The following is a 72,089-nucleotide window of genomic DNA, read 5'->3' as shown; positions in this document are numbered from 1 at the left end:
GATCCCGGCACTATCACCACCATCATCCATACACGCTGCCCTGAAGCTCCACTCTTCCTGTGGGGAGTCACATCACCTTGCTGCACACACCATCAGCTTCAGTGGACTGCTCCACAGCGGAGGTTCCCAATAACCGCATCCCACAGGTGCCGTAGTCAGACTATATATAACAGAGACACATAGCCTACCCTGGTTTGACCGCCCTGAGTCACGGACCGGGTCACCGCCATGGTGACTACAACACCCAGCATCCACAAGGCCCAGCTCCGGGTACCCCACGGCCCAGGGGGCGCGTCAGTTCCACGGGATCATGAAGGCATCTAACGCTAAAGGGTTCCCTTTGGGATCTATTGAGCAGAATGTGTCTTACTTTTTTGTTCTGATTGTTGGCAAACAGATCTATAGCAGGACATCCCCACATTTCTGCATTCTGGTCGAATATGGTCTGTTTCAGTTCCCATTCACTGTCTTAGCTGGGTCCGGCTCAGGAAGTCTGCTCTGCGATTTTCTGTCTCTTTTATGTGTAGTGCTGACAGAGACCCAAGATTGTTCTTGGCTATCTGGAAGATGAGGTCTGTCACCTCCATAAAAGGATGGGACCGGGTTCCTCCCTGGTGATTCAAATATGCCACTACAACTCGGTTGTCTGAGAATGCTCTCACATGATGACCCTCATGAGTGTCTAAGAATTCTATCGCTAACAGCTCCTTGATGTTTGAGGATACTAACTTTAGGTCCTCTGTTCAGACCCCTTGAGCTATTCTGTCCTTCAAATGTGCCCCCCAAAACTTGCATCCGTAATCAGTATCTGAGTGATTGTTGTTGGGCATTTCAAATTAGTGTCCGTGTTCGGGGTTCCGCCTTGTTCGCGCCAAATAATCAGCTCCGCCCATTAACATCCCTGATTTGCCACGCTGTCACGCGGATAACATCTGCATGACAGCGTGACAAATCAGGGATGTTCGTGGGCGGAGCCGATTTTTTGGCGTGAACAAGCCAGAACCCCGAACACGGACATGAATTTGAAATGCCGAACAAATGCGCTCAACACTACTCAGCTGGTTCTTGCAATGGTGGGAGGAACTGCCTATTATTAAGAAATCATCTAGGTATGGGACAATCAGGATATCTTGCTCCCTCAGGTGTGCCATTGCCTCTTTAATTATCTTGGTGAATACCCGTGGAGCAACGGCTAGACCGAACGGGAGAGCGGTGTATTATTATTATTAATTGGTAGTGTTTGATTATTCCTCCTATTGAGACCGCTATTCTGAGGAATTTCTGGTAGTCCTTGTGTATGGGCACATGATAATATGCGTCCTTTAAGTCCAGAACAGTTATAAAACAGTCCGGAAACAAAATTTTTACTGATGTTTTTATTGTTTCCATCTTGAAGGTCTAAATCTTCAGTGTTTGTTCAGTTTCTTTAGATTTATAATTGTCCTGAAGGATCCATCTGGTTTCTCCTCAGAAACAGTGGGGAGTAGAACCCTTTGCCTTTTTCCTGGGGAGGGACGTCCTGTAGGACTGCCTTTGCTACTAAGCCTAGAATCTCCGGTTCTAAGACTAACTGCTCTTCGTTTGAGGATCGCCGGCGAGTCACTATGGAATTTGAGTTGGGGATTGAATGAAACTGTAGTTTCAGACCCAATTTTATTAGGTCTAGTATCCAAGCGCTATTAGAGATTTTTTCCCAGGTCGGGAGAAAGAGGGATAACCTTCCCCCCACCTGGGGAAAACCCTCATTGGGAAGGCTTTCTGTTACCGTTGGAGGGCCCACTGAACATAAACTCTGTTCTTCTTTCTCCTGTCCTCCCACTTATCGTGATCCCTGGGGGGGTTCCTACAAATAAATCTTCTACTCCAAAAGGACTTCTTATAACAGGTAGTGGGGAGGACGGGGAGGACGGGGAAACGTTTTTTGTTATCACCGACTTTGTCAAGTATCTCATCTAGCGTTGGGCCAAATAAGAATTCGCCCTCGCAGGGGATGGAGCACCATCTGGATTTTGTCTGGAGGTCTCCTGGCCAACACTTAAGCCAGAGAGCTCACCAGGCTGCGTTGGAAAAAAACTGCCGATCTGGCTGCCAACCTAACTGAGTCAGCAGATGCATCAGCCAAAAAGGCAGCAGCCCCTTTCATTAAGGGAATGATATCCAACATCTTTTTTCTGGACATTTTTTCTTTTAGCTGAGATTCCAGTTGGTCTAACCAAACCATTAGTGACCTGGCCGTACAGGTGGCCGCTACAGCAGGATTTAGTCCTCCTCCAACAGCTTTCCAGGACCCTTTCAATAAGGTGTTTTACGCATGGGGTCCTTCAACACCCCCATGTCCTCAAATGGAATAGAAATTTTTTTGGAAGCCTTGGCGATAGCTAGGTCTAGTTTTGGGGCTTTCTCCCAAAAAGAACATACCAGGTCATCAAAGGGATACTGTCTCTTTGGAGATAGTAGACCCTTTCTCTCTGGTCTTTTCCATTCCCTCTTAATCAGAGATTTAATGTTTTCATTAAGAGGGAATGATCTCCGTTTTTTTTGTTCCAGCCTACCAAATATTATATCCTGAACTGATCTTTTTGAACGAGTGTCTATCAGCCCCATAGTGGACCTAACGGCCTTAATGAGGCTGTTTCTTCCAACAGAAAACAGCTTCGTCCGACTCTATCCCCAGATGATGAAGATGAGGATGGATCAGACGATTGTGAATTTCCCTCTTCTTTCTAAGGGGTACCAGGTTAGGAAGAGGTACCAGATCTGCAGATGGATTTCCTCTGAAGGTCGTCGCCGCATTGGAGCCCCTGCTGTGCTGGGAAGACTTGGCAGAACATCCACTTCTACTGCTGCCATGACTATGATGATGGGAAGGGTCCTCCTGCTGCCTCGGACGCTCCTTCTGCTGTGGCTGTGGTTGTAGAGTCTGCGCCTCCAAATGCTCCTGGTCACTCACTGCTAAAGAGGCCTGCAAGAACGCTGCCTGAAGCACTTTCTCAGTGTTTTTTAGTGCTTTTAAACCCCCGGCGGCCCCCCCCCCCCTTCCTCCTCCATATCTATTTCTGGTCACATGCCAGATCTGGTCATGTGCCCCTTCCTTGTCATTGGGGAGCGCCAGAGCGTCGCCGCGCATGCGCAGTGGGACGCCTGACCATCAGCGGTGTGGCATTACGTCATAGGGACATGCCCCCCCAGCGCATCTCCGCGCCTGCGCAGTGGATCCCGGAAGTCAGGCAATCCACGGGGCGGGGGCTTGTCGGCACATTGGGAGAGAGGTGGTGCCCCGCGTGACATCGCTCCACACCGCTCCAGCTAAGGCAGGGACCCCTGCTGTCTGGAATGACTCCATGGTGCTGCTGCACCTCTCTGCTCACCCTAAGAGCCCACTGACCCCAGCGGTGGATCCCCTCTCTCTCTGGTACTGTCATGGGGGAAGGAGAAAAAAAAATGTAATCTCTAAAAACCCTTAAAAGGTGACAAACTTTTAATAAACAACAATAAATTCTGCGCAAAGATACATAACTTTCTAAATAGTCTTAATTAAAAAAGGTTTACCCATTTTGCTGTCACAGAGTCAGCGACTCCTTTACCCGAGTGATCTGCAACAATGTTACAAATCCATAAGAGCTCATGATTATGACAGCCCTCCCCCTGGGTTGTGCACAGAGAGGGGAGAGAGCATGTACAGTCTCAGGGAGGGCAGAAAATACAAACTGTAGATGAGGAAGAAATAACTGCAGGATAGAAGAGGTTCTGATGTAAAAGCAGCACCCTGAATACATACTGAGCTCATATCCAGCCTACATTATTGGGAGATACACTCTCTCGAAAAAAATCTGAAACTTGGATCAGACTTCAAAGAGCATATTAGTGGTTCTGAAAATGAAGATTTAGGGTCAGATTTAACAGATTTTTTTGCCAAAATTCAGGGATAAAACTGAAATGTTGCAACATTTTTGAGCAACTCAGAATTTTGCAAAAATTATGTTTTTTTAAGACAGTCCCAGGCAGCCCTGCCTACTTTTTGAAATGTGAGTGGATGCTCACATAGTGGCAGCGTGTCTGATTTGGCCATCAAATTCCTCATAATTTTAGCCACAAGAGTGACTTAAAGTACGACAGAAATGTAAATTATTATTAGTCCCTGACTGGAGTATCTCATATATATAATCGTCTTATCCCGACTGTCCAGGAAATCCCGCGTCGCTGATTGGTCCGGCCACGGCCAATCAGCGGCGCGGGATTTCAGAAAAAGATGGCGGCCGTTAGCGGCTCATCTGCAGGACGGAGGTCAGCGGCGATGCAGCCGGGAGATGACAGTCGCTAGGCGGTCATCTCCTGGCTGCTTGCAGCAAAAGGACCCCGACCGGCGGCGCCGCTGACCTCCATGCGGCTACCGTCGGGAGATCAGCGGCTAGGGCCGCTGATCTCCCGACGCCAAGTGTGAAGGGAGGACCGGGGAGCGGCGCTGCCGGTCGGGATACTTCTGCTGCGAGCAGCCGCTCATCTCCTGGCCTCTCACAGCGGAAGTAGCCGCACAGGCAGCGCCGCTCCCTGGTCCTCACTAATACGATTCGCTGATTGGCCGCGACCAATCAGCGATAGTGGAGCCAAATTTAAACCTCGCTCTGCTGATTGGTCGCAGCAGAATTCCCCGACAGCGATTTTGGCGCCAAATTTAAACAGCGGCCGCGACCAATCAGCGATCTTGGCGCCAAATTTAAACACCGCTATGCTGATTGGTCGCGGCCGCTGGCCGCAACCAATCAGCGATATTGCCGCAAGTTTTAAACACTGCTCTGCTGATTGGTCGTAGCCGCGACCAATCAGCGATAGTGGCGCCAAATTTAAACCTCGCTCTGCTGATTGGTCGCAGCAGAATTCCCCGACCGGCGGCATCGCTCCCCGGTCCTCCCTTCACACTTGCCGTCGGAAGATCAGCGGCCCTACCCGCATGGAGGTCAGCGGCGATGCAGCCGGGAGATGACCGGCGCTAGCCGTTGATCTCCCCGCTGCTCACTAACACTGTTCACTGATTGGTCGCAGCAGCCGTCGGCGACCAATCAGCGATATTGGCGCTAAATTTAAACAGCGGCCGCGACCAATCAGCGATCTTGGCGCCAAATTTAAACACTGCTGTGCTGATTGGTCGCGGCCGCTGCCCGCGACCAATCAGCGATTTTGGCGACAAATTTAAACACGCTGTCCGGTCCTTACTAACACGGCTCGCTGATTGGTCGCAGCAGCCGTTCGCGACCAATCAGCGATATTGGCGCCAAATTTAAACAGCGGCCGCGACCAATCAGCGATTTTGGCGACAAATTTAAACACGCTGTCCGGTCCTTACTAACACAGCTCGCTGATTGGTCGCAGCAGCCGTTCGCGACCAATCAGCGATATTGGCGTCAAATTTAAACAGCGGCCGCGACCAATCAGTGATCTTGGCGCCAAATTTAAACACTGCTGTGCTGATTGGTCGCGGCCGCTGCCTGCGACCAATCAGCGATTTTGGCGACAAATTTAAACACGCTGTCTGGTCCTTCCTAACACGGCTCGCTGATTGGTCGCGGCCCCCGGCCACAACCAATCAGCGATATTTGCGCGAAATTTTTAAAACCCGCTTCTATGATTGATCGCGGCCGGCTGGGCGCGACCAATCAGCGACTGCCGCAGCACGTCCGCCAATTGGCGCCGGATTTTAAACACGCAGGCCACCGTCGGGAGATCAGCGGCGACGCAGCCGGGAGATGAGCGATGCTAGCCGCTCATCTCCCGGCTGCTCGCAGCAGAAGTACCCCAACTAGCGGCCTCGCTCCCCGGTCCTCTCTTCACACTTGCCGTCGGGAGATCAGCGGCACTAGCCGCTGATCTCCCGACGGTAGCCGCATGGACGTCAGCGCCGATGCAGCCGGGAGATGACCAGCGCTAGCCGTTCATCTCCTGGCTGCTAACACCGGAAGTACCCGCACAAGCAACGCCACTCCCCGTCCTCACTAACGCGACAAATCAGCGATTTTGTCGCCAAATTTAAACACGCTCTCCGGCCAATTGGCGCAGGATTTCAAATAACTACGCCACCTTCGGGAGATAGCAGTGCTGACTCCGCCCATGTGGTCATGTGACTCACCAAATGCCCATAACGTACTGAGCATGTTTGGTCAGTCACACTGTGTGAAGAACTTCTGTCAGGTTTACTGAACACGTTCTGCCAGTGACAGCACGCTGAAGAGATACTTCTTTACGCTTCCTGTTTTATAATGGGTCGTAAGCGAAAATACGCCACGGAGGATGACAGAAAAGCAGCAGAAGCAGCAAGAAAACGACAACGTCGAGAGCAACAGACACCACAACACCCTGCCGCCAGACAAGCCGAGGATGTGGAATCTCACAGACAACGTCGGAAATGGGAGACACCACAACAGACTGCTGCCAGACAAGTCCAGAATGCAGAATCTCACCAAAAACGCCGGAAACAGGAGACACCACAACACACTGCCGGCAGACAAGCCCAGGATGCGGAAGCTCACAGAAAACTTCGGGAACAGGAGACACCACAACACACTGCCGGCAGACAAGCCCAGGATGCGGAAGCTCACAGAAAACTTCGGGAACAGGAGACACCACGACACACTGCCGCCAGACAAGCCCAGGATGCGGAAGCTCACAGAAAACTTCGGGAACAGGAGACACCATGACACACTGCCGGCAGACAAGCCCAGGATGCGGAAGCTCACAGAAAACTTCGGGAACAGGAAACACCACGACACACTGCCGGCAGACAAGCCCAGGATGCGGAAGCTCACAGAAAACTTCGGGAACAGGAGACACCATGACACACTGCCGGCAGACAAGCCCAGGATGCGGAAGCTCACAGAAAACTTCGGGAACAGGAAACACCACTACACACTGCCGGCAGACAAGCCCAGGATGCGGAAGCTCACAGAAAACTTCGGGAACAGGAGACACCACGACACACTGCCGCCAGACAAGCCCAGGATGCGGAATCTCACAGACAAAGTCGGGAATGGAAAACACCGCAACACACTGCGGCTAGACAGGAACACGATGCGGAATGCCATAGACAATGTCGGCTGAATGAATCTCCAGAATCCAGGACAAACAGAGAACAACACGATCACCAAATTTATCAAAAACGAATGCTCTACCAACTAAAGCAAACGCAGCAGAACATTCAACAACTTGCACGTTACGTAACAGACAATGAAACTATAATTATTCAACACTACTGTGGGAATATGAATGTAGTTTGTTCTAAATGCGACTCTCTGAATTTCATCGAGGAAAATCCATCTGACAATCAGTTTACTCAATGCTGCCAAAAAGGAAAAGTGATGCTACCAAGACGTCACTACTCAGATCTGTTTGAGCAGTTGATGAAAGGAACGCATGAACACAGTAGAAATTTTATGGAAAATATCAGACGTATCAACAGTTCTCATGCGTTTGCTTCATTTGGTGCCAACATTGCACCGCCCCCTGGATTCGGACCGTATTGTTTTAAAATTCATGGCCAGATCTACGACCGCACTGGAACACTTCACCCAGAGCTAGGACAACCACCAAAATTTGCACAATTATACATCTTTGATCCAAATGAGGCTACAGAACAAAGGATGAACGTGAAAGAAAATGAAAAGTGTAATGCAGAACTGATGAACCTAATTGCCGTACATTTACAAACAATCAGCCCATTTGCTGCCGCATATCGCATGCTAAAAGACGTCGAAGCTGAGGAGGAACAGAGAGCTATACAAAATGGGACGGAAATGCCTTCTATTATCATGGCCATTAAACAAGAACGTCAACAAGATCCCCGATGTTACAACAAACCACGTGTAAGTGAGGTTGCAGTTGTTTTTCAAAATGATGATGGAGAGCCTCCTTTTCAAAGGGATATATTAGTCCATCTTAAGCCAGACCAAACCAACCCTTTCGTTCCTAAAACACAACGAATTAGCATTTTGCACAGCAACCTTGATGCTCTTCTGTATCCGCTATTCTTTCCAAGCGGTGATCAAGGGTGGCATGAAAACCTACACCAGCAAGGAACTTCAAGAAGAATTACACAACTACAGTACTACAGTTTTCTTCTCTCTGTCCGAAATTACTTCAATCCTATTTTGAACGGTGGGAAACTGACACAACAGTACTTAGTCGATGCATACGTTAAAATTGAAGCTAAATCGGCTCAATTTCATACGAATGAACCAAAAACAACTTAAAGTTGAAGACTACTGCGTTCTTCAAGAACATTTGCAAAAACAATCCATTCAAAAAGGAATTCCAATTGGAAAAACAGTAATTCTCCCGTCGTCGTTTGAAGGTAGCCCCCGCAACATGCAACAGCGTTATCAAGATGCAATGGCAATAGTAACAAAGTATGGAAGACCTGACATTTTTTTAACAATGACCTGTAATCCTAAATGGCCGGAAATTACCGAAAATCTACAACCCTGGCAGCAAGTTGAACACAGGCCGGACTTCGTTGCATGCGTATTTCGACTAACTCAGCAGCCTTTTTAAAGACATCAAAAATGGACTTTTTGGAACAGTCGTAGCAATGGTACACGTCATAGAGTTTCAGAAACGAGGTCTCCCACATGCGCATATACTAATTATCTTAGACGCGGATTCCAAGTTTCGTACGGAGGACGAAATTGACAACATAGTGTGGGCTGAAATTCCTAACCAAGAAAAGTATCCTGAATTGTATAATATTGTAATCTGTAATATGGTTAATGGTCCATGAGGTGTAGCAAATCCAAAAAGTCCATGCATGCAAAACGGAAAGTGTACAAAAGGGTTTCCAAAGCAGTTGAAACAGCACACTGTTAAAGATCTGGATGGCTACCCATCCTACCGGCGACAACTGATTGATAACATTGTACACAACAAAAAGATTATAAATAACTCATGGATAGTTCCATACAACCCGTACTTATTAAAATGCTACAACTGTCACATCAACGTTGAAATCTGCGCTTCAATCAAAAGTGTCAAATATCTTTTCAAGTACATCTACAAGGGGCATGACAAAGCTAACGTCGAAATACAACAGAAGACAGTCAATCACGATGAATCATCACGTTTTGTTGACTCAAGATATGTCAGTGCTCCAGAAGCAGCTTGGAGAATATTTGCGTTTCCAATGCATTCACAGTCCCATGCCATTATACGTTTAGCTATTCATTTACCAAATCAACAGCAATTTTATTTCTTTGAAAATGCTCAAGTCGAAGATGTCTCAAAAACTTTAAGCACAACGTCAACATTAAAGGAATGGTTTTTGCTGAACCAACATGACGAAAACGCAAGGCAGTATTTGTATCGAGAGATTCCAGAGCATTACGTTTGGAATAAAACTTGGAATCCAAGACAACGAGGACTTAGCAGAATAATTGGACGCATGTATACTGTTCGTGTCAAGGATCAAGAAAGATATTGCCTTCGGCTGTTACTACTGCATGTCAAAGGAGCTAGAAGTTACGACGATTTGAAAACAGTTAACGGAGTATTGCACGATACATTTGGAAAGAGTTTAATAAACTCCAACTAATTAACAACATGCGATCTTCTGACCCAGAGTACAGCAACTGGCTTCTTAAACTTGGTAATGGTGAACTTAGCAATGAATATAACCTTGGAGAAGACATTATTGAAATACCAGAAGACATGTTGTGCACTGACTGCATCGTAAGTGATGTTTTTGGACAACGCGTTGAAATTGATGTAAACGACCAAAGCAGTGTTGAGAGGGCCTCTTCCTATGCAATTCTCTGTCCCAAGAACGATGACGTAGCTCTGCTAAATTCGCGTGTGATGGATAGAATGCCTGGAGTATAAATTGTACAAAAGTGATGATTCAGTGGATGTAGACAATGAAGATGAACGAGAGCATTATCCAGTTGAATTTTTAAATAGTGTTACGCCATCAGGAATGCCATCCCACAGACTACAACTTAAAGTTGGAACAATCGTAATGTTGCTGCGAAATCTAAATACAAGAAATGGTCTATGTAATGGAACTTGCCTTATTGTTACTGGACTCCATTCCCACATAATTCAATCAAGAGTGATCACTGGATCTGCAAAAGGAGACGAAGTGTTCATTCCACGCATTGATTTATGTCCTTCAGACACCGGTCTTCCATTTAGGCTTCGACGTCGACAGTTTCCAGTAAAATCAGCATTTGCCATGACAATAAACTAGTCACAAGGTCAGACTCTATATTTACCGGAGCCCGTTTTTGGTCATGGACAACTCTATGTTGCATTTTCAAAAGTTAAAATGAGATCCAATGTCAAGGTGCAAGTTTTGGATACCCATTTACAAGGAAAGTTGCTTAGAGATAGTCCAAAAGTATTCACCAAAAATGTAGTGTACAAAAATATTTTGAGTTGATATCGTTAAAAAATATATTCTAGGGTCGTACTTCTTCTGTCTGATGTTTTATTTAAAAATATAGTTAGATATTCATGGAATAGTTTATATATTTGGATCATCTGTTTAATAATTTTGTTCAGTTGTATTAAGTTCTATAAGCAATAATATTTAATAATAAAGTATTATTTTACCCAGAAAATTCTGTGTATTCATTGTATCATTCTTAAATATTCATAGCGACATCTGCAGCATGTGCTACTAAAGTGAATGCAGATTTGTGCCTCTCCACGCACTTAGTCCCGGCGTGGACAGGAGCGAATCTACAGACAGCAGCAACTCAGGGCAGTATCTGAGAGCGCGTGCTGCGCCTCACATCCTGCGAGGAGCTGCTGAAAACAGGACAGACGACGCTAGACCAGAGAAAAGGAAACAAGGGGAGGATTAGGGTTTAGTTTTTTAACTGTGCTGGGGGGATGGGGGAATGAGAAGGTCATACAAAACCAGGATAAGTGGGCCATACAAACCAGGATGAGGAAGCCATCCAATCCAAGATAAGGCAGCCATACAAACCAGGATTAGGGGAATGACGGAGCCATACAAACCACAATTACAGAATGAGGGAGCCATACATACCAGCATATGGAAATTTAACAGTAGGTGCTGCATTTCCCACCCTAGGCTTATACTCAAGTCAATAAATTGTCCCTTTTTTTTTGTTCAAAAATTATGGGTCTCGGCTTATACTCGGGTCACCGTGCACAGGCAGCATGTACCCCCGCCTGCAGCTGGCTCTTGCTTCCGCTTATGTCACGACTATTTGCAGCTATCCCCCATCCCGTCACACCCGGCATTCACCGCACGAGCATTCATTGACAGAGCGCGCGGTGGATGCTGGATGTCACACGATGATCGATAACCCCGCCCACAGCCCGTCATTCACCGTGGTACACGGAACAGAAGACCCCTGGCTGCAGCCGCAAATAGTCGTGATATAAGCGGAAACAACAGCCAGTTGCAGCCGGGAGAATTACGTGCTGGCTGTGCGTCGTCAGCGATGTTGTCACAAGCAGTATTGACAACATGACGTAATGACAAAATTCATTAGGGGCCCCGGGAGGATACATTGTGAGGTTAATTTAAAGTAGTGCACAACCCATTTAAACACTGCTTCGCTGATTAGTCGCGTCCGGTCGGCAGCATACATATTCTAGAATACCCGATGCATTAGAATCGGGCCACCATCTAGTATTTGTATAAACTGGAATCCCCTTTAATTACCTGACAGTCCTGAATCCACTTCTCCATTAAGTCCTGCAGGACAATCTGCTGGGTTCTGCCACCAAGCTTCACCACCTCTTCTTACTGCCACTACGTTGCTGAAACGAAGGGCCTCCTCACACCAGTGGCCTGGGACTTCTCTGCCCGGCGACATCATGACACATGTAAAGGACACTTTAGGCAGAGAATTCCGCCACAAATAGGCCTGTGGTGTCTCTGTACACGCATAGGGACACCCTAGGCCTAGTAGAGGCCAAAAGTCCAGGTCTAACATGAAGATGACGGGGGCTTCAGTGTGTGCCGACGGTAAGAGGCGGCAGTGAACAGCGGACACAAGCCATTATCGTACTCGTGTAAACGCCGGCTTCTGGCTGGTGTTCATAGAAGACCGTGATTTTTCCTACATACAGCAATACTGTGGTATTGCTGTGTATAGTGCAAGCGACAGATGATCGCAGGTTCAAGTCCCCTAAGGGGAATAACAAATATAGTAGAGAAAACACAGGTTTTTAAAAATGTATAATAAAAAAAAAAAAAGTATAGAAGTTGAAATGACCCCAACATTCACCCCATGATAATAATGAAAAATAATAAATGCACATATTTAGTATCATTGCATTCGGAAAAGTTTGATCTATCAAAATATAAAATTAATTAATCCAATCTGTTTAGTAAATGGGTGTAATGAGGGAAAAAAAACTATACGCCAGAACTAAGTGGAGGCGGCCGCAACACTGCGAAAAATGAAATAAGAGGCGATCAAAACATCAAATCTACCCTCAAATGGTGTGAATAAAAACATCGGCTCAGGGGGCAAAAAACAAGCCCTCACACAGCCCCATCAGGCAAAAATGTAAAACGTTATGGGGCTCGGAATTTGGCCACACAAGAGGTGGTTATTTTTCTTACAAATTTGCAATTTTTTTTGGGCCACAAAATGAGCATTTTAATATGTCATTAAACTACAACTTCCAACATACCCTACGGCTATATCTATATTCCCGTGGAACTATAAATCCCAGCATATCTATTCTAAGAACATATCACGTTAACAAAAGGAATGTTAAACGTGTAATTTCATGTAAATAAAAGTTATTTATTAAAATGGCACACAATAGATTTATAGAGTTTAGCGAAGACTTGTGGAAGTACCCAAAGTATACCTTTGCTCATTGCGGTCAAACATGTATGTGCAAGAAATAAAAAAAAAATAAAATATATATATATTCTATATATATACACACTATATATATATATATATATATATATATATATATATATATATATATATATATATATATATATATATATATATATATATATATATATATATATATATATATATATATATATATATCAAATTTATCACTAGGCATAAAAAACTGCCATGTTGCTCATAGCAACCAATCAGAGCTCAGCTTTCATTTTTTAAACTGCTATGGAAAAATGAAAGCTGCTCTGTGATTGGTTGTTAGGGGCGACAAGGCCGGATTTTAGGATTCTCGTGGCATCTATTTTTTTATTTATTTTTTTTTTAATTATGAGCAAAAAAGTAAAGAGCCTAAGTTTCTCCCCCACCCATTAAACAGTAGAAAAAAATGATGCCACAAAATAGTAAAAACGCACTCACTGACCAAAATGGATGAAAATGAAATACAGCCCATTTTTAAAAATGAGGCCCAGGGCTGAATGCTCACCTGTCTTCACACCGCTGTCCTCCTGACCTCAGGTAACAGTGTGATATTAGTTCAGGTCAGGAGACCGGCACACTGGACTCAGACGGTAAAACTGTGCACGCTCTGAAAATGTCGGCCCAACTGTAAGGCCACGTTCACATGTTCAGTATTTTACCTCAGTATTTGTAAGTCAAAACCAGGAGTGGGTGAGAAATACAGAAGTGGTGACGTGTTTCTATTATACTTTTCCTCTGTTTATTCCAGTCCAGGTTTTGGCTTTAAATACTGAACGTGTGAACGTGGCCCAAGACCGTGTTCTTAAAGGGGTTTTCCCACGAACGAAAGTTCATTTTAAAATTGGCTGTGTCTGACCATGTACGGAACATACCACCGCTCCTGGGCAGAGGAGGAAGCAAAAGACAATACAGACATTACAACAGGGGAATCGTTTTGTGAGGTAAAACTTTGTGAGGTAAAACCGGTATGAGAGCCCGCTTTGAGGGCTCAGTCCCACGTCCTGTCACGGCTCAGCTGTTCTCCCAGCTGTGGAGGGTGGTGGGGTGGGTTACGGCGGTGGAGCAGCAGGCACAGGTAGTAGCCAGCAGCTGCAGATACCACGTGTGTCCACTGCTAAATAGAATGAATATTCACTCCTCTCCACGCCCATGGGAGTGGAGAGGAGTGAATATTCATTCTGATTAATAGCGCACAATGTCAATCACAACTGCCGACTTCCTGCTTTGGCTCTGCGATCCTGTGTGCCCGCTATTAGAGAGAATGAATATTCATTCTTCTCCACTCCCATGGGCATGGAGAGGAGTGAAAATTCATTCCCTATAGAAGGTGGCACAGAGGATTGCTGAGCCTCAGCAGGAGATGCGGCCTTGCTGACAGTGCGTGCTATTAAGGAAAATGACTAGTCATTCCTCTCCACACCCATAGTCCCGGCGTGGAGAGAAGTGAATATCCCCACAGCTCATCTCGGCATCTGAGGGCACATGGCAGGGATGTCATGCTCTGCTCAGATGCTGAGATCAGCTACTGACAGACAGGAGGCAGTGCTGGAGCAGAGGGGAGGAAGGAAGGTGATTAGAAGTTTTTATTTTTTTAATGTGTGCACTGATGGGGGACATTTATATCAGGATAGGGGGGCCATGCATATCAAGATTGGGGATGAGGGGCCCATGCATACTAGGATTGGGGATGAGGGGGCCCATGCATACTAGGATTGGGGATGAGGGGGCCCATTCATACCAGGATTGGGGATGAGAGGGCCATGCATACCAGGATTGGGTCTGAGGGGGCCATGCATACCAGGATTGGGGATGAGAGGGCCATGCATACCAGGATTGGGTCTGAGGGGGCCATGCATACCAGGATTGGGGAGGAGAGTGCCATGCATAACAGGATTGGGGATGAGAAGGCCATGCATACCAGGATTGGGGATGAGAAGGCCATGCATACCAGGATTGGGCATGAGGGGGCAATCCATAGCAGGATTTGGTCTGAGGGGGCTATGCATAGCAGGATTGGGTCTGAGGGTGCCATGCATACTAGGATTGGGTCTCAGGGGGCCATGCATAGCAGGATTGGGTCTGAGCGGGCCATGCATAGCAGGATTGGGTCTGAGCGGGCCATGCATACCAGGAATGGGCATGAGGGGGCCATGCATACCAGGATTGGGTCTCAGGCGGCCATGCATACCAGGATTGGGTCTGAGGGGGCCATGCAGGGCCGGCGTCAGCACACGGCGCACCCAGGCAAGGGCCGGGGCCCTGAGCAGGCGGGGGCCCACTTGTGGTCGGGCACCCTGCCGGGCTATGGGCGGAGGAGAGCGGTGCCAGCGTCCGCCCTTCTCCCCCGCTTGCTCAGGGCCCGAGCAGCCAGATACTTACCTCTCCCCGTGCCTCCGCAGATCCGCTGTCTTCCTGCTGTGCGCTCCCTGTGATGTCCCACGAAGCGCAGAGCGGGAAGACGCCGTCGACGCTGGAGCCCGGACCTGAGCAGCGGCAGCAGGTGAGGAGGAGTGAGGTGAGTATTTAATTTTTATTTTTTTTATGTAGGGAGGCATGGGGCATAATATGGGGGGGTGACATCCTGCATGGGGCATTATAAAGAGGGGGGTGACATACTGCATGGGGCATTATAAAGAGAGGGGGTGACATCCTGCATGGGGCATTATATAGAGAGGGGTGACATCCTGCATGGGGCATTATAAAGAGAGGGGGTGACATCCTGCATGGGGCATTATAAAGGGGGGGTGACATCCTGCATGGGGCATTATAAAGAGGGTGGGTGACATCCTACATGGGGCATTATAAAGAGGGGGGTGACATCCTGCATAGGGCATTTTAAAGAGAGGGGGTGACATCCTGCATAGGGCATTATATGGGGGGAAAGGGACATCCTGCATGGGGCATTATAAAGAGGGTGGGTGACATCCTACATGGGGCATTATAAAGAGGGGGGTGACATCCTGCATAGGGCATTTTAAAGAGAGGGGGTGACATCCTGCATGGGGCATTATATGGGGGGAAAGGGACATCCTGCATGGGGCATTATAAAGAGGGGGGGGTGACATCCTGCATGGGGCATTATAAAGAGGGGGGTGACATCCTGCATGGGGCATTATAAAGAGGGGGGGTGACATCCTGCATGGGGCATTATAAAGAGGGGGGGTGACATCCTGCATGGGGCATTATAAAGAGGGGGGTGACATCCTGCATGGGGCATTATGTGGGGGGAACAGCCTGCATGGAGCATTATATGGGGACCAGTATCCTGTATGGAGCATTATATGGGGGCCAGTATCCTGTACAGAGCGTTTTATGGGGGCCAGTATTCCGTATAGAGCGTTATATGGGGGCCAGTATTCGGTATGGAGCATTTTATGGGGGCCAGTCTCCTGTATGGAGCATTTTATGGGGGCCAGTATACTGTGTGGAGCGATTCGCCGGTTTCTGAACTATTGTAGAATTTACAATAGATATCACTCATGTAATGTAAGAAGTGAAATCTTTGCATTGTACTATATATCTATATTTCTCTGTGGTATCTGTGCATCATGAATCGTGCTATGTGTTAAAGGGGCCCACTGAGACTCTTTCGTCCAGGGCCCAGAAAAACCTGGAGCCGGCCCTGGGGTCATGCATACCAGGATTGGGTCTGAGGGGGCCATGCATACCAGGATTGGGTCTGAGGGGGCCATGCATACCATGAATGGGGATGAGGGCTGTCTGCTGAATGCCCCGCATTACCAGCGCCCTTCTGACAATTCCTCCTGCCGGGGGAGAAAGAAATGTTAAATGGGTGTGGCCAGGGCGTGGCCAATATTTCCCACGGCTCGCATAGCTCGCTGCATGATCTGTCCCTCTTTCTCTTCTTCAAAAGTTGGGAGGTATGGCTGTAGAGACCCAGAGAAGCCGCAAGGTTTCTAGCATGGAGGAAAAGCCTGACAGCATGCGTGATGGTTGCTGGTTTGGTGTGGTTGCTGGTTTGGTGGGGGGGGGGGGGTGAGGTGGAGGTGGGTAATAGTGATGCTGGAGGGGCTGATGTAGTCAGTGGTCCGGTTGCCCTCCCGGTGGTGGCAATGCCTGTCCAGAGTTATGCCAGTGTCACCTCCGGGGCAAATAGGGCATCCTTCTGGTCTCCAGGCTCTGGGGACAGCATGTTGCAGCAGTGTCTCCTGGAGGCTCTAAAGAAGGGGGAGAGATCACTAATGGTAGAGGGTCAAGAGGTTGATCTATCCTTCTGGATAGAGAGGCATGGCCTTGGGGCCTTCCGAGAGCAAAAAGGGGGGGTACAGTGTGGTCCCTCCCAACAGCCAGGCCAGGCAGTGTGCATAAGAATGTGGTCCGTCTTCGGTGGAGGGGCAGTGATGCATGTCCTCCAAGGTCCAAAGCTGTGGAGCTCCTGCTGAGGATGGGCTTCAAGGCGATTGACATCTACGTCTTGATACATCCCTATTCCACGCCTGAGTTTGATGTCAGCTTTGTTCGGCCGGAGGGGCTTGAGCTCTTCTGGTCAAATTATGAGTTGGCAAAAAATGAGCCGGGCTGGCGAGACTTTGCCGTTCAGGCAGTGTCTCGCCAAAACCAAATCAAGAAAGTGACTCGTAATGAGTCGCTTTCTTGTTATGACATCATGACGTGACTTGGTCGGTATGAAGAGGTGGTGGAGATGCCAAAGAAAAACAGTGACGAGTTTGGAATCTGGTCAAGAGGCCTGGACGTTTATGATAAAAATTAGGCGTTAGCAGGGGTGGGAGAGCTGAGGGGCCAGGGAAGAAAAGCAAAAAAAAGACGCCTGCCCAGCTGAGGCATCTAAACAAGCGCAGACAGGAGAGGGAGGTTGTCAAGCTCTGGGCAACAAGGGTGGCCCCTGTCCTGGATGCCAGTCTTCCTGCGGAGGCCCAGAGGGATGAGGAGTTTGATGAGGAGGTCAGGAGGATCTGTAGCGCCCCGAGGGCTCGGTTGCTACAGGGGTATTGCACCTCACCCAGAGGTGTGGTATTCCACTCCCAGGTAAGGATGGAGTGTGGACCAGGGCTTAGTTAGCTGCATATACACACACACTCCATTTCTGGGGGACAGCTCGATGGTGCCCCCAGAACCGGGCACAACTGACCATGTCCCTGGCTGGAGAGGGGAGGGGGGAAGAGAGCCCAGTGGTGTGGGAGCAGAAAGGGGGCAGTTTCTGGGAGCACAGGAAGGAGCTCATTGGGTGCAGGTCACCTGAGCTCAGACACAGAGAAGCAGATAAAAGGTGGGGGCCATCTTAGGAGGGAGTTCAGTTCAGTCAGTCAGAGCAGAAGGGAGAGAGAGCTGACAGGGAGCTGCGGCTCAGGCTGAGCTCAGCTCCAGGAGGCAGGCCTAGAGAGAAGGCCGGGGCCGGAGAAGGAGAAAGAGAAGGAAGGAAAGCGGAGAGAAGGAGGAAGAGAAGGAGGAAGAGAAGGAAGGAAAGAGGAGAGACAGAGGAGTAATAAGGCTCCAGAAGCAAGAAGGCAGAAGGGACCCTAAGAGAGCAGAACGGACAGCAACCGTTGGAAACCCGCGTTATATCGGGTGAAGGGTCAGGCTGTGGAAGGGTACAGGATTCCCAAGTTGGTGGAGGTAAATTATCCCTCAGCCAAGAACCGGAGGTCGTGATCATTTATTGGAGCGACCCCCCGCCAAACCTGCTAGGAAGGCGCCATATAGGATAGCGGGAAGCGGAGGCCAACACTTACCCGACACGGTCCGCGGTAGCCGGACAGAAGTTTGGTCACTGGTGGGGCACGAGAGGCCAGAGAAAGGACAGAAGGGGGTCCTGTAACATACTCCGGAATTGCCTGGGGGTTGACCGAGCCCCTCACCTGGTGCACGCAGCACGGCTTGGGCAGTCATTGCTAACAGAAGTGACTTGGATAACAACTGTGAGTAAAAACCCTGGACTGCACCATTGGACTCAGTGTGATCTTTGCTGCGCCTGCACCATCACCCCCAGCATCGACCTACACTGCCCTGAGGCTACACTCTTCCCGTGGGGAGTTATCCTACCCCTGTGCTGCACACCAACACCAGCTTCAGCGGTCTGCCTCGCAGCGGCGGTTATCCCTGACCGCAATCCACGGGTGGCGTAGTCGGATATTCACAAATCTATAAATAGACTGCCACAATTTGGTCTGACCACCCTGAGCCACGGGATCGGGTTGCCACTACTACCCCCAGCATCGTGCAGAAGCCCGGTTCCAAGTACCCCACGGCCCAGGGGGCGAGTCAGCTTTGGCATAGTCGGCAGGATCGTGACCAACCCGCCACCAGCGGGTATTGCGTGCCTAGAGACTGTTTTTACTGTACTAAATATGGCGCCCGCCCCAGCAGAACAGACGCCAGTATGAGCGCGAAAAAAGACAACAAGAGGACACCTCCCATCGTGGGCCGGGTCCCAGAATGGCGCCAAGAGCGGCGCCCGCCCCAAGCAGCAATCACGTATGTGGATGTGTCCATCAACGTGGGGGGGTTGCCCCTGAGAGTGATCGGCAGCGGGCTGCCACGTGACCACCCCCAACAACGGAGGGGAGGAAAGAAAACTGGAGGGGAGGGTGTGGCCTGTGTGAGTTCTGGCAGACCGCACCCAGAGGGCAAGATGGAGGACGTCAGCCCTAGAGCCCCAGCCAGCGGCCTGCTGCAGCCGTCATCATCTTACACCATGGAGTGGCAAAGCTGCCCCAGGAGGATTTGGAATTCCTCCGCTCCTTGATGGAAGACCTGGGCCGGAGGATGGAGAAGGCCCAGCGTGACGCCATCGCCGGGTGGAAACGGGAAATGCAGAAGAGGCTGGCGGACCGGCAGAAGACTAAGCTGGCCAGCATCGGCAGTGCCCCAGCCGTCGCAGATCCCGACCAGCGCCAGGAGAAGACGCGTGACGCAGAAGCGGTCGCGGGAGCAGGTAAGAGGAGTATCCCTGTCCCGGACGCTGCCGGCGTCAACCTGCTCCTGGGCCCCCTGGTGGAGCCGCCGATCCCGGGCGCTGCAGACACCGACCCGCTCCAGACCCCGCAACAAGCCCCGCAGCCGAGCCCTCCAGTCCTGGGCGCTGCCACCACCAGCCCGCACCCAGGCCCAAAGCCGCGCCCTCTGACCCCGGGCGTCATCAACAGCGGCCCTCTCCAGGCCCCGCCGCAAGGCCTACTGCACCGCGACGTAAGGGGCTGGTATGCCCTAAGCACCCACCGGGTGGGAGCAGAGAGTCGCACTCTACCCTGCTGCGCTGAAGACCTGTACGGGTCTGAAGAGGACTACTACCCTAAGCAGGAGCCGCCTGGAGGGCACCGCCATTAAGCCCAACCAGCGAATGAAAGAACTGTGCATAGTTACCCATAAGGGTATGAAAGGTTACAAAGTTTTTGCCCCGTTGGGCCTGAGAAAGTTCCTAAGTTTACCCCGGTTGAGACTGTTACCCATTTGGACTTGCCCTAATGTTACCTGTCGAATTTCTTGGGAACTGTCCTGTTAACCTGGCTGAGGACTGAGAGCAGCCATTCCCCCTGCTATCTGGCTGAGAGCAGCCAATCCCCCAAGTATTGAATTTGAAAGTTTGCACCGTGCAGGATGATCTGGACAATTGATCCCCACAGAGACTGTGACCAGTTCAAGAAAAGACTGCGCCGTTGAATTACTGCTGATAATGTTTATTGCCTTTGATAGCTTTAAAAAAAATAAATAAATAAAAAAAAAAAAAATTTACTCTTTTGATATATTTGATATGAAGAAGTTTTATAGTGCCTGCCAAGTATAGCTAACAGAAAAGAAACCGTTTATATGTGAAGAAAAGTTAATGAAAGTAACGTTTAAAAAAAAACAACAAAAAAAACCTTGAATTTGCATGTCTTGAAATCAAATGTTTTTACTCTTTTCCAGCCCGAGGACATGCTGTGGTTTACCAGGGGGGAATGTAGCGCCCCGAGGGCTCGGTTGCTACAAGGGTATTGCACCTCACCCAGAGGTGTGGTATTCCACTACCAGGTAAGGATGGAGTGTGGACCAGGGCTCAGTTAACTGCATACACACACACACACCCCATTTCCGGGGGACAGCTTGACGGTGCCCCCAGAACCGGGCACAAATGACCATGTCCCTGGCTGGAGTGGGGAGGGGGGAAGAGAGCCCAGTGGTGTGGGAGCAGAAAGGGGGCGGTTTCTGGGAGCACAGGAAGGAGCTCATTGGGTGCAGGTCACCTGAGTTCAGACACAGAGAAGCAGATAAAAGGTGGGAGCCATCTTAGGAGGGAGTTCAGTTCAGTCATTCAGTCAGAGCAGAAGGGAGAGAGAGCTGACAGGGAGCTGCGGCTCAGGCTGAGCTCAGCTCCAGGAGGCAGGCCTAGAGAGAAGGCCGGGGCCGGAGAAGGAGAAAGAAGGAAGGAAAGCGGAGAGAAGGAGGAAGAGAAGGAGGGAAAGAGGAGAGACAGAGGAGTAGAAAGGCTCCAGAAACAAGAAGGCAGAAGGGACCATAAGAGAGCAGAATGGACAGCAACGGTTGCAAACCCGCGTTATATCGGGTGAAGGGTCAGGCTGTGGAAGGGTACCGGATTCCCAAGTTGGTGGAAGTAAATCATCCCTCAGCCAAGAACCGGAGGTCGTGATCATTTATTGGTGCGACCCCCCGCCAAACCTGCTAGGAAGGCGCCATATAGGATAGCGGGAAGCGGAGGCCAACGCTTACCCGACACGGTCCGCGGTAGCCGGACAGAAGTTTGGTCACTGGTGGGGCACGAGAGGCCAGAGAAAGGACAGAAGGGGGTCCTGTAACATACTCCGGAATTGCCTGGGGGTTGACCGAGCCCCTTACCTGGTGGACGCAGCACGGCTTGGGCAGTCATTGCTGACAGAAGTGACTTGGATAACAACTGTGAGTAAAAACTTTGGACTGCACCATTGGACTCCGTGTGATCTTTGCTGCGCCTGCACCATCACCCCCAGCATCCACCTACACTGACCTGAGGCTACAGGGGGCGAGTCAGATCCACAGTGAGGAAACCACCTCTGCCTCAGAATCCTTCCATTATGAAAATATGGATGAGGATAATAAGCGGTGGCTAGAGGACAAGCGTAAGCTCGGCACCAAAAAGAAGAGAAGGAAGGGAGATAAAAAAATCATCTCCTGCTCTGACCAAGGTACCTAAGGAAGGTAAAACTGACTCCCTCTGGTTGGTTTTTCTAACCGCTAACCGGTTCCAAGCCCTTGAGAACATCTCTTCCTCTGAGGAGAAGGCCGAGGGTGAGGTTCCAACTTCGGTGGAGCTTACAGGGGGCGCCGAGTCTACTTCTCCTGGGGATGCAAGGTCCTTGGGGGGAGGGACGAGCCCAGAGTCTGGAGACGAGGACGAAAAAAGAAGAAAAAATGCGGGAATGGATACCTCTGTATCGTTAAAGAGGAGGAAGGATTCCTCATCTGAGGCAGAGGATAAGAGGAGTGAGAAGAAGAAAGCCATCTAACTCAATCACCAATGATGGCGGTACCCACTCCGTTGACGCTGGCATCCATTAATGTCGCCAGCATTAAGTCAAATATGGCTAAATTTGCGGCCTTTGATTTTCTCAGCCGGGTTGAAGCTGACATTTTCTTTTTGCAAGAGACCAGGCTGCCAAACATTGCAGAGGAGTTTAAAGCTAAGAGGGAGTGGAGACTCGGACCCTCCTATTGGTCTCTTGCGGCCAAGTTGTATACCGGAATGGCGATTCTTTTTACCACACCGGTAGAATGCCGACGGGTTATTGAGTTAGAAATGGGAAGGTGCCTGATATTAGATGTCCTCATGAAGGGACAGGAGCTTCGGCTCGTTAACATCTATGGTCCCCAATCTAAGTGGGACCGGAAGTGTGTCTTTATGAGGATCAAGCCCTACCTTTTTAAGAGTTGGCAGGTCGTCTTTGGAGGGGACTTCAACAGTGTTATGGCCCTGGGATACAGGAGGTTCCAGAGACAAGCCGACTTATGATAGCATCGCCCTTAATAGTATAGCTAGTGAGGCACACCTGGTGGATGTCCACATCCGGCACACCCCAGGCAACGAGGGGTTCACCTATCATAAAGGTAACTGTAGGTCCAGGATAGACAGGTTTTATTTAAAGGAGGAAGCAGTCTCTTCAGCAGTGTCTGTTGTTGAAGTGGAGTTCTCTGATCACGGTTTGATTTTGTTTTCGCTGAATGTTACAGAGAGACCCCCCCGGATGGGAAGAGGCTTTTGGAGGCTCAATTTGTCTCTCTTGGGAGAAGCGGAGATAAGACAGTCCTTTGAGCATTTTCTTCAGAGCCAGGTACCCTTACTGGATCTTTGTAGTAGTAAGTCAGAGTGGTGGGAGTTGTTGAAGAAACACCAAGGTTACTTACAGATAGCCGGTTTTTCCTGAGCCCATGACAGCACACCTTGAGAGAGGGATCCGCCCCACCAAAGACAGGAAACCGTCTGAAATAAAAGGGCGGTAGGTCTCCCTCGCTTCAGTTGTTTACAGAGCATTGAGAGAACCTCCAAAACAGGTTAGGCATATAACCAACACCTACAATATATATATATAACACCCAAAACAGTGCACACCAGGGTGTGAGAAACAGAAAAAATAGGGGGGGGGGGGGGGGGGGACTACGGGTGCTGTCATGGGCTCAGGAAAAACCGGCTACCGGTAAGTAACCTTGGTGTTTTCCCCTCACCCATGACAGCACACCTTGAGAGAATTTTGGAGAATTATGAGCACCCTAGGGAGGGACCATCGCCTGAAGTACCCTTCTCCCAAAGGTGAGGTCAGAGGAGGACAGATCCAACCGATAGTGTTTAAAGAAGGTGGATGGTGTAGACCAAGTAGCAGCTCTACATATCTGATCGATTGAGACGTCTGCCCTTTCCGCCCAGGAGGTTGCGACGGCTCTGGTGGAATGAGCCCTGACATTGTCCGGGGCCGGAACTCCTGTGGACGTATATGCTAAGCAAATGGCCTCCCTAAGCCACCTAGAAATGGTACCCTTGGACACCCCGTGACCTTTCCTACTCCCCTGAAAGGCCAGGAACAAGGAATAGTCCTTCCTCCATACACTAGTCATGTTAATGTACTGTAGTAGGGATCTTCTAACATCTAGGTTATGGAACCTAACTTCCCCTGGGTTCTTAGGATTGCTGCAAGACGAGGGTAGTACAATCTCCTGGTTACAGTGAAATCTAGATACCACTTTGGGAAGGTATGCTGGATCTGGACGCAAGGTGACCCTATCATCAAAAATTTGTGTGTAGGGAGGATTAACCGAAAGGGCCTGAAGGTCACCCACCCTAGGAGCCGACGTTAAGGCCTCTAAGAGGATGGTCTTAAGGGTGAGTATCTTTGGAGAGACATCCTATAGGGGTTCGAACGTTCAAGACCAAATTCAGGTCCTAGGAAGGAACTCTTAGGGACCGAACCGGTCTGGCTCTGGCACAGGACTTGATAAACCTCGAGACCCACCTGTTCCCAGCCAAGTTGCAATCATAGAGCGCCCCCCCAATGCCGACACCTGAACTTTAAGAGTCCCTGTGGCTAGACCCAGGTCATGCCCCTTTTGCAAAAATTCCAAGATTCCCCTGATTGGAGGCTTGTCCGATAATGGGGCATCTATAAATTCTAGGAATTTACTCCAGACTCTGTTATAAATCTTAGTCGTTATTGGTTTCCTACTACCCAGCAAGGTAGAGACTAACCCTGGTGAAAACCCCTTGCTACTTAGTAGTGACCTCTCAAATTCCACACCGCAAGTTGGAAACCTCTGGCTTGGGCGTGGAATACTGGTCCCTGAATGAGAAGGTCCGGCCTCTCTGGTAGAACCCAGGGATCTGAAACCGACATTAGTCGAAGCAGGGAGAACCAAGGCCTCTTGGGCCAAAAAGGGGCTATAAGAATTACCCTTGCGCCTTCCTCCCGAATCTTCCTCACCACTACTGGAACCATTACTAACGGGGGAAAGGCATAGGCATTCCTGAACTTCCAAGGGATCTGGAGGGCATCCACGGCATGGGGATTTTCTGCTGGATTTAAGGAACAGAATCTGTCTACCTTCCTGTTTGCTCTTGTGGCGAACAGGTCTATGTCTGACTGCCCCCATAACTGGACAATCTGTTGTTAGACCCCCGGGTTTAAGCTCCATTCCCCCTGTCTTAGGGTAGGGCGGCTGAGAAAATCTGCCTTTACGTTTTCTACCCCCTTTATGTGAAGGGCACTGAGGGATGGGAGGTGTCGCTCTGCCAGATGAAGGATTCTGTCTGCCACAGCCATCAGAGAGCGTGATCTTGTTCCCCCCTGATGATTCACATAGGCTACTGATGTCCGGTTGTCGGACCTGACCTGGAAGTGGTGACCCTGAATGTGAGGAAGGAAGCCTATGAGGGATCTCTCTACTGCCCAAAGCTCTTTTATGTTTGAGGGACCCCTGAACCTCTGCGTGGACTATAGACTTTAAATTAGATGCGAAATCCAGGGAATTTTCCGCCATAGTTTTAGCAACGCAGTTCGGGCAAAGTGGCTTTTGCCAATCTATGGGGAGGGAAGTTTGGCATAGGGAACACAATCTGTGCTTTTGCTTGGCGCTACTCTTCTTAGGCTCCTATAAAAAGGAAGCACATAAGAGACTTCCCATTACTAAAAGGTGACATTCACGAAGATCACTCACCCCTGGAAGTCACAAACGGGTACCGGATTCGGAGGCTGTAGTGGAACCGATGATTCCTTTCTGGATGGTCCAGAGGCGCTTGACACCTTGCTCCTGCGGCTGCCACTACGATTGCTTGAGCGGCTGTCCGTGTGCAAGGCATCCCTCTGCTTCTTCCGTTGCTGAGGGAGGGGGGTTAGCTGCTGCTCTTGGCTATCCTGGTCAGCCATGCTTCAGAAGCGTACCACACTTCCAGGATAACACCCCCCTAAAATAGGGCCATCCAGAACCTCCTCCGGTTCATGGGCCCTCCCCCTTTCCCAGGCCGGAGCTCCAATCCGAAAAAAACCGGCCTGGAACGCTTCACAGGGCGCCACCATCTTGGATCGGGCGCCGCCCCCTGACGTCACCTGGCACGCCTCTCCCAGCGTGCCCTGCGCTGCGACGTCAGGCGCGTCATACCCGGAAGCGCGGCCGACAGGAGCGGCAGGGGGAGGACGGCGCCGCGGTCTACGGGGTGACGGAGCCTGCCTCACCGCGTGCGCCCGCTCGGACGCAGGACCCCAGGGGAGCTGCGGACAGCGCTTCTGGAGACTGGAACCCGGTGCACAGGCCAGTGCCCGCTCTTCCACACCGGAACAGCCCCAGGTAAGTCTTCTTTCTTCCAGACAGGTTCCCATCAAGGACAGGAAACCAACTGAAGCGAGGGAGAGGAACCGCCCTTTTATTTCAGACGGTTTCCTGTCCTTGGTGAGGCGGATCCCTCTCTCAAGGTGTGCTGTCATGCGTGAGGGGAAAAAGGGTGGCGAGATTCTTCTGCCATCTCTCGAGCCTCAGGAGCCTGGACAGGTATCGCCTGTATCAGGGCCTGAGGAGGAAACTCGAGCATCTTGTCTCAACTGCAGGTAGCTGCGAGGAGATCTCCAGAGTGAAATCTTTGCTAATGAGGTATCAGTATGATAGACATGCATCTTTGGTTTTTGAGAGGGATTATGGGAAGTACCACTCGCCTGACCCTTACAGAAATTGCAAGATGTCAGTGAATAGTAAAGTTGTTACAGGACTGGTTGACACTGCGGGGTCCCTGAAAAGATCCAGATCAGGGATCCTGGAGGTCGCCAGATCCTTCTACTCGCACCTCTTGGGGAAGAGGGACCTGGATAGGGATGAAATGTCTGCTTTTCTGGCTGAAGCCGTCCCCAAACCAAGGGTAGACCCCTCTCTTGGTGTTTTGACAGAGATAATCAGGGAAGAGGAAGTTAAGTTGGCGATTGAAGGGCTTGCCCTAAAGAAATCTCCCAGTCCAGATGGCTTAACATCTGAATTCTATAAGACCTTTAAGGACGCCTTGGTTCCCCTCTTGACTAAGGTATTCAGTGAGTGTCTTTTCTCGGGCACTCTGCCCTGATCATCTTGTCAAAGGGTATTGAGAATTGGCGTCCCATAGCCCTTCTCAATGCAGACCGGAAGGTTTTGGCAAAAGTGCGGTTTAATCGGCTGGTGAAATTTGCACCCCAGCTCCTTTCGGGGGCCCAGCATTGCTCTGTTCCGGGCCACAGTACAATTAGTGCTGTACTCTGTGTCCGAGAGGCAGTAGAGCAGGGCAGGGCTTGCCACTGGAAGGGGTACAAGTTGTCATTGGACCAGGCAAAAGCATTTGATCGGGTTAATCATGAGTACCTCTGGTCTGTCCTTCTGAGGTATGGCCTGCCGGGGGGGTTTGTTGATTGGCTTAAGACCTTGTACTCTGTTGTACGTTTGCAATTGACCCACTTTTTAGGAGGGTGGAGTATGGACCGGGCAGCACCGGAAGCCACTCTGAGGGTGGTGGAATATGCCGATGACGTCACAGTTTTTGTTTACACTGATGGGGAGGCAGGGTGGCTGATGTCAGAGGTAAATCGCTACTCGGAGGCATCCAGGTCTAAGATCAACCGGCATAAGTGTGAGTCTCTCTGGCTGGGAGCAGGAGATCCTGGTTTTGATCTCCCAGACACACTTCCAGGATCCAAAGTCTCTGAAAAAGTTCTTGGCATCGAATTTGGCCAAGGGGATTACCCCAAACAAAATTGGGACAGCAGGCTAGAGATCGTCACTCAGAAGGTGAACCAATGGAAGGGTTGGTCTTTGACTCCAAGGAAAAGGGTAAACCTGATCCAAACTTACCTGCTCACTTTACTGATCTATCTGAGCAGTGTGTGCATCTTGCCGTAGCCTCTCTGAACTCGAGGTCTAAAGTTTGTTCTTCCAACTGTTATGGGGGAATAGACTGAACCTGGTCAAGAGGGAGGTTACTTACCGTACGAGGAGACTAGGAGGGTTGAGTATGGTAAACCCTGTGGTATTCCTTGTGATTAAGATCAATATTGCAAACCTCTGGAAAGAGAGGGCTCCTCCGTGGGTTTTCTCCTGTAGGGGATGGTTTCAGCCTTTCTTCCAGGATTGGGAGACAGGAGGGCAAGAGAAGGATCTACGCACACCGCATGGACATCTTCCAGCTTATGCTACTCTGGTTCTGAAGGTAATTCGCTGGTGGGGTCTGGGAATGTGGGAGGTCAGGACTGTGCTGAGGAAGCTCCTTGACAAAAGGGTTCTGGTGACCCATTTTCAGAGGCCTCTGGCGCTCAATGATTGCACAAGCCAGGATCTTGGGGTGGGTCAGCATCTTTTGAATTCTATCAGGATCCCCTCGAAGTTTTGGGACTTGGCTTGGTGCTGCTTCCATGGGAGACTGTGTGTGAGGGACAATATGAAGTGTGGGAACTCTGAAGACAGGAACTGTCCTCGGGAGCATTGTGGTACCATGGTGGAAAGCATGGACCACTTCCTGCTTCGTTGTCCCATTAACACAGAGGTGTACAACAGGCTGGGTGCCTCCAATGGCTGGACCGGGCTGGCCGGTCTCTCTTATGCGGAATAGGCCTATGGAGCATTCGGAGACCTGGGTGGTCGGGACCGCTGCACCTTATTTCTAGTTAGCGTAGTGGTTAGGTATCACACGTGGAACGCACGGTGCTTAGTATAGAAGCAACGTAATATCCTCCCAGTGGACGATGTGTTTAGGACCATACTTGGTGACCTGGTGAAGGTGCGTTCTCTGGAGTATGAGAGACTGGGTACACGAAGGGCCGCTCTCCTCTGGAGCGGCTTTTCTTTTAGTGTGCCCTAGTCTGGTCATCTCCTCTCCTGGTGGTGGGCTGCTGCTGACACCATAGATTTTTGTTTTGTTTTGATCAGTAGACAGTGATGTAGGGCTGCAGGCACCGAACTTGGGCTTTGTTAGTTGTGGTTATTGTATTGTTTGTTATTGTATTGTTTGTTTCTGTATATATTGTATATAAGGATATGGATTTGGGTGTAGGTGTTAGGTTGGGTGGTGGGAAAAGGGGGGAGGTGGGTTCATCTTGTGGGACACTGGTTATTTGGATGAAAAACTGGCACTGCCTGATCTGGCCTATGGACGTTGGATATAGGCATGAGACGCAGGACCAGCTCTCAGGTCAGTGCCGGGGTTGGGAATGGTGGGCTTGAGTGTGGGGTGGTTAGTTTAATCTTCTACATATTTGTATAGTTATTGTTTATTTTATATTAAAAAAAATGTATGTATGTGTGTATACAGTGGTGGCCAAAAGTATTAGCACCCCTGCAATTCTGTCAGATAATACTCAGTTTCTTCCTGAAAATGATTGCAATCACAAATTCTTTGGTATTATTATCTTCATTTAATTTGTCTTCAATGAAAAAACACAAAAAGAATTGTCCTAAAGCCAAATTGAATACAATTCCACACCAAATCTAAAAAAGGGGGTGGACAAAAGTATTGGCACTGTTTGAAAAATCATGTGACGCTTCTCTAATTCATGTAATTAACAGCACCTGTAACTTACCTGTGGCACCTAACAGGTGTTGGCAATAACTAAATCACACTTGCAGCCAGTTAACATGGATTAAAGTTGACTCAACCTCTGTCCTGTGTCCTTGTGTGTACCACATTGAGCATGGAGAAAAGAAAGAAGACCAAAGAACTGTCTGAGGACTTGAGAAACCAAATTGTGAGGAAGCATGAGCAATCTCAAGGCTACAAGTCCATCTCCAAAGACCTGAATGTTCCTGTGTCTTCCGTGCGCAGTGTCATCAAGAAGTTTAAAGCCCATGGCACTGTGGCTAACCTCCCTAGATGTGGACGGAAAAGAAAAATTGACGAGAGATTTCAACGCAAGATTGTGCGGATGGTGGATAAAGAACCTCGACTAACATCCAAACAAGTTCAAGCTGCCCTGCAGTCCGAGGGTACAACAGTGTCAACCCGTACTATTCGTCGGCGTCTGAATGAAAAGGGACTGTATGGTAGGATACTCAGGAAGACCCCACTTCTTACCCCGAGACATAAAAAAGCCAGGCTGGAGTTTGCCAAAACTTACCTGAGAAAGCATAAAACGTTTTGGAAGAATGTTCTCTGGTCAGATGAGACAAAAGTAGAGTTTTTTGAGAAAAAGCATCAACATAGAGTGTACAGGAAAAAAAAAAGACATTCAAAGAAAAGAACACGGTCCCTACAGTCAAACATGGCGGAGGTTCCCTAATGTTTTGGGGTTGCTTTGCTGCCTCTGGCACTGGACTGCTTGACCGTGTGCATGGCATTATGAAGTCTGAAGACTACCAACAAATTTTGCAGCATAATGTAGGGCCCAGTGTGAGAAAGCTGGGTCTCCCTCAGAGGTCATGGGTCTTCCAGCAGGACAATGACCCAAAACACACTTCCAAGAGCACTATAAAATGGTTTGAGAGAAAGCACTGGAGACTTCTAAGGTGGCCAGCAATGAGTCCAGACCTGAATCCCACCTGTGGAGAGTTCTCAAAATGGCAGTTTGGAGAAGGCACCCTTCAAATATCAGGGACCTGGAGCAGTTTTCCAAAGAAGAATGGTCTACAATTCCAGCAGAGCATTGTAAGAAACTCATTGATGGTTACCGGAAGCGGTTGTTCGCAGTTATTTTGGCTAAAGGTTGTGCAACCAAGTATTAGGCTGAGGGTGCCAATACTTTTGTCCGGCCCTTTTTTGGAGTTTTGTGTGAAATGATCAATGATTTGATTTTTGCTTCATTCTCTTTTGTGTTTTTTCCTTGCAAGCAAATTAAATGAAGATAATACCAAAGAATTTGTGATTGCAATCATTTTCAGGAAGAAACTGACTATTATCTGACAGAATTGCAGGGGTGCCAATACTTTTGGCCACCACTGTGTATATATATATTTGCCAGCTATTGTTTATTTTATTTATTGCTTGTGGTTAGTATTTTCTTTGGTAACTGGACCAGATGTCATGGTGTAAGTAGTTATTATTGTGTATATATGTATAATATGTGTGTGAGGGAAGAGGGAGCGACTGGACCAGTTTCATTATAGTGATTATTTTCTGGTTGATATTTTTGTTATGTTTTTAATTTTTATAATAAAAGATCTAGAGGATGTAACTCAGGATCAGTAATGTATTGTATGTACACAGTGACTGCACCAGCAGAATAGTGAGTGCAGCTCTGGAGTATAATACAGGATGTAACTCGGGATCAGTAATGTAATGTATGTACACAGTGACTGCACCAGCCGAATAGTGAGTGCAGCTCTGGAGTATAATACAGGATGTAACTCGGGATCAGTAATGTAATGTATGTACACAGTGACTGCACCAGCCGAATAGTGAGTGCAGCTCTGGAGTATAATACAGGATGTAACTCCGGATCAGTAATGTATGTACACAGTGACTGCACCAGCAGAATAGTGAGTGCAGCTCTGGAGTATAATACAGGATGTAACTCCGGATCAGTAATGTATGTACACAGTGACTGCACCAGCAGAATAGTGAGTGCAGCTCTGGAGTATAATACAGGATGTAACTCAGGATCAGTACAGGATCAGTAATGTAATGTATGTACACAGTGACTGCACCAGCAGAATAGTGAGTGCAGCTCTGGAGTATAATACAGGATGTAACTCAGGATCAGTAATGTAATGTATGTACACAGTGACTGCACCAGCAGAATAGTGAGTGCAGCTCTGGAGTATAATACAGGATGTAACTCAGGATCAGTACAGGATCAGTAATGTAATGTATGTACACAGTGACTGCACCAGAAGAATAGTGAGTGCAGCTCTGGAGTATAATACAGGATGTAACTCAGGATCAGTGCAGGACAAGTCAGATGTTGCTTTGTCCCTGCGGTGTATTACGCTCACGCCCTCTCAGAACAGTTGATGTTACGCCATACATTATCCTTTCATTATGTGATTATTGTTTTCACCTGAATGAATCTTGTTTTCATGTTAATATTTCACGTAAGTTATATAAATTCTATGGTGATGTGTTTGGCTTTTTTTTTGCAATGGCCGCTCATCTCTCGTAGTGTCTTGTGCCATGTCCATATACAAGTCATCCCCTGCAGGGACCTCATGTTTTGGCGCTCGGCTGCAGACCTCCTTGGCATTTATTCTTGTATTTTGGCCCCTGCACTTAAAACATGTCCAGTTTGGATCCAATGGGATCGGATCAAAGTCAGCAATGCAAGTCTATGGGTCCGGGAAAAGAACCGGAAAGGATTCTGACACCCGGGTGAGGTCAGGTCTTCAGACAGTCTGAAGGGAGAAGGTGGACAAACTTTTTTTTTTTTTCTCCATGGATTCGAAAAACGGGACAAAACTCTCAGGACCTGGAACGAGCACTTCAGAGGTTTATTCTGTGGAGCCGGTCTGGAAGAAGCGGGGATTGAATAATAAATAGCTAAAAATGCCTACGGCTATCAGGTAGTCATCAGCGCTGTCTGAATAAAGAAGGCCAATGTCACTCACCTGCGTCATACCGGACACCTAATCCGAAGATGAAAGAAAAGCCATTGGGTCATTGGGTGAGCTGCCGCAGGCTGAGCCAATGAGCAGCGCGGGATTCAAATCCCCCACCAAAGCTGCGCGACACCGCTCATTGACTGAGCCGCCCACCAGCTGAGGCTTGGCGGGGGATTCAAATCCCGCGCGGCACCGCTCATTGGCTCAGCCGGCGGGGGCGGGGGATTTGAATCCCGCACAGCTCATTGGCTGACATCCCTACGGCGGGAGATGAGCCGCTGATCTCCCGACGGAATAGCGGTGCCGTTTTTCTCACTTGTGGAGGCGCAGTTCGTCTGCCGCGGTGGATTGTGGGATAGCGACACAATCGCCGGAAGCTGTGACAGAGCTGATTGGCAATTATATATTAGATAAACTGTGCAGTCAAGGTACAGGGCAGCTACATTAACGTAATTATATCTATTTATTTAGATTATATTATACACACACACAAACGTAACTACATTGCTCCATTTAAAGAGGATTGAAAAAATTAAAAAAAAATATTTTATATATATTTCAGCAACACTATTATTTTCATAGTGAGTGAAATCAATGCCCTGGATACACACACTATTAAATGTGTAGATTCAGGACAGAGGCTAGAATCTATATACTCCACCAGTACCGGCTGCTATGATACGGGCAATAACCATTATATTGCAGCTCTCAATAGACATAAATTGAATGTTGCCCCCTATAGGCAATAAAAATAAGAGCCTGCTATAATATTGCTTTCATGTGCAAAAAAAAAGGCTATAGAATTTCTATTTTTTTCTGCCACAAATCTGTAGCCAAATCCACATGTATGACATACCATGATTTTGCAGAGGATTCTCTAGCGATTCCACCCGTTCTACATTGTGCTCCTATTTCCACACATAATTAAGTCCACAGCAGAGATTTGTACAGTCTGATCCACGGTGGATTTTACTTGCACAGATCTGCCAGATTTCAGACTGGATCAGGCTCTTTGCATTAAAATCCAACACTCATTTCTGCGGCACAAATTGGAATCAGCTTGACGTGCCCCTGACTCAAATAAGGATTACCCCATTTACTACGGCCGATCCATTGTCTCTTCTGTTCAAAATATGTGAAAAGAAATCATGATATTATTGCAATTTTTTTTTTTTGCACAGACAAAAATCCACTTGGAAAATTTTCCCTACTGCTTGTTCTTGATTAGGCTTGTTCTTTTGACTGTACGCGCTCCTGACACGTAGGACAATACCAAGTCAGTCTCTGCAGTCCACGAGGAGGTCCTATCTTCTCTTTCACCAACTTGTGCCCCTTCTGGCAGAGCTCCTTCATGTAGATCTGGTAGTGCAGCGGATCTCTTTGGATCTTGCTCTGCAGCCAGCGGGCGGTGAAGCTCACAGCGTGATCGATGATGGCACGCAGGGTGTCCGCCGGTAGCAGGGAGCCCAGCGACAGGGGGTGGACTTGTGCCAGATACAGGATCTCGTTCTTAATGATATTCCCTGGAGACAATTGCATCGTGATATAGATTAGATCAGGGCTCTCCATATCCATCAGCCAACAGTCGGAGATAAACTTTATGGGGCCTTGTCACGAAAGGTGCGGGAAAGACTTAGTGTCTGGGCTCCCTTTCCCTCTGTGTTGCACTAAGGAAAGGGGGGAGTGGAGACCTCCTAGTCTGGTCTAACGTCACCCTCTCTCAACTACCATCCCTATATTGGCTCTTCACCAATCACCGCACGCGTGCCTCGCCCTGTCTTTCCCTGGTGTATGGCTAAGGCTAAGGAAGGGAGGAGATGAGCACTAGTCGATCTCCACTAAACTCTATAGACAACAAGGGTAGACAAACAAGGGGGGGGGGGTGGCTTAGCTTTAGATGTCTCCAAACAAATGCACACACAGCCTCAAGCTTCAGAGAGGACGAAGCTAAAGTCTCACAAGTAGAAATGAATATCGCCGGCACCTCCCTCTCAGACACACCAGGTATATATACACCCAGGCCAGGGAGCTAATTAGCCAGAGGGAGGTAGCCGCTACGTCCTAGAGACAGCCAGCTCCTAGGAAGAGGTTTGTAATGCCAAACGTAGAGATCTCCTGCAACCAACTGCAGGGCGATTGTCTGTCACCTCTGACACACCCGTGACAGGAGTCTTACCTACTCCGGAGAAGTATCGCTGATCCATCAGAGTGACACAGACCGGTCGGGGGGCCGACAGCGCACGCAGAGCCTTTTCCTTATCGAAATCCAGCGATAGGATATCACAGGTGGGCTCCACGCGTGGGGACGAGCACGACAGTATCCGGCAGTTGTAGAACACAAGGAAACCCCCCGAATTGAAGTGCAGAATTAACCTAAGCAAAGAGGCAGGAGATGAATCGGAACCATGTCTGACAATGATAAAATCCTATTGCTTTATTTGAATCCATAGAAGCAGATCCGGGAAGAGACTACCAAGCCAACTGGTCACCATGGAAAAGACCCCCAGTGCCAAATCTGCTGTAAAAAGGTGGCAGCTTCCACCCCCTAGCCGGGTTTCCCAGCCTCGGCTTGTAGAGGCCGTGTACCTGGGCGTGGGGTCTTTCCAATCCCCTCTCTTGTTCCCTTGCTTGGCACGAGCGAGCTCATTCACCCGAACGCTCCCGTACAACCCAAAATGGAAACGCAGCCATTTGCATCTGGGACTTGCTTCATTCCAAGGGCCGAAGTCATCAGGACTCGTGGTGGGTGCGCTCTTCTCTTTAGAGAGGTCTTCATCCACTGCTTGGGTATTAGCAGAAGGAGCTTTGTTGGTTTTGTCGCATCCAAACGCCACGTAGAGATTTTTCCCATGGACCTGCAGATACAGGAGGCGACACTTAAAGATGGACCACATGTGGTCACCGGTGAGGACCCAACGACTTCACTGCAGCTTACATATGACCAAAAGTCGCCATATAACCCCATCCTAAAAGGAGCAGTGGCACCCTTATGATTATGCTTCGTTGGCTGCACATGGTACCCAGTTGTAAATGCGTATGCACGTCTACATGCGTATGCACGTATGCGTATGCACGTATGCGTATGCAATTTGTTTTCCAATTTATGGAAAGCAAACCTTAAAGGGTTATTTCCTCATCTTCAAATAAGGGCGTTGTTGGGTAGATCTTGTGTAATTAAACATTTTTTTCAATTTCCAGCTTGTTAAAATTTGCAACAGTTTTTGAGATATTCATTTTTTTTTTTGTTCACAGGTTGTTGCCGCCTCGGAAACAGACCACTGCTGCTGTCTAGCTTGTAAGCACTGTGCTAAAGCTGGCCAGGATTAGGAGGTCACCAAAGATTTTGGCCGGCTTCAAAACAGTGCTTACATGCTCAATAGAAAAGAGCCTGTAAGCACTTTGTATATTCTGCGGTCTAGCTGTGGTGGTCGGTCTCCAAGGCAACGAGAAGTAAACAGAAGAAAAAAAGAGTATCTCAAGAACAGATGAAAATTTTAACAAGCAGTAAATTGCAAAAGTGCTTGTTTTTACAAGCTCTATACGACCATACCCATTCAAGTATATGGGAATAATCGCCTTAAAAGGCACATTTCACACAAACTTCATTGTGGTATACACTTTTTATTCCGCTTGCATGCTTTTTGCCACGTGTCATCTGAAGGGGCGGCCCTATGGATAAAAAGCGCAGTGTGAATGTGCACCAACATCACCCAGCTAGACTGTCCAGTCGCTGAAATCACTGTGTCCCGCAGCTTTTGGCCATGTGATGTCATTAACATTGCATCACTGAAGCCCATTGTACACAGGGGTTGACGCGTACTGGCAGCAAGTGGAGCAGGACGAGAACGTCTGAAATGTTACAGTTTAAAATTTCAAAATTGGGGAAAAAAAAAAAAGTTTCAATCTCTAAAAACCCTTAAAAAAAGGTGACAAAAATGTTAAACAATAAATTTTGAGCAAAAATACATAACATTCTGAAAAGTCTTCATTAAAAAAAGGTTTAGACATTTTGTTGGCACAGAGTCAGCAACTCTTTATCTGAGTGATCTGCAAAAATGTTACAAATCCATATGAGCTGCTGATTACGAACCTCTCCACAGTATGGAGAGGGGAGAGAGCATGTACAGTCTCGGGGATGGGCAGAAAATACAAGCTGTAAATGAGGAGGAAATCACTGCAGGATAGAATAGCACCTGGATACATACTGAGCTCACATCCAGCCTATATTACTGGGAGAGACCCTCAAGAAAAATCTGAATCTTGGATTAGACTTCAAGCAGCATATCCTTGGTTCTGAAAATTAAGATTTAGGGCCTGCTTTAACAGATTTTTTTGCCAAAATTCAGGGATAAAACTGGAATGTTGCAACATTTTTGAGCAACTCGTAATTGTGCAAAAATTATGTTTTTTTTACGGCAGTCCAATCCAGCCCTGCCTACTTTTTGAAATGTGAGCGGATGCTCACATGGTGGGAGGATGTCTGATCTGGCCATCAAATTAATCATCATTTTGGCCACAAGAGTAAATTAAGAAATGTACATGAGTCACTGATGGGTTTATATTTTTATAAACTTGGAAACCGCTTTTAATTACCTGACAGTCCTGAATCCACTTCTCCATTAAATCCTGCAGGGCAATCTGCTGGGTTCTGCCCCCAACTTTCACCACCTGCTGTCCCACAAAGGGAGAGACGAGGGAGCAGAAGCGCCGCACTGTGGGTCCTTCCGGCATCTTCTATATCTGGGGGCAAAAACATTCCCGGGTCAACGAAAAAAAGTCAGCAAGAAAAGATGGAAGAAGTCGTCATTTGACTCACGGAGAATCTTCACTGGAGCCCTACAAGAACCTTTCACACAACGTTACAACTGGGGCTGGTGATTTTGTCTAAAAATATCTCTATTTTTTTCAGCAAAAGGTTGAAAAAAAAACAAAAAAACGAAAAACCTAAATAATCACCTCCCGGCCACCTCCGATGCATGCTCTACTCCTGTACGGTCATCGCCACCTCGTTACTGAAATCAAGGGCCTCCTCACGCCAGTGGCCTGGGACCTCCCTGCCCAGCGACATCATGACACATGTAAAGGACACTTTAGGCCGAGAATTCTGCCACAACAAGGCCTGTGGTGTCTCTGCACATGCATAGGGACATCCCAGGCCTAATAGAGGCCAAAAGTCCAGGTCTAACATGAAGATGTCCAGAGGTTCAGTGTGTGCCGACGGTAAAAAGAGGCAGTGAACAGCGGACACAAGCCATTATGGTTCTCCTGTAAACGCCGGCTTCTGGCTGATTTTCATAGAAGACCGTGATTTTTCCTACATACAGCAATACTGTGGTATTGCTGTGTATAGTGCAAGCGACAGATGATCGCAGGTTCAAGTCCCCTAAGGGGGATGACAAATACAGTAGAGAAAACACAGGTTTTTAAAAATGTATAATAAAAAAAAAAAAAAAAGTATAGAAGTTAGAATCACCCTTACATTCACCAAATAAATACACATTTGATATTGCAGAGTTTGTAAAAGTTTGATCTATCAAAATATAAAATTAATCAATCCGATCAGTTTAGTAAATGGTATAATGAGGGAAAAAAAAAAAAAAATCTATACGCCAGAACTAAGTGGAGGCGGCCGCAACACTGCGAAAAATGAAAAGAGGCGATCAAAACATCAAATCTACCCTCAAATGGTGTGAATAAAAACATCGGCTCAGGGGGCAAAAAACAAGCCCTCACACAGCCCCATCAGCCAAAAATGTAAAACGTTATGGGGCTCGGAATTATATCAGCAGAGGAGGAAGAAAACAAAACGGAAAATAGCCATGTCGGGAAAGGGTTAAAGAAGCAAACAGAAGCTATAACGCAGTCCATTTGGTATACACAATGCAGAATTAATTTTTTTTTTTTTCTATTTGCTGCTGACATTTTCTCCAATAAATCCAGATTGTGTGGAATTCTACCTACTCAGTTACACATTTCTATTAATATGGTCAGATATAAATTGCTCAGACTATGGTGGGCGAGATGATAAAAGGCAGACAGAAGGTCAGGAATAATCACTATTGCATATCATGGAGGGGAGTGGAGGCAACAGCCATGGGGGACTGGACACAGAAGGCAGCACTGTGATGAGGACTTAACTCCCCCTTTTGTACAGTACAGACAACTTCATTCTCAACCCCAAATGTTTTTTAGTTAGATACCTTGTATAAAAAAAAAAAAAAGAAAGAACCAGAGCTTCCCTAATTCTGTCGCTCTTTTCGGTTTTGCTCTGAGTCGCTCTATTGCAGAGATATTCACAATTGTTGCTTTTGGAGCGCAGCATGTGGAATCTCTGCTTTTAGTGCAACTGGACGTTTCTTCAGAGTCTTCTCTGGGGGTGTGCACCTTTACCCCTCCCTACCAGACACATCCAATTGCTAGATCAGGTGCCGAGCTGTGATTGGCAGCATCTGGGAGGGAAGTCTTCTCTGGGGTGTGCACTCTGAAGAAACGGAGCGCTCCGCAGTGTACCGAGCTGCCAGCACCTGCAGTGATGTCACTCATCAGCTGATGCTCACCCTGGGAACATTCGCAAGATCACTGGGGCTGATCTGCTGATGAACCCCAGTGACCTCCTGCAGCAATGTACATTGACAGGGGGTGATTTCACACCCCAGTCAGTGATCATTGCTGCCTTCTACAACAGTGACATCAGCCATCACTGATGTCACTGCTGTAGAAGTGATCCGGATCGTCGCGGGACACTCTGCGTAATCGTGGACTTTGTCATTGACGGCGGGGACAGGTGGGAAATATGGTTGTTTTGTTTTTTACGTTTTTTTTTTCCAGGAGATAGAGGGCTTCGCGGACAGAATGTAATAAAAAAAAAAAAAAATTGTAGAACCGTGTGTTTTTTATTTCATTAAAAATACTTTATTCTGGCAGTGTCTTTATTGAAAAAGCCGAGACCACTTTACTACGCGGTTAGTAATGGGGGAGTCTTATAGACGCCCTCCATTACTAACCTGGGCTTCACATCAGCCACCAATACAAGGCTAACGTGAACCCCCAACCCCATTACCCCACTCGCCACCGCTACAGGGCAGTGGGAAGAGCGGAGGCTAAGCACCAGATTTGGTGCATCTTATGGATGCGCCATTTCTGGGCCTGCTGAGGGGTGATATTAATAGACGCGGAGGGGGCTAGTATTCATAGCCCCTTCCGTTGCTATTAATATCAGCCCGCAGCTGTCTAGTTTAGCCTTTGCTGGTTAGATTTTAAAGGGGGACCCCACGTCAATTATTTTCTTGGGTCCCCCTGTAATCTAACCAGTAAAGGCTAAACAAACAGCTGTGGGCTGATATTAATAGCCAGGGAACATTGTTGTCTAATGGCCCCTTCGCTGGCTACCAATATCATCCCCCAGCGGTTGGCTTTCCCCCTGTTGGTAATGAAAATGACACGGGAGCACACGCCTTTTTTTTATTTATTTATTTATTTTTTTATTATTTTAGGCTTTGTGCCCATAATTCAGACGTAGCAGCGCTTTGGACGCAAATTTTTTCTACGTCCAAAACTTTGCATTCCATTGAATGCAGCTAAATCCACAAGTGTTCACTGAACCATGCGGATTTACAGCATTCAATACATTCTAGTGGTCAAATTTCTGTTGCGGACACTAGCGACTCAGCAAGAGAAATTGACATGCTGACACGCTGCATGTCAGTGTCCATGGGTGATTCGCAGCCTCAGATGCACGCATAATGGACATGGGATTTCTAGAAACCCCATCCACTATGCTGTAACATCTGGACGCTGTGGGTTTGATGCTGTATAAACACGCAGCGTCAAACCTACAGCAACTCCTGATCGTGGCCAGGTACCCAAACTCACTCGCAGCATGTCAATTACTGTAGCGGACACGCTAGTCTCCACTGCAGATTTTGACCGATTGAAGAGTCATATGCGGTGGATTCACATGTATCGACAACAAAAGTGCGGTATTAGAACACAGCGTTTTGGACGCAACAAAAATATGCTGTGTTCAAAACGCTGCCGAGTGCTGATCGGGGGGGGGGGGGCATAGTGACTAACGAACCAGCTGTGAGATGTTATTAATAGTCAGGGACCATGTTTGCCTAATGGCACCTTACCAGGCTAACAACGTCTCACAGGAGCCGCATAAATTACATGAATAGAAATGCTGATGAAGATTCAGTGAATGGCACTAGCTGACACCTAGCTATTTTGTTTAGTGATGACAAGGTGTCAGACCTTTTCATTACCAAACTTAGTTAAGTAAAGAGTTAAATAAACACACAGACACAGAGTAAACACTTTATTTGAATTACAGCAGACACATTCTTTAATCATTTAAATGAACCAATATACTCACCCCAGTTCTATGGTAATCCAAGGGTTTAAGCAATGTGCCACCAAATAACTTTATTTAGCTCCAAAAAGCATTCATTGGGCAGAAAGATAAACGCTCAGTAAATTTCTGCCTCAAATCCGGATTGTGCGCACGTACCCTAATAGCAATTTTTTTACTATTACTTTCCACTGCAGAAACAGTGTTAGTTTATCACATAAGCACTAGCTTTAAGGCATTAAGGCTGTGATATAATTTATTATTCTTGTCTGTTATTCTTTACTCCTTATTACATCTTATTCACTACAGCTTAGTATTCCGTGCGACTTACTATAGCCGTTGTCTAAACACATGCTGTATATAGCGATATAGCACCTGATGTCATCATTCATTGCCTCCCTGTGTCATTTGTAATATTCTGTATCTCCTGTGGCTTCTGAGATTATATCACCAATAATCACATTTTCTATATTTTGTTTTTATCTTGTATTTAAAGAAAAAAAAAAAAAAAAAAAAAAATGGAACCAAAGTTAATATACTAATACACATGCTGCCATACCTGAAGTTTTTATAATCACAATTGAGGAGCATCTTAAGACAGAATTAATCAAAATTAACCTCTTTATGACGAACAGTTATGCCGTCTTCCTGCTTTTGTTGCGGGCTCGCACACTGAGCCCGCATCTTTCCCAGCAGATTATGAATGATTTAATCAGTCATCATGTGCCTTTAAAAGCCGCGAGCGGAGTGGAGCAGGCAGCTGACAGCCTGTTAAATGCCGCTGACAATATTTGACAGCAGCATTTAACATGCGTCAGCAGGTGGGCACGTCATTCCACGGTCACGTGGTTGCAGGGAGCCGATGGGTCATTCATGACCTCACCTCAGCAGGAGGTCTGCTGAAGACCCTCATGCCTGTCATTATGATCCCCCTGTTAAAGCCACCCCGTGGCCGGTGCTCATAGGATTTTCACTATAATTAGCAGGGCTGGTGCTCTGCTAGGTGTAGCACAGCCAATCGGACATCGCAGCTTCAAGTCTCCCAAGGGGATTATTAAAGTAAAAAAGAAAAAAAAGTTTTTAGAAATATAAAAGTTTAAAATCACTCCCCTTTCACAATAAAAAATTAAATATTATATATATATATATATATATATTTTACACATATACACATATCTGGTATCACTGAACTCAGAATCGCTCGATCAATATATGATTAATTAGATCGGTAAACGTCGTAACGAGAAAAAATAAATAAATAAAAACTTCAGAATTATGTTATTTTGGTCGCCACTACATTCCAATAAAAGGTGATAAAAACATTGTATCTACCCCAAAATGATATGAATACAAACGTCAGCCTTGGAAAATCAGAAGGGCAGGTCAGTTTTAGCATTTAATGAACATGGTAAAAAAATAAATAAATTTATATGCACTATATGGTAAAATCAATGGTGTCGTTCAAAAGTTCAACTCGTCCCGCAAAAAAAAAAACAAGCCCTCACACGGCCATATTGAAGGAAAACCACAGTCAACCCCTTAGATGTAGCTGTCAATTGTAACAGCGGCATTTAACGGGTTGGATATAAGGCGCTGAAGGCCCAGTGACGGCACCCGGCGGCCATGTTTGTACACCCATGAAGCCCTGCAACCTATATACTGCAATACACACACTACTCAGCATCTCCATGGTGGCCATAGCTACAAAGTGTTTTATTTTAACATACAGGTATTGTTACTATTATAGAAAAAACCTACAGACTCCATTGCTTGCATATAGCAACTACAAAACCATCTTACTTTAGAGTTACGCAGGCTGCGCAATGCAATTACTTGTTCACACTGCAGTCAAAGGAGGCAAACTTAAAACATAACACCCCTATTCCCGCACATTCCCCGAGTACTCCGTTGATGTTAAGCACTAATTGGACGATTCCATTTTCACTACAAAGGGGAGGCATTGTCGAGCTATGCAATGCTTACACGCTATAACAGTCACTCGGCAGGATCCTGTGTCTCACTGTAGTCTGGAATGACTACAGTTATCAAAGCAGTTTTGAAAAGGTGGACAAAACCATTATAGTCAGAAATGATTACACCCCTATTACAGCTTATTTACTGCGTTCCATGCCGTAGTTTCAGCACTAATTGGACCGTTCCATTTCCAGTGAATGGGGGGAGCTAAATTTGGAATTGCACCACAATGTTTGGTCGGGCTGAACCATTTACACTCAAGATGGAAGGATCCAATTGTCCGCTGCATTACACCCCTGCTTCCTGTTCCTACTTCCTTTCCGCACAACATTATGCATTGCTTGGACCATTCCGTTTTCAATATATGGGGGTGCATAAATTTAGCCTTCATTACAGTTCACCATTTGTACATTCTCCTGTTAATTATGTGTTTTATTTATATATTTGCATATATCACATGTGAGGCATTAGATTTTGTGCAGGATAGAAAAATATGACTGCTTTATAACAGAAACAGCGCCACCCCTGACCTCAGGTTGTGTCTGTTACTACTACTCTGACTTGTTCACATAATCAGAACTAAACTGAGCTATAATACCAGACTCAACCTGGGACATTTTTTATTTATTTATTGTTTATTTAAATGCATGTGTTTGGGTCCAAAAATAATTTTTGCACTTGGGTTTTCATTAAAATGTTGCATGATTTGGCTTTTACATGCCTTTTGTTTTCCTGCACATTCAACTTTGATTTGGTCGGTGGTCCTAAATCAGCTGACAGGAGCTTAGAATAAAAAAAAAAAAACACATAAAAAAGTTACAAACGCTCCCATAACACTGTCAGAATGAGCTCGCTGATGGATCCTCAGTTAACTCATTCTGCATCCAGAGAGACAAAGGCTTTAGAAGGCAAATGGCAATAACATTTTCAATGAAACACAATTGCAAAGTTTTAATAATACATGCATTTAATTAAGAAAAAAAATATTGTCCCAAAAGGTGGACAAACCCTTTAAATACATTTTTTTATTATTGCTAATTTTATGGGTAGTTGAGGTTTTGAGGTTATTTTCGCCTCCTGCCTGCGGTGTGGAGCCGATCTCGATCTCTTAGGACCCAGCAGCACCGGCTCTCTCCCTGCACCGATCACAGGGGACAGAGGAGGAAGAAATGTTAGTGCGTCCTATACTGTATACAGAGCGCTTGTTCAGCTCTGTGTATACAGCGATCAGTAAGGCATAGAAAATAATAAACCGTCTCTGCCTTCTCTATGGGGGGTCCGGCTGTGTCTGACAGACGCCCCTGCTCCCTCCCTGCAATGATTGCAGGGGCCAGAGGAGGAAGAACAGTAGTGCGTCCTATTCTGTATACGGAGCGCTTGTTCAGCTCTGTGTATAAAGTGATCAGTAAGGCAGAGATGATAATAAACCACCTCTGCCTTCTCTATGAGGAGTTTGTGTCTAACAGATGCTCCTGCTCCCTCCCTACACCGATCACGGGGGCCAGAGGAGGAAGCACTTTAATGCTTACTGTACTGTATACGCAGCACTTGTTCTACTCTGTGTAAACAATTATAATAAGCCATCTCTGCCTTCTCTATGGGGAGTCTGGCTGTGTCTGATGGTCGCTCCTGCTCCCTGCCTGCACCGATCACAGGGGCAGAAGAGGAAGCGCTGTCAGTGCGTCCTATACTGTAAATTCAGCGCTTGTTCCATTTTGCATATACAGCGATCAGTAAGGCAGAGATGATAATAAATGTTACACTCACGCCACTAGGTTCAGATAGGGCACGACGGGTTTCATGAATTCGTTGGACTCTTGGGGGAACCATTATTCAGGGCGACCATAGGCTGCAGCTTCTCTCAGGCACCCGATAGATTCATTTGCTGACCAGACACATCTGACAAGAGTCTTTTTCAACAGTTTAACAGTAGAATTTAATCTGAATCACGGCCAGTGCAATTCAGGGATATTACAGCAACAATCTTCATTACAGTACAATCTATTAAAGCAGGCACAGTAACGTCAATCTCTTCAGTAGCATAATCCAGCACATATTAGATCTCTATCACACCTCTATGCATAAACAGCAGGCTTTTCCTTTATAAGGACTCAATGGTAAACAGCATTCTTTATCCTGCATGGAGATGGAGGGGGGAAGGGTTTGATGAGGGAGATAATAAATGTGACACTATTCCTTCCAGTCCTTATCTTTCTGCCCGATAATACTCCACACTGTTAGCTCAGGGAGTCTATCTAACCTGTGTTTAGCTTCCCTCCTGAACTGAATTCTGTTCCCTTGCCTTCTGTGAGATACTGATCACACACCACTAGTGATGAGCGAGCGTGCTCGCTACTGCTCGGCGCTCGCCGACTATTTCCGGGTTGCTCGGGCGGGAGCTCGGGTCTCCTCCCTGCATGTTTGGCACTCTTTACAGAGCCAATGAACATGCAGGGATTGTCTGCCATGTACTGTAATGCTGCAGCCATGTTGGTTGTGGGCATTACAGTGATTGGCTGGCCCCACGCATCATCAGGTCTATATCAGACCTGGCACCGCCATGCTCGTCACAGTCACTCCGGATCAGACAGTTTAGGGAGAGGTGCTGCTGTGTCAGGGAGAGATTTGATTGTGTATTAGGTAGTGTAGGGAGAAAAACCGTACATTACACATATCCATCTTAACAAACAGTCCTTCTGAGGACTAATCCATCTGCAGAGATATCAGGCAGGCAGTGTATATAGGCAGGCAGACAGTGTATATAGGCAGGCAGGCAGGGTATATAGCAGACTGCAGTGCACATAGCACAAGAGGCTCCATTCCAGTTCTGCCTTCTGCTGCTGTTAGATATTTCTATACAAAGGCCCAGGTCTCAGGGGCCGGGAATACTTTTCTTTGGATCTTAATCCTCACTATTTGCTTAAAAAGCAATCCAGAGAACGCCGTTTTTCTGCGCCATTTGCTTGTTGGCACTGCAGAATACAGCCAGGTCCTTTCCATATTACAGCGCTAGAAATCCAGCTATTTAAAACTGTGTTTTCTCCTTCACACGGATCACATATACGTTGTCAGAAGATACTGCCATTTCTGGCCTCCATTAAAACTTTCCTTTAGTGTGTCAGTGAAGCAATTCACACCAGTTTCCTGTTCAAACTACTTACCTACAGGCCAGGTATTTAAAACTCTGTTTTCTCTATCACACGGATCACATATAAGTTCGCTCCAAACTCAGTCATTTGTAGTGAGCGTGGAAGATACTGTCCTCCATTTAAAATGGGCAAGGCACGTGGCAAGGGCCGGGGAACTGGACGTGATGATGCATGCAGAGGCCGAGGACAAGGCCGTGGGCAAGCTGAAATTGTACCACAACAAACACCCACATCTTCTCGCCTGACCTTCCTGTCCCAATTTCTAGGGGACCGCAGCACACCACTATTGAACCCAGAGCAGTGTCAAAAGGTTGTTGGTTGGATAGCGGATAATGCTTCCAGTCACTTAGCCACCACCACCACCCTGTCTTCCACACGGTCAAGTCTCAGTAGCCGTGAGTCTGGACCGCATATTCCTCACCCTGATCCTCCTTCCTCCCACCATGCCGAGTAGCCAGAGACAACTGATCCCACACTTGGACACTATGAAGAGCTGTTCACTTTTCCATTTATAGATTCGGGCCTCTCGCCCGGTCCACTTGAAGCGGGGCAAGAGGAGATCACATGTAGCGATGCCCAAATATTTGAGCAGCCACGGTCACACGAAGGCGACGGTGGGAAAGTGTCACAAGAGGTGGACGATGATGAGACACAATTGCCAGAAAGTCAGGAGGAGGACCAGGGTGCGGAAGCGGAAGACGAGGTGGTGGATGATATAGTAACTGACCCAATCTGGCAGGAGGACATGCAGAGCGAGGACAGCAGCACACAGGCGGAGGGAGGAAGAGCACCCCAACAGGCAGGAAGAAGCAGTGTGGTGGCCGCAGGCAGAAGGCAGGCAACCGTTCCCCGTAACACCAACACGAAGGAAGTTGCCAGTACAACTGTTAGGTGTTCCCGAGTCTGGTTGTTTTTTAAAGACTCTGCCGATAACCCCAAAAAGGCCATTTGCACCACCTGCCAGGCCAGCATCAGCAGGGGTGGCAAAACGATCAGCCTGACCACCACCAGCATGATCAGGCATATGGCAGCAAAGCACCCGACTTTGTGGGCCGAACCCCAGGTTCCAGGAACAGTGTCTGCGGGTGGCACAATTGCTTCTTCCGCTGTTGCGCATGCAAGCCAATCCCCTGTCCATGGTGCATGCGAAGACGCCTCCTGCCCTGAACCTGTCATTGCACACTCTCAAGTAGCAGCATCAGGAAGCACGTCCATGTCCTTGTCCCAGCGCAGCCTTCAGTTGTCCATACTCCAGTCCTTGGAACACAAGCGCAAATATGCAGCCAACGCCCCACAGGCCACACTACTAAATTCCCACATTTCACGACTGCTTGCGCTCAAAATGTTGCCTTTTAGGCTCGTGGAGACGGAAGCATTCTGCAACCTGATGGCGGCGGCCGTCCCTCGGTACTCGGTCCCCAGCCACCACTATTTCTCCTGGTGTGCCGTCCCCGTATTACACAAGCACGTGTCCCAAAACATTAGCCGTGCTCTCAACAACGCAGTTACCGGTAAAGTCCACCTAACCACGGACACGTGGACAAGTGCTTGTGGGCAGGGACGGTACATCTTGCTGACGGCACACTGGGTTAACATAGTGGAAGCTGGGACCCAGTCGACCTTGGGATGGAACACGTCCTCCCGACGCCAAGGATTGCGGGCCCTAGGTCAATCAGGGTTGCCCCCACGGTCTACAGCTCCTGCACCTCATCCTCCTCAGTCGCCTCCTCCTCTTCAGCCTCCATCTCCGAAATGACCACATCAGTCACAAGCTGGAAGCACTGCAGCACTGCCTCAACCAAGCGGCAACAGGCTGTGCTGAAGCTAATATGCTTAGGTGAAAAACCGCACAATGCTGAAGAGTTATGGACAGCTCTGAAAGAGCAGGCCGATCTGTGGCTCACACTGCTGAGCCTACAGCCAGGCATGGTCGTGTGTGACAATGGCTGGAACCTGGTGGCGGCTCTGAGGCGATGCGAGCTCACACACGTACCATGCCTGGCCCATGTGCTTAACCTCGTGGTTCAGCGGTTTCTAAAATCCTACCCGGAGCTGCCGGATCTGCTTGTTAAAGTACGCCGCCTGTGTGCCCATTTTAGAAAGTCAGCTACAGCTTCCGCCACCCTTGCAGTATTTCAGCAGCGTTTGCAGCTTCCGGCTCACAGACTGGTGTGTGATGTCCCCACGCGTTGGAACTCTACACTTCAGATGTTGGGAAGGATTTGTGAGCAGAAGAGGGCAGTTGTTGAGTACCAGGGCCGTCGGTATTCAGTTCAGACTCCACACATAAGACCTCAGGAGTAGACATGGATGTCAGACATATGTACCATCCTCCAAAACTTTGAAGACTCCACCAAGATGGTGAGCGGCGATGACGCCATAAGTAGCGTCACCATCCCGCTTCTATGTCTTCTGAAACGCTCTCTGTTCACAATCAAAGAGGATGCATTGCAGGCGGAGCATGATGAGATGGAGCAAGGAACCATACAGGGTAATTACACACAGCCCAGCCTCATCTCATCCCAACGTGGATTGGGTGACAATGAGGAAGAGGAGGAGGAGGAAGGACAGGAGCTAGTTTCATGCACTATAGACGGTACTACCTGCACAGCTGTCATACCGTCTGTTGAGCGTGGATGGCCAGAGGACAGAGAGGAGGAGGAGGAGGAGAGCATGGTCAGTCATCCTCTTGGTGAGGACACGGAAGTCTTGCCTGTTAGCAGTCTGGCACGCATGGCTGAGTTTATGTTACGCTGCGTTTCCCATGACCCTCGCGTTCTCAAAATTTTGGGTGACAGTCATTACTGGTTGGTGACACTTCTAGACCCATGCTACAAGGAGAACTTTATATCTCTTATTCCTGAGGCGGACAGGTCTACAAAAATGGGGCAGTACCAGAAGGCCCTTGTTGTGGAACTATTAAAAAATTCCTATCTGAAAACGCTGGCGGCAGAGGGCACACTTCGTTGGACAACCAAGGAGTACAGCCGAGAGAGACACAACTTCAATCCAGTAGAGGCAGGGGAACATTGTCAAAGTTCTGGGAGAGTTTTCTCTGACCCTCCCATCGCATAGGCCCTGAGGCGCGGGGTACTCTCACAAGGAGTGCAAAGTTTGGGAAGATGCTAAGGGAGTACTTTGCCGACCGTACCAACGTCCTCCGTGATTCCTCTGTGCCTTATAATTATTGGGTATCCAAGCTGGATACGTGGAATGAACTGGCTCTCTATGCCTTGGAGGTCCTGGCCTGCCCTGCCACCAGCGTTTTATCAGAGCGGGTTTTTAGTGCCGCTGGTGGAATTATAACTGATAAGCGCATCCGCCTGTCAACTGAAAATGCTGACAGGCTGACTCTTATAAAAATTAACAAGGGCTGGATTGGGCCAGATTTCTCAACACCACCGAATGATAGCAGCGTAACATAAACTCAAATCCAGTGTCCTTTCTTGGGAGGTGTATTCCCATGCACCTTTTCACACCCACACATGGGTATACGCTTCCTGATTTTGCCTATTTGCTCTTGTCCTCCTCATTCTCCTCATCCTCCACCACCATATCACCAGGGTGACAGTGGTCCGTGATGCAACACCCACATAATTTTTTTAAAGGGTGTTTATGATGCCCGTGAAAAAAAAATTTTGTACAGTATGCTCATGTATACCCCTCAGGGGTAAATGTTTGTCAGCCCATACACTTAGTGCATGGGCATTACAAGTATAGGAGGCCCGCTCCTTTCTAATGGGAACATTTTTTTATGAGGCCCTCCTCCACATCTCTTCCAAGGGGCATTGAAGTGCCTCCAAATTTTTAGCAGCCCTTTCATTCACTGCATAGGCCAACACTATGGGAGACCCTCTCCTTTCTAATGGGAATTTGTTGTTACTGTGGCCCTGCTCTGTGTGTCTTTAAAGTCTTAGTGGGGTTTTTCCTAAAATTGGTCAGCCGTTGGACTCACTGCATACCCTATAACTGTATGGCTGTGTGCCCACGATGCGTTTTTTAAGCGTTTCCGCAGCGGCAAAAACGCTACAGAAACGCTTAAAAAACGCATGGTAGAAGGCCTGCCATGTTCCCCAATGATAATCCGCATGTGCTGTGCACATGCTGCGGAAATTTCCGTTGCAGATTATCACTGTGGAAAAAAACGCAGCACTACCAATTATTTTGCGGAAGTGCTGCGTTTTCGCCGCCATTGACTTCCATTAGACCGCATGGATTACGCATCACTGTATATGTAGATGCGCATTCCATGCGTTCTAATCTGCGGATGGTACCCGGGTGTAGAGAAGAGGAGACTCTCCTCCGGACCTGGGTACCATAGAAAACTGTAAAAAAAAGAATAAAATAAAAAATAAATATATACTTACCTTCTGGTGGCCCGCGGTGCGCTCCTCCTTGCTTAGCAGCAGTTCGCGATGGAATGAAGGACCTGCGCTGACGTCAGAGTCATGTGACGGGTCACGCGACGCTGACGTCGGCAGGTCCTTCAGTGTACCGCTGCCGGCAGCCTGGACGGAGGGAATCAAGACTCTGGGGGCCATCAAAAGGTAAGTATAGATTTATTTTTTTATTTTTTGACATTCTCTCGGGTCACAGTATATAAATCCATGCCGCTTGCATGGATTTATATAGTGTGACCAAGTTGTCAAGCACTTTCCAAGTGATGCTAAAATCGCTTGGAAAGCGCTTGTCAACCCGCATGCGGAAATGCAAGTGAAGAACGCTTCACATCCGCATGTCCCTGGCAGGAAAAACGCATGTACAATCCGCATGTACAATCCGCATGTACAATCCGCATGCATTTTTTTCTGCCAGGGAGATGCAGAAACGCTCAGGAAAAAATCCTGAACATTTCTGCATCGTGGGCACATAGCCTAAGGCTGTGTGCCCACGATGCGTTCTTCAAGCGTTTATGCTGCGGAATTTCCGCAGCGTAAACGCTTCCAAAAACGCATGGTAATCCGCCCCCCATGGTCCCCAATGACAAGCCGCACTGTCAATGCCCATGCTGCGGATTTTTCCGCAGCGTTTATGCTGCGCTCAAAAATCCGCAGCATGTCCATTAATTTTGCGGAAGCGCGGCGTAATCACCGCCATTGACTTGCATTGACACGCACATAATCCGTGTCAGTACATTTGTACTCACGGATTATATGCGTTTCAATGTGCGGATGGTACCCAAGTCTGAAGGAGAGAAGACTCTCATCCAGACCTTGGTACCATTGTACCTGTAAAAAAAAAGAATAAAATAAAAAATAAAGATTATATTCACCTTCCGACGGCCCCCGGTCTCCTTCCCTGTGCTTGCGGGCAGGACTGAAGGACCTGGGTTACGTCACAGTCATGTGACCGCAGGCCCTTCAGTGCAGTGTCCCGCGATCAGCTGGCAGCCAGGAACGAGCGCAGCAACACACGCCGGGCCATCGGAAGGTAAATATAGGTTTATTTTTTTATTTTTAAACATTCTTTTAGGCTATGTGCCCACGATGCAGAAATGCTCAGGATTTTTTCCTGAGCGTTTCTGCATCTCCCTGGCAGAAAAAAACGCATGCGGATTGTACATGTGGATTGTACATGCGTTTTCCTGCCAGGGACATGCGGAAATGGAGCGTTATTCACTGACATTTCCGCATGCGGATTGACAAGCGATTAGCATCACTTGGAAAGTGCTTGTGACAACTAGGTCACACTATATAAATCCATGCAAACAGCATATATAGTGTGACCCGAGAGAGTGGTTAAAAATAAAAAAATAAATATATACTTACCCTCCGATGGCCCGCGCTGGCTTGTTTCGCTCGGTCCCGGCTGCCGGCAGCAGTGGATTGAAAGACCTGATGACATCAGTGTCCCATGACCCGTCACATGACTCTGACGTCAGCGCAGGTCCTTCAATCCACTGCAAAGTGCCGGGAAGCAAGCAGGAGCGCAGCGCGGGCCGCCAGAAGGTAAATATACATTTTTTATTTTATTTTATTACTTTTTTTACAGATTTTTAATGGTACCTGGGTGTGGATGAGACTTTCCTCTCCTCTACACCCGGGTACCATCCGCACATTAGAACGCTTGGATTACGCATCTACATATACAGTGATGCGTAATCCATGCTCTCTAATGCAAGTCAATGGCGGTGAAAACGCAGCACTTCCGCAAAATAATTGGTAGTGCTGCGTTTTTTTCCGCAATGATAATCCGCAGCGGAAATTTCAGCAGCATGTGCACAGCACAAGCGGATTATCATTGGGGAACATTACTGCCCTTCTACCATGCTTTTTTAATGCATTTCTGCAGCGTTTCCGCAGCTGTAAAAACGCTGCAGAAACGCATTAAAAACGCATTGTGGGCACACAGCCTTACGGTCACACTATATAAATCCATGCTGTTTGCATGGATTTACACTGTGTTCCAAATTATTATGCAAATAATATTTTCTCAGATTTTCCCAAATTACCTATATGAATTTCAGTCATTGTAATTTTCCAGTCAAATAACTATTAGAGTACAATTGAAAGGTTTTTGTACAAACTGCCTATGATAACAGTATATTTTTTAAAAAATAAAAAACTCAAACTGCACTCAAAATGCATGTTCCAAATTATTATGCACAGCAGAGTTTTCAACCTTTTCATTTTAATAAAGAACAAAAAAAATGGTCATTTTTGAAATTATAAGCATTAGCAGGTTATTACAACCTGAAATCAAACAGTTTTCAACTCAAAACTTTATTCTAGGTGATGTTACATTTGCACATAGGACCCCTTGTTCGAAAGGAGCTCCTGAACTCTCTCGTCCATTGAATTTGTCAGGTTTTGGATGGTTTCTGCTTCAATTGTTTTGCATGAGGACAGAATACCCTCCCAGAGCTGTTGCTTAGATGTGAACTGCCTCCCGCCATCATAGACACTCCTTTTGATGATGCTCCAGAGGTTCTCAATGGGGTTGAGGTCAGGGGAGCATGGGGGTCACACCATAAGTTTGTCCCCTTTTATGCCCATAGCAGCCCGAGATGCAGACGTGTTATGTGCAGCATGAGACGGTGCATTATCTGCATGCGTTTTTTCAGCCAGGGAGATGCAGAAATGCTGCAGAAATTTTCTGCTTCATTTCTGCATCGTGGGCACATAGCCTAAAGTAGACCCTCTCCTTTCTAATGGGAACATGTTGTACCTTGTTACTGTGGTCCTGCTCCATGAGTCTTTAAATTCTTAGTGGGGTTTTTCCTAAAATTGGTCAGCCATTGGACTCACTGCATACCCTATAACTGTATAGCAGACTCTCTCCTTTCTAATGGGAACATGTCGTACTTGTTACTGTGGCCCTGCTCCATGTGTCTTTAAATTTTTAGTGGGGTTGTGCTGTCCAGCTCTTTGTTTGAAAAGACTTTCAGCCATTTTGGGCATTACCTAATGTTACATGATTATTGTATTGTTGTACTTTGCTGCCATCTACTGGCCGTTGTTATAACATGTATTATTCCTGTGTTTTACCCACAACACCTTTCGGTCTGTAACTCCTCTTATCTCCTGCTCCTCACTTCCTTCTTCTTCATCACATCCATCTTGACTACTCATGCTGCAGGACTGGAGAAAGGATTCTCTTGTTACCACTTTATCTGGCGCTTCTAATACCTACAATTCCTACCCTTCCTCATCCTTCACTTTCCCTCATCTCACCTCATCAAGAACTGTAAATAAATCTGTTGAATTCATCACTGCATCATCATTCCGGATTACCACTTGCTTTTCATGAGGAACAGGAGCGCAGGTCAGCGAGTTGACGCTATATGCCGTTGCTTATACAGAGATCCGTGTCACATCCCTCAGACACATCTCGCCCCACGTACATCGGTGGCAGAATAGTAACAAGAGACCTAAGTCTTCAGTATCTGTGTGCACATGCAAGTCTGCTAGCAAGTCTATGACCGTCCACCATCTTAGCTAAAGCATGTCTACAAAGGGCACAGTGGATCCCTCTGTGGGAGAAGCACATCATGTTCCTGACAACAAAGATGCTACAGGAGCAGAGTCCACACTTACTGCAGAGCAGGATGTACGACCAAAACGTGTAACCAAGCCGACACAAAAGGTCAGAGAGAACCTGCAGACAACCAGAGATGAGCTCCATTATAACATAGATGTTATGCACTGCTACAAACACTAAGGAAAGATAGGAAAACTGTCCCTACAATAGGACTAAGCTGATTCCCTACGATTCAGCGGGGGACCTGTTCCTTGTGAACAGACCCGCCTAAGTCCTCGGCTAGTCTGAACGCAGACCTATATATATAAGGGAGGGGTCCCTACAAGAACTAAGGACTGGGATATAGTTGGACACCTCCTAGCAGAAATTGTAGCAGAGCAAAGACAAACAAACAAACAGAAGTACTAGTGGTCAAAAGACCAAGCAAACTACAGAGTAAGGTACAAAGCACCTGGCTAGCTTAAGAGTAAAAGTAACACTGAAGTCCAGCATGGCCAGGAGGGCGGAGCTGGATTAAATAGGAAAAAAGTCATGTGACCAGCAAAATAGAAAAAACTAACAGGAGGGTTCTAACAGTACCCCCTCTTCTATGAGAATCCTCCGGATCCTCCAGTCCCAGGTTTATCAGGAAACCTCCTGTGAAACGCTCCTACATGTCTAGGAGCTTAGACATCATCCGCCCTTACCCAGGAGTTATCCTCGGGACCGAAACCTTTCCAAGCGACGAGATACTGCAATCTCCCTCTATGCCATCTAGAATTAAGAATGCGAGAAATTTCATATTCACCGTCTTCCTCCACCGGAGGAACAGAGACAGTGGCGTCCGTATCCGAAACATCAGCTTTTTTCAATAAGGAAACATGAAACACAGGATTAATCTTCCAGGAGGTAGGAACCTCCAACCTAACAGCAGATTGGTTAACTACCTGAAGCACCTTAAACGGACCCACAAACTTCGGGCCCAATTTCTTAGAAGGAATCCTCAACCGCAGATTCCTAGAGGACAACCAAACCATGTCACCAACAGTAAACAAAACCTCTTGACGTTTCCTGTCAAAGTACCTCTTGGATTTTTTGTTAGCCTCTTGAAGGTTACGACGTACAGTACAGACCAAAAGTTTGGACACACCTTCTCATTTAAAGATTTTTGGGTATTTTCATGACTATGATGTACATTCACACTGAAGGCATCAAAACTATGAATTAACACGTGTGGAATTATATACTTAACAAAAAAGTGTGAAACAACTGAAAATATGTCTTATATTCTAGGTTCATCAAAGTAGCCACCTTTTGCTTTGATGACTGCTTTGCACACTCTTGGCATTCTCTTGATGAGCTTCAAGAGGTAGTCACCGGAAATGGTTTTCACTTCACAGGTGTGCCCTGTCAGGTTTAATAAGTGGGATTTCTTGCCTTATAAATGGGGTTGGGACCGTCAGTTGTGTTGTGCACAACTGACGGTCTGCGAGATAAAGCATCAGCTTTTACATTCTTGGTACCTGGGATGTAAGTAACAGAAAAATTAATTTAGCACCTTCCAAGAGATGACGCCAATGTTCAAATGCGAGTTTAATCGCCAGCAATTCCCGATTACCGACATCGTAATTAAGTTCGGTCTCAGAAAATTTTTTAGAAAAAAAGGCACAGGGATGTACTCCATCCTTGTTTTCCTGAGACAAAACAGCACCGACCCCCACCGAAGAAGCATCAACCTCGACCAAAAAAGGCTTGGTCTCATCAGGCTGCATAAGGATGGGGGCAGAACTGAACCTCTCCTTGAGATACACAAAAGCTTCAATGGCCTCAGTAGTCCACTGAACCGTATTCGCACCTTTCCTGGTGAGATCGGTCAGCGGCTTAACAATTCTAGAAAAATTCTTAATGAATTTTCTGTAATAAAAGCCCTCGCTGGAGATAATGTAGCCCAAAATACTAATTCTCTGCACAGCGAACTCACATTTCTCCAGCTTAGCAAAAAGTGAATTGTCGCTTAACAACTGCAATACTTCATGTACGCTCTGCCAATGAGACTCCAGATCCGGCGCAAAAATCAAAATGTCATCCAAATACACCACCACATTCTTACCGATCAACGGTCTTAGGATGTCATTAATAATGTTCTGAAAAAATGCTGGTGCGTTGGTAAGACCAAAGGGCATAACCAGATTCTCAAAATGACCCACTGGAGTGTTAAAAGCAGTTTTCCACTCATCACCCTCTTTCATACGTAACAAATTGTATGCCCCCCGGAGATCAATCTTAGAGAACCACTTGGCCCCCACTAACTGGTTGAACAAGTCTGGAATTAACGGCAATGGGTAGGAATTGCGTACTGTAATTTTATTAATTTCGCGAAAGTCCGGACATGGACGTAAACCGCCGTCCTTTTTTTTTACAAAAAAAATCCAAAAGCCACAGGTGACTTAGAAGGTCTAATGTGACCGGCGGCCAAGCTTGTCTGTATGTATTCCTCCAAGACCTTTCTCTCAGGGATAGTAAGATTAAATAAGCGACTCTTGGGAAGAGTTGCTCCAGGTACAAACTCAATAGTACAATCATAGTCTCTATGGGGAGGCAAAACTTGCGACTCCTCCTCAGAAAAAACCTTCCAAAAATCCTGAATAGGTACAGGTAATTCCCCTCTTTCCACAGCAGCAATGCGACCGTTACAACATCTATCATAACACTTAGGACTCCAAGAATTAATTTCATTGGTAGACCACTCCAGTACAGGATTGTGCAATTTTAACCAAGGTAACCCCAAAACCACTGGAGCAGGCAAATTATTTAATACCGCCAAATCCAAATTCTCTTGGTGAATACCATTAATGGTGAGGGGAAATTCAAAAACCTTGTGAGTAATACCTTTCAAGGGAGAGCCATCAACAGCAACCACAGAAATAGGAGATGACAAAAGTTTGGATTCTAATTTAAATTTTTCCAAAAAACCCTCATCAATCACATTGAGTGTAGAACCACAATCCACAAATACCCAAAATTCAATCAACTCCTCCTGGAATGAGGTGCTTCCAGAAAGAAATACTCCTTTTGAGTTTAAACACGCTATGCGGGCGTAACTGACCTCTTTTTTTTTTCTTTGTTCAAACGAAGCACACAGTTCTTAATAAAGTGGTCAGATTTACCGCAATAAAAACACAATCCTTTAGCAAACCTGCGGTCCTTTTCCTGAGAGTGGGGTGACATCACCCCAATCTCCATCGGTTCTCCACCCTCCGAACAGACCCTCTGAAAACTAGGAGCTGCCATAGCAGTCGATTTCTCTTCATTACTCCTAGCACGCAGTCTCCTGTCCACACGTATGGCTAATTGAATTGCCTCCTGCAAGGTTCCAGGTTTTGGGAAGGCAATCAGCAGATCCTTAACCCTTTCACCTAGACCATCAAGAAACAAACATTTCAATGCTGAGTCATTCCATTCCACTTCAGCCGACCATCTTCTGAAGTATGTACAATAATTTTCCACATCACCTGATCCCTGCTTCAAACGTCTTAATTCAGTTTCAGCAGATGAGACTCGATCAGGATCATCATACAACAACCCCATAGCAGAAAAAAAATCTTCCACAGATCTAAAACACGGATCATTAGGTTGTAGAGAAAAGGCCCATCCCTGTGGTTCTTTGCGCTAAAGTGACATTATAAACCCAATGCGCTGTGATTCATTCCCCGAGGATCTGGGTCTTAAACGAAAATATAATAAACAAGCGTTTATAAAGGAAAAAAAATCTTGCCGTTTACCATAAAAAAAATCTGGAAGTCCTACCTTCGGTTCGACAAAATGCGCTCCAGGACAGCTACTCACGTGTTGCTGGAGCTCAGCCACCTCCAAAGACAGTCCCTGCAGGCGTTGAGCCAACTCCTGAACTGACACCATGCTGAAATCAGGATTTCTTTCCTTAGAGTGTTTTATTTTTGGGCTGGACTTACTGTTATGAACTGCTACAAACACTAAGGAAAGATAGGAAAACTGTCCCTACATTAGGACTAAGCTGACTCCCTACGATGCAGCGGGGGACCTGTTCCTTGTGAACAGACCCGCCTAAGTCTTCGGCTAGTCTGAACGCAGACCTATAGCTATAAGGGAGGGGTCCCTACAAGAACTAAGGACTGGGATATAGTTGGACACCTCCTAGCAGAAATTGTAGCAGAGAAAAGACAAACAAACAAACAGAAGTACTAGTGGTCAAAAGACCAAGCAAACTACAGAGTAAGGTAAAAAGCACCTGGCTAGCTTAAGAGTAAAAGTAACACTGAAGTCCAGCAAGGCCAGGAGGGCGGAGCTGGATTAAATAGGCAAAAAGTCATGTGACCAGCAAAATAGAAAAAACTAACAGGAGGGTTCTAGCAATAGATCATTTATGGGGCAGAGTTGATCATTATTTAGCAGCTCTTCCATGTGCTAACAATGATGCAGCAGATTTAACCACCAAATTGAAGCGTTTATCTGCCGCCTATGATCCAGAGACTGTCTGTTAAGTACATTGCATTCCTGAGTAACTGTGATATGGATGATGCCCCAGCAGAGTTGGCTGAAAGGGAGACTCTTCTTCAAGAAAAGACCGCATTAGTGCGAGTTGCCCAGGATAAGGCAGAACTCCGCATCGCACACCTCCAAGAGGTTAGGTCACATCGTACAGCCTCGACCAAAATCACATCTCGGTCTTCCAGATCATCTCAGTCCAGGAAGTCAACATTGTCTGACAAGCTACTGGAAATCTGTGCGTCTGCAGAGGAAGCTAAAGTAAGAAGCTCCTTTGCTAGGAAGGAGGCTGAAGTAGAAGCCCAATTAAAAAAGCAGGAAGCTGAGATGGAAACGCAATTAAAAATACTCCAAGCAGAAAGGGAAGAAGCAGCAGCACTAGGTCAACATGCTAATATAACGGGTCTGGGGGGTGGAACCTCTGAGCAACTATACAAAGGGGCAGTCCTTGTAAGGAAGCGGGTGGCTCCCAGGGTAGGCGGGCAGGTAGTCACGGCTAGTGACGGGGACAGTCTCTGGGTAGAAGGGCAGGAGGTCACGGCAAGTGACGGGGACAGTCTCTGGGTAGAAGGGCAGGAGGTCACGGCAAGTGACGGGGACAGTCTCTTGACAGGCGGGTGGTCACGGCAAGTGACGGCTAAGCCTCCAGATAGGCTAGCAGGCGGGTAGCAGGTGGACGCTCCCAGGTGAGCGGGCAAGAGTCTCTGGACAGGCAGGTGGTCACAGCAAGTGACGGCTAAGCCTCCAGATAGGCTAGCAGGCAGGTAGCAGGTGGACGCTCCCAGGTGAGCGAGCAAGAGTCTCTGGACAGGCAGGTGGTCACAGCAAGTGACGGCTGAGCCTCCAGGTAGGCTAGCAGGCAGATAGCAGGTGGACGCTCCCAGGTGAGCGGGTAAGAGTCTCTGGACAGGCAGGTGGTCACAGCACGTGACGGCAGAGCCTCCAGGTAGGCTAGCAGGCAGATAGCAGGTGGACGCTCCCAGGTGAGCGGGTAAGAGTCTCTGGACAGGCAGGTGGTCACAGCACGTGACGGCAGAGCCTCCAGGTAGGCTAGCAGGCAGGTAGCAGGCGGACGCTCCCAGGTGAGCGGGTAAGAGTCTCTGGACAGGCAGGTGGTCACAGCACGTCACGGCAGAGCCTCCAGGTAGGCTAGCAGGCAGGTAGCAGGCGGACGCTCCCAGGTGAGCGGGTTTGAGTCTCTGGACAGGCAGGTGGTCACAGCACGTGACGGCAGAGCCTCCAGATAGGCTAGCAGGCAGGTAGCAGATGAGCGCTCCCAGGTGAGCGGGCAAACAGATCCATAGACAGACTGGCAGGGCTGGTAGGCAGACTGTCGGACCGCAGGAATGTAAGCAGATAGACAAGTATCAGGCAGGTATCAAGCAGGATTCTGGCAGGTAACTGGCAGGTATCTGGTTACGGGACCTGAGGGCTGAAGCAGAGTGATAGGCTATGCAACAACATTGCTCGGGCACCTCCATTTTGGAGGAGGTGCCTTATATATGGTGAGATCCTCCGGCCATTGGCCGGGGACTCCTTAGTACGGCGTGTGCGGCCCCTTTAAGAGAGGGGAAGCGTGAGCGCGCGCGCGCCCTAAGCACAGTGGCCGGGAAGCAGCGCGCGCTGCCAGCAGAGCGGGAGGAAGACGCCGGGCACGGAGCGGAGAGGTGAGGGGAACAGCGTCCCTGCCTCCTGCTACAGTACCCCCCCCTTTAGGCCCCCCCTTTTTTAGGCCAGACAGAAATTTATCAAGGATGAGAGGGGCATGGATGTTCTCCCGGGGCTCCCACGTTCTCTCCTCAGGACCAAACCCCTTCCAATCTACTAGAAAAAAGGTCTTTCCTCTTACCCTTTTGGTGGCCAGAATGTTCTCTACCTCAAACTCGTTTTCAGCGGAAACCGGAGCAGGAGGCGTACCTGTAGACTTGGAGAAAGAGTTAAGTACCACGTGTTTGAGGAGAGATACATGGAAGGAGTTAGGGATCCGCAAGTTGGCCGGGAGTTTCAATTTATAGGCCACTGGGTTGATTTGTTTGATAATTTCCAGTGGGCCGATGAACCGAGGCCCTAATTTGTAGGAAGGAATCTTGAGCCGGACATACTTGGACGAGAGCCAGACTTTATCTCCAGGACGGAATTGTGGAGGATCCAGGCGTTTTTTGTCGGCGTATTTTTTCATCCGCTCGGACGACTGAAGGAGTGCGGATCGGGTACTCTCCCAAATGGAGGAGAATTCGCTAACGAGAGATTCCGCAGCCGGATTGTCCACCGAGGTGGAGACGGGAAATGGGATCCAAGGATGCTGACCGAAGACTACAAAAAACGGGGATTTGGAGGAAGATTCGCTCTCGTGATTATTGTAAGAGAACTCGGCCCATGGTAGGAGATCCACGAAGTCCGAATGGTGGGCATTAACGAAGTGCCGGAGGTAACTGGTCAGGATCTGATTGATCGGCTCCACTTGACCATTGGACTGTGGGTGGTAAGCGGAGGAGAAGTCCAGGGTGACGTCAAGCAGCTTACATGTGGCTCTCCAGAAGCGTGAGGTGAACTGAACCCCACAATCCGACACGATGTGGAGAGGCAGGCCATGGAGACGGAAGATGTGGCGGATAAAGTCTTTAGCCAGCTCGGGTGCAGACGGGAGGCCCGGCAGGGGAATGAAGTGAGCCATCTTGGAAAAGCGGTCAGCGACCACCCAAATGACCGTACAACCGGCAGAGACAGGGAGATCCGTTATAATGTCCATAGCTATATGCTGCCACGGGGCAGCAGGTACTGGAAGAGGAAGGAGGCGACCGGCTGGCAGGTGTCTCGGAACCTTGTTGCGGGCGCAGGACACACAGGCTGAAACAAAGTCTATTACGTCCTTGTGCAGGGTAGGCCACTAGTAATGCCGGGTAATAAGCTGGAGGGTCTTTTTCTGACCGGCGTGGCCAGCTAGCTTAGACGAGTGACCCCAGTGTAGGACCTTCTTCCGATCAGGTACTGTTACGAACGTCTTACCGGGAGGGAGACGATTTAGATTCACGGGGGCCACCTGCATTACTCTGGCGGGATCAATGATGTGCTTAGGCTCCTCCTCTAGATCAGACACCAGGAAGGATTGGGACAAGGCGTCAGCTTTGATGTTTTTGTCTGCCGGGCGAAAATGAAGAACGAAATCAAAGCGGGCAAAAAACAAGGACCACCAGGCTTGGCGCGGGTTAAGTCTCTGGGCGCTCTGGAGGTAAGCCAAGTTCTTGTGGTCCGTGTAAATAATTACCGGGTGAAGAGCCCCCTCGAGCAGGTAACGCCACTCCTCCAGTGCCAGCTTAATGGCCAATAACTCTCGGTCTCCTATAGAATAATTGCGCTCAGAAGGGGAGAAGAGTTTGGAGAAGAAGCCGCAAGTTACCATTCTTCCGGAAGACGACTTTTGGGTAAGCACCGCTCCGGCTCCAGAGGAGGAGGCGTACACTTCCAGGAAGAATTGTTTGTTGCTGTCCGGACGATGCAGCACCGGGGCGGAAGAGAAAGCCTGTTTTAAGGAAAGAAAGGCTTCCTCTGCTTCGGGCGGCCATTCTCTGGGATTAGTGCCCTTACGGGTGAGCGCAGAGATTGGGGCAGTCCGGGAAGAGAAGTGCGGTATGAAGAGGCGGTAGTAGTTGGCGAAGCCCAGGAACCGCTGAATAGCCTTCAACCCCTCTGGTCGGGGCCACTTCTGGATGGCAGACAGTTTCTCAGGATCCATTCGTAGGCCGGTCTGAGAGATTATGTAGCCCAAAAACGGAAGCGAGGTCTGCTCAAAGAGGCACTTCTCATATTTAGCGTAGAGGTGGTTCTGCCTGAGCCTGAGCAGGACCTGACGAACGTCCCTCCGGTGAGTGAGAAGATCCGGAGAGAAGACCAAGATGACGTCCAGGTACACCACTACGCAGGAGTAGAGAAGGTCCCGGAAGATGTCATTGACCAACTCTTGAAAGACGGCGGGAGCGTTACAGAGACCGAAGGGCATTACCAGGTATTCATAGTGGCCGTCCCGGGTGTTGAATGCCGTCTTCCATTCATCCCCCTGACGGATACGGACCAGGTTATACGCCCCACGGAGGTCCAGCTTGGTGAAGATTCTAGCCCCCCTCAGACGGTCAAATAATTCCGGAATGAGCGGAAGGGGGTATTTATTCTTCACCGTGATCTGGTTAAGGCCTCTATAGTCTATACAGGGACGGAGTGAGCTGTCCTTCTTTTTGACGAAGAAGAAGCCTGCTCCCGCCGGGGAGGTCGATTTCCGGATAAATCCCCGGGCCAGATTCTCCTCAATATATTCAGACATGGACCGGGTCTCAGCAGCGGACAAAGGGTAAATACGCCCACGGGGAGGAGTAGCGCCGGGTATCAGGTCGATTGGGCAGTCGTATGGTCTATGAGGGGGTAATGTCTCTGCCTCCTTTTTATTAAAGACGTCGGCATAAGACCAATAGGGAACCGGAAGACCAGGTAGATTGGCTGGGGTAGGAGAAGGACGGACAGGATGGACAGGAACTAAACAAGTCTTATGGCAGTCCTGTCCCCAGCGAAGGACTTCTCCGGTCTGCCAATCAAGCACGGGTGCATGTTTCTGAAGCCAAGGTAGGCCTAGCAAGAGGGCGTGAGAGAGTCCAGGCAGAACATGAAAGAAGATGCTCTCTGAGTGCAGCATTCCCACCTGCAGGGTTATGGATTCGGTGATGAGTTGGATGGGATGTGGTAAGAGGCCCCCATCTACCGCAGCGACAGATAAGGGTACAGCTAGAGGTTTGGTGGGAATGCGGTATTTCTCTACCAGGGACTGAGAAATGAGATTTCCGGCAGCTCCAGAGTCAAGTTGGGCTAGTTCAAAATAACGGTTCTCCCCGCAGATGATAGAGACCGACAGCAACAGAGATGGAGAGGGTTTACTCTTATCTAGGACGACCTCTCTGAGCGATCCTAGACACAGGCGTTTCACCGACCTCTCCGGGCAGGAACGGATCCGGTGCTCCTTACTGCCACAGTAGAAGCAGCTCCCCTCGGCTCGGCGTAACTCTTGATGGGTCTTGACCATCTTGGTCTGGTCGACCTGCATAGGCTCGGGTGAGTGCGCCTGGGGAGTAACGGGAGAAGTGACGGGTTTCTGGAAGGTAGGGGCTAGACGTGGAAACCTCCTCTCACGGGTGACCTCTTTGGCGCGCTCCTGGAACCGGATTTCAATTCGGGTGGCAAGAGTTATTAAGTCGTCGAGAGTGGTAGGAATGTCTCAACCGGCGAGTTCATCTTTAATACGGCCGGACAGACCCTCCCAAAAGACAGACACCAGGGCGTCGTTATCCCAGGCCAGCTCCGAAGCAAGGGTACGGAACCGTATGGCATATTGGCCCACGGTGAGATTTCCTTGACGAAGGCGTAGCAGAGATGATGCGGATGAGGTCTTCCGTCCTGGTTCGTCAAAGACTTTCCGGAAAGCCGTGAGAAAGGCTGGCAGGTTGGACACCAGGGGGTCTCCTCTCTCCCATAGAGGATTTAGCCAAGCCAGTGCCTCTCCCGTTAGATGGGACATGATGAAGGCTACTTTGGCTCGGTCGGTGGAAAACTGGTGTGCCAACAGTTCGAAGTGCTGAGTGCACTGGTTAATGAAGCCCCGTGCCTGGCTGGGATCTCCGCCAAAACGAGGAGGAGCGGAGAGGCGGGGACCGGGAAGAGATGCCATGGTGTTGATGGGCTGCAGCGGTGCCGGGGTAGTAGGTGTGCGTGTGGAGGCAGCTCCCGAAGAGGTAGACAATGTGTCCAGGCGGGAGTTAACACTATGCAGGTGACTCAGGATGGACTCCTGTTGGGACCTCTGACGGGAAAGTTCATGACATAAGTCCGAGAGCGAGCGAGCTTGGGTGCCACCGGGTTCCATGGCCCGAGCAAACTGTAATGGGTCTGGGAGGTGGAACCTCTGAGCAACTATACAAAGGAGCAGTCCTTGTAAGGAAGCGGGTGGCTCCCAGGGTAGGCGGGCAGGTAGTCACGGCTAGTGACGGGGACAGTCTCTGGGTAGAAGGGCAGGAGGTCACGGCAAGTGACGGGGACAGTCTCTGGGTAGAAGGGCAGGAGGTCACGGCAAGTGACGGGGACAGTCTCTTGACAGACGGGTGGTCACGGCAAGTGACGGCTAAGCCTCCAGATAGGCTAGCAGGCGGGTAGCAGGGGGACGCTCCCAGGTGAGCGGGCAAGAGTCTCTGGACAGGCAGGTGGTCACAGCAAGTGACGGCTAAGCCTCCAGATAGGCTAGCAGGCAGGTAGCAGGTGAACGCTCCCAGGTGAGCGGGTAAGAGTCTCTGGACAGGCAGGTGGTCACAGCACATGACGGCAGAGCCTCCAGGCAGGCTAGCAGGCAGATAGCAGGTTGACGCTCCCAGGTGAGCGGGTAAGAGTCTCTGGACAGGCAGGTGGTCACAGCACGTGACGGCAGGGCCTCCAGGTAGGCTAGCAGGCAGGTAGCAGGCGGACGCTCCCAGGTGAGCGGGTAAGAGTCTCTGGACAGGCAGGTGGTCACAGCACGTGACGGCAGAGCCTCCAGGTAGGCTAGCAGGCAGGTAGCAGGCGGACACTCCCAGGTGAGCGGGTAAGAGTCTCTGGACAGGCAGGTGGTCACAGCACGTGACGGCAGAGCCTCCAGGTAGGCTAGCAGGCAGGTAGCAGATGAGCGCTCCCAGGTGGCGGGCAAACAGATCCATAGACAGACTGGCAGGGCTGGTAGGCCGACTGTCGGACCGCAGGAATGTAAGCAGATAGACAAGTATCAGGCAGGTATCAAGCAGGATTCTGGCAGGTAACTGGCAGGTATCTGGTTACGGGACCTGAGGGCTGAAGCAGAGTGATAGGCTATGCAACAACATTGCTCAGGCACCTCCATTTTGGAGGAGGTGCCTTATATATGGTGAGGTCCTCCGGCCATTGCACAGTGGCCGGGAAGCAGCGCGCACTGCCAGCAGAGTGGGAGGAAGACGCCGGGCACGGAGCGGAGAGGTGAGGGGAACAGCGTCCCTGCCTAGCAGGAGGCAGGGACGCCGACGCTACAGCTAATATGGACTGCTTTATTCCTGGAGAAATGGAGGACCCAGCTGATCGCACTACAGACTATGTGCTAAAACATTTACCATCTCTACCAGCACCACCTCCAATCCACTACACGGATGCACCCGTAAGCCAAGAAATGTCGCCACCTACTGCCGACAAGGTAACTTCCAGCACTAACCCACAATTTAGGCCGCAGATAGCAGACCCTATAGAGACTAAACCACAACTTAACCCTCATGCCACATAATTCGGTCCTGATCCGTCTCAGTCATATAAGCCAGAGAACTTACATTCCCCAGGGATACCACAAGTTAATCCTGCAACTATGACCAGGAGTTCGGACATGTCTGAATTTGCCAGATATATGATTCGCAGGGAGTTAATAAACATCAGTCTCTCAAAGTTTGATGATTGTGCCGAAAATTATAGAGCCTGGAAATCGACCTTTCAAGCAGTAATCCATGACCTTAATCTCACCGGCAAGGAACAACTAGATTTGCTTGTCAACTGGTTAGGTCCTGAATCAGCGCAGCGCATCAAGACAATAAGGGCAGTTCATGTGGACTATTCAGATGCAGGTCTTATTGCAGCATGGGAGAGACTGGAGCAAACCTACGGCAGCTCAGAAGCCATAGAGTCTGCCTTATTTAAGAAACTGCAAGCCTTCCCAAAAATAACTAACAAGGACAATCGAAAACTTCAAGACCTGAGTGACCTGCTAAAGGAAATAGAATTGGCAAAATTAGACCCACGTCTTTCAGGACTGAGCTACCTTGATACTGCTCATGGCGTGACTCCAGTAGTTCTCAAGTTGCCAAAAGGCATGCAGGATAAATGGGCAGACCACGGCTCAGGGTATAAAGGACAGCATAATATGTCTTTTCCTCACTTTTCCTATTTTTCCAGGTTCGTCAGTGATCAAGCTTGGAAGAAGAATGATCCCAGCTTTGACTTCACGGAACCTACTCCACCAGCTTTATCATCATCATCATCTACAAGGTATGATAACAATATCACCAAACGTAGAGAGTTAAGAAGCACAGTATCCGTGAGAAAGACTGATGTTCCACTTACTGCACCCTCTTTTACCAAAACAAACGCTGTTGCTCCTAAAGCTATGGACAGTAACCGTATGTGCCCTATTCACAAAAGACCTCACCCACTTAAGGAATGCCGTGGATTCAGGGCAAAGACTTTACAGGAACGCAGAGATACTCTCAAAGAGCTAGGGATATGTTACAAGTGTTGCGCCTGTTCAGACCACCTTGCTAAGGACTGTAAGGCTGTCATTAAGTGCACCGAATGCCGTAGTGACAAACACGTTACATCTATGCATCCCACACCAGCTCCACACAATTCACAGCCTTCTGCAGCACCCAATCCTGCTCAAAAGCATGGCGGGGAGACACAAGTTCCTGATCCAGCTGCAACTGCTATTTCCTCCTCATGTATGGAAGTATGTGGAGAAGGGACTGCTCCTAAATGCTGCGCTAAAGTATGTCTGGTCAAGGTCTATCCAGAAGGACAACCCGACAAGGCCTCCAAAATGTATGCCATAATAGATGAGCAAAGTAACAGGTCTCTAGCAAAGCCAAAACTCTTTGATACCTTCAATATAAAAGGACAAATGGCTCCGTACACCCTCAACACCTGTTCTGGTCGTATTGATACTTCTGTTAGCAGAGCCTCTGGGTACATTATCTCTTCAATCAAGGGGAACGTGCACATACCCTTGCCAACTTTAATTGAATGTGACCAGATACCTGATAACAAGGAAGAAATTCCCACTCCGGAAGCCACGCTTCATCATCCCCACTTGAGGCTCCTAACTAACGAAATTCCTCCTCTGGACACGAATGCTGATATTCTAATCCTACTGGGGAGAGACATTCTAAGGGTCCACAAGGTGCGCCAACAATGCAATGGTCAAGATGATGCTCCATACGCCCAAAGACTTGATCTAGGCTGGGTAATCGTGGGCAATGTATGTCTGGATAAGAGTCACAAGGCATCCGAAGTCAACTCCTTTAAAACGTATGTGCTTCAAAATGGTCGCACAACTCACTTCAAACCATGCTCTCATCACTACGAAGTGAAAGAAAGGTTCTCTGACTTCATCCAAGAGCCTGACATCATTCCCACTCCCTATGGTGACGACTTAGGGAGAACAGTGTTTCGCACAACACAAGATGGCAATAAGGTCGCCTTATCCATAGAAGACAAGGAATTTATTAAAATAATGGACAGTGGAATCTTCAAGAACGAATCTGACCGTTGGGTCGCTCCCTTACCCTTCAAGGATACAAGGACCATGCTTCCTAACAACTGAGAACAGGCCTTATCAAGGTTCATCTCACTGCAGAGAACAATGAGAAATAAGCCTGAATTGAAGGACCATTTTGTAGCGTTTTTGGAGAAGATATTTCGCAATGACCATGCAGAGCCAGCTCCACCCTTGCAAGCCAATGAAGAATGTTGGTATCTACCTTCCTTTGGAGTATACCATCCAAGAAAGCCTAAACAAATCAGAGTGGTGTTCGATTCAAGCACCAAACATGCTGTTGTATCTCTAAACGATGTTCTCCTCACTGGTCCCAACCTGACTAATAACCTGGTGGGAGTGCTCATGAGATTCAGAAAAGAGCCAGTTACCATTACTGCTGACATTGAACAAATGTTCCATTGTTTCATCGTGCGACAAGATCACAGAAATTATCTCCGTTTTCTATGGCACCGAGACAACGACACCAGCAAGGAAATGGTTGAATACCGCATGAAGGTGCACGTGTTCGGAAACAGCCCTTCTCCTGCAGTTGCTACATAAGGCCTACGTAGGGCGGCCTCTGATGGTGAAGCAGAATTCGAGAAGGACACACAACAGTTCGTTGAAAAGGACTTCTACGTGGACGACGGTCTCAAATCCCTGCCCACAGCGGAAGAAGCCATAGATCTGCTCAAACGGACACAAGGTATGCTTTCTAAAGCTCATTTAAGATTGCATAAAATTGCCTCCAACAGTGCTGTTGTCATGAAGGCTTTTCGCTCTAATGATTATGCTTCAGAATTCAGAGACTTGAATCTAGGTTCAGACCACCCACCAGTACAGAGAAGTCTGGGCTTGAGATGGAACTTGCTAAAGGACTCCTTCAGCTTTTAGGTTAGTGGTACAGAAAAACCATCTACTAAGCGTGGGGTTCTGTCAGTGGTGAACAGTCTATACGATCCACTCGAGTTTGTTGCACCCCTGACTATACAAGGCAAGCTTCTGTTAAGGCGACTCTCAGAGTCTATTAAGGACTGGGACGTACCACTCCCTGCTGACAAACAACTAAAGTGTTGACAACTAAAGTGTAAACAACTAAAACCAGGGGAGGAGTCCTGAGGAGATAATTTGCATATTCCCACTGCATTTTGGGGTAAGTGAAGAGTCTCCGCGAGCTCAAGGAACACTGGATTTTGGCTGTTGGAGCTGAAAAGAGGACATCGGTAAACCAGGGGAGGAGTCCTGAAGAGATAATTTGCATATTCCCACTGCATTTTGGGGTAAGTGAAGAGTCTCCGCGAGCTCAAGGAACACTGGATTTTGGCTGTTGGAGCTGAAAAGAGGACATCGGTAAACCGCGCGCCGGCCGGCGCGCGCATTTTGAAGCTTTTTTTTTTAAGCTTTTTTCACTGTTTTCAGAACATTAACAGTAAGAACATGGAAGAGTCCAGGAGCCATTTGGTGAGCTGCATATCCTGCTACATGTTCACAGACTTGCCAGTGGAAAAGCCAAACTTCACATGCCAGAAATGCAAGCTTGTGTCCCTGTTGGAGGAAAAGTTGCGAAATCTAGAAGAGAGGTTAACTACCTCGAAAATCATTAAGGAAGGTGAAGAGTTCTTAGACAGAGCAGAATTATCTCTTCATGATTCAGAAAGAGAAGAAATTCGAACTGCACCTGACGAAACAGAGGAATGGAAGCATGTGACCCACAGAAGCAGGAGGATCGAGAGGCAGTCAGCACCCATACTGCTCAGGAACCAGTACCAGGCTCTCTCGCAGGAGAACCATGAAGAAATACAGCAAAATAAGACTTTGCCAGCAATGAATAACCTTGTAAGCCCTCAGAATCCTCCTGGATGGAGAAAGAAGAATGTTGTGAAGAAAAAACGGAGAGTGGTGGTCATGGGGGATTTCCTGTTAAGAGGAACAGAGGCCGCTATCTGCAGACCAGACATAACCTCAAGAGAAATGTGCTGTCTTCCAGGAGCAAAAATCAAAGATGTGTCTGACAGGATATCAAGACTCTTCAGACCTACAGATCACTACCCATTCCTGCTAATACATGTGGGGACAAATGACACCGCAAGAAAGGACCTGGAAACCATCTGCAGTGACTTTGAAGACTTAGGCAAGAAAGTGAAAGAATTGGGAGCGCAGGTGGTCTTCTCATCCATCATCCCAGTGGATGGCCATGGAACAATGAGGTGGAATAAGATTCTACAGGTGAACAACTGGCTATGTCGATGGTGCCGTCAACAAGGATTTGGATTTCTGGATCACGGAATGAATTACCTATACGATGGACTACTTGCTAGAGATGGGGTGCACCTTACGAAGACTGGAAAACATGTATTTGGAAGTCGCCTTGCTACACTCATCAGGAGAGCTTTAAACTAGAACAATGTGGGAAGGGAAGCAAAAGGCCAGAAAAAGCCATACAGCTGACAAATACTATTGAGATCTCTGCTACTGGAAGTGGAAAGGAAGAACAAAGACAAAACAATTTAAATAATAAAAATATGGGAGGAAGAGAAACCAATCACAAACTAAAATGTTTTTATACAAATGCACAAAGCATGGGCAACAAACAAGGAGAATTGGAACTACTAACGCAGGAAAAGGAATATGATGTCATTGGAATCACTGAAACTTGGTGGGACGATACACATGATTGGAATACAAGGCTAAAAGGATACAACTTATTTGCAAGAAACAGACTTGATAAACGAGGAGGAGGTGTCGCATTGTATGTTAGAAAAGCGTATATCTGCACAGAGATTGAAGCTTCAGAGACTGGGAGTTCTGTGGAAACTGTTTGGGTAAGAATACAAGGAGAGAACAACGGAAAGGACACCATTGTAGGCATTTACTACAGGCCACCTGGGCAAGCTGAAGATATGGATGAACTCTTTATGTATCAAATGACCAAGTTCTCCAAAAAATATGACGTAGTGGTCATGGGAGATTTCAACTATCCAGACATTTGTTGGGAATCTCTCTCAAGTAAAACTAACAGGTCAAGCAAATTCTTATCCTCTCTTGCTGACAACTTTATCTTCCAAAAGGTAGGGGAGAAAACAAGGGGATCTGCTACTTTGGATCTAATCCTTATAAACAGGGAGGAAATGGTTGAGGAGGTAAAGGTGGCTGGGACGCTAGGAGGCAGCGATCATGCTATTATAGAATTTTGGATAACTAGAGGAGGAAGACATGTGAAGACTCAAACTTCAAGGTTAGATTTTAGAAAGGCAGATTTTAAGAGACTCAGAAAGAGAATAGGAGGGATCCAATGGCTGGATGTCCTTAAGGACAAAAATGTCCAGGAAGGATGGGAAATTTTTAAAAATGAGATTCTCAAAGCACAATCGTTAACAATCCCGAAAAGTAGGAAGAATGGGAAGCATTTAAGGAAACCAGGATGGATGAACACAGAACTTAAACACATGCTAAAAAGAAAGAAAGAAATGTTTATTAAATGGAAAGAGGGAGGCATATCTAAAGAAGATTATAATGCAGTCTGCAGATCCTGCAGGGCACGTATCAGGTTAGCTAAAGCTGACAATGAATTAAGGCTTGCAAGAGATGTCAAAAGCAATAAAAAAGGATTTTGGGGGTATGTCAAAAGTAAAAGAAAAGTCAAAGATGCTATAGGATTTTTACAGGATGAAAATGGAGAAATGGTAAGAGAGGATGTTGAGAAGGCCGAACTTTTTAATTCCTATTTTGCATCTGTTTTCTCTCAGAAAGAAAATGTAACATCAACTGATCTTCACTGTCCTTTTAAAGGAATAGAGGAATCCAAGTTATCTGTAAACAGAAAGATTGTGAGGGAATATTTAGCTAACATAAATGAGTTCAAGTCTCCAGGTCCAGATGAATTACACCCCAGAGTACTGAAGGAGATCGTAGAAGAAATTTTAGAACCACTCTCCATAATCTTTGAAAATTCTTGGAGAACAGGAGAAGTCCCAGAAGACTGGAGAAGAGCAAATGTTGTTCCTATCTTCAAAAAGGGGAAGAAGGTGGACCCAGGGAACTATAGGCCGGTGAGTCTGACTTCTATACCAGGAAAGATCTTTGAACAAATTATTAAACAACATGTATGTAAGTACATGGATAAGAATGAAGTGATTAACCAGAGTCAGCATGGGTTTGTAACTAACAAGTCATGTCAGACTAACTTAATTTCCTTCTATGACAGAATCACTGACTGGGTGGATCAGGGAAATGCTGTAGATATAGTATATCTTGACTTCAGCAAAGCATTTGACAAAGTATCTCGCACCATCCTTATTGAAAAAATGACCAAGTATGCAATGGACCAGGCAACTGTTAGGTGGATTCATAACTGGCTTAGTGATCGGACTCAAAGGGTGGTTGTAAATGGCTTCACATCCAGCTGGATGAATGTCTCAAGCGGGGTACCACAGGGCTCCGTCCTGGGACCTGTATTGTTCAACATCTTT

General features: G+C 47.7%; 1 protein-coding gene across 2 annotated transcripts; it reads right to left on the bottom strand.

Annotated features, from left to right (window-relative positions):
* Positions 1-32,823: 32,823 nt before the first annotated feature.
* Positions 32,824-42,843, bottom strand: NEIL2 (nei like DNA glycosylase 2). Of its 2 annotated transcripts, none has more exons than XM_073672930.1 (5): positions 42,670-42,843; positions 36,930-37,076; positions 34,923-35,191; positions 34,513-34,709; positions 32,824-33,859 (listed from the first exon to the last, which is right to left on the bottom strand). In XM_073672930.1, the coding sequence occupies exons 2-5, from the start codon at positions 37,065-37,067 to the stop codon at positions 33,561-33,563; spliced, it is 903 nt and encodes a 300-aa protein (XP_073529031.1). In that variant the 5' UTR covers positions 37,068-37,076; positions 42,670-42,843; the 3' UTR covers positions 32,824-33,560. The 2 variants fall into 2 exon arrangements, with proteins under 2 accessions (XP_073529031.1, XP_073529030.1); XM_073672929.1 differs by lacking the exon at positions 42,670-42,843 and adding an exon at positions 42,520-42,653.
* Positions 42,844-72,089: the final 29,246 nt, after the last annotated feature.

The sequence above is a fragment of the Phyllobates terribilis genome, unplaced genomic scaffold (assembly GCF_046119375.1).
Source record: "Phyllobates terribilis strain yellow unplaced genomic scaffold, ASM4611937v1 Scaffold_3__8_contigs__length_932513732, whole genome shotgun sequence".
NCBI classification, from domain to species: Eukaryota; Metazoa; Chordata; class Amphibia; order Anura; family Dendrobatidae; genus Phyllobates; species Phyllobates terribilis.
The sequence above is the reverse complement of the archived record's forward strand: the minus strand, read 5'-3'. Positions and strand labels throughout refer to the sequence as shown.

Coding starts and splice junctions, on each gene's coding strand:
- NEIL2 (XM_073672930.1), bottom strand. CDS start 37,067: ATGCCGGAAGGACCCACAGTGCGGCGCTTCTGCTCCCTCGTCTCTCCC. Junction 34,710..34,922: donor TGGAAAGACCCCACGCCCAG/GTACACGGCCTC, acceptor CTCTTTGCTTAG/GTTAATTCTGCACTTCAATT. Junction 33,860..34,512: donor GCGATACTTCTCCGGAGTAG/GTAAGACTCCTG, acceptor AATTGTCTCCAG/GGAATATCATTAAGAACGAG.